The 57,143-nt window shown below is 48.6% G+C and overlaps 4 protein-coding genes and 1 long non-coding RNA gene across 6 annotated transcripts; 4 read left to right on the top strand and 1 right to left on the bottom strand.

Annotated features, from left to right (window-relative positions):
- The first annotated feature begins 8,798 nt into the window (after positions 1–8,798).
- Positions 8,799–13,173, top strand: LOC132321739 (uncharacterized). 2 transcript variants are annotated; one of them, XR_009484864.1, is made up of 4 exons: positions 8,799–8,877; positions 9,741–9,860; positions 10,240–10,328; positions 12,876–13,173. It is a non-coding gene; the product is annotated as an uncharacterized LOC132321739 (long non-coding RNA). The 2 variants fall into 2 exon arrangements; XR_009484863.1 differs by having other exon boundaries at positions 9,738–9,860.
- A 1,983-nt stretch (positions 13,174–15,156) lies between these two features.
- On the bottom strand, positions 15,157–34,878 carry LOC132321703 (transcription factor E2F3-like). The gene is made up of 8 exons (XM_059835148.1): positions 34,849–34,878; positions 34,467–34,487; positions 27,078–27,189; positions 24,580–24,781; positions 23,845–24,003; positions 19,627–19,741; positions 16,391–16,526; positions 15,157–15,671 (listed from the first exon to the last, which is right to left on the bottom strand). Exons 1-8 carry the CDS (start codon positions 34,876–34,878, stop codon positions 15,313–15,315), a joined length of 1,134 nt encoding a protein of 377 aa, XP_059691131.1. The 3' UTR covers positions 15,157–15,312.
- Positions 34,879–37,539: 2,661 nt separating this feature from the next.
- Positions 37,540–39,325, top strand: LOC132321729 (acrosin-like; the record flags this gene model as incomplete). The annotated part of the gene is made up of 4 exons (XM_059835175.1): positions 37,540–37,652; positions 37,993–38,279; positions 38,544–38,683; positions 39,170–39,325. Coding segments are annotated over 4 exons (696 nt in total), but the record flags the coding sequence as incomplete, so codon positions are not given.
- Positions 39,326–43,157: 3,832 nt separating this feature from the next.
- LOC132321702 (acrosin-like) lies at positions 43,158–46,869 on the top strand. The gene is made up of 5 exons (XM_059835147.1): positions 43,158–43,336; positions 43,677–43,963; positions 44,228–44,367; positions 44,854–45,024; positions 46,855–46,869. Exons 1-5 carry the CDS (start codon positions 43,158–43,160, stop codon positions 46,867–46,869), a joined length of 792 nt encoding a protein of 263 aa, XP_059691130.1.
- Positions 46,870–48,830: 1,961 nt separating this feature from the next.
- Positions 48,831–52,146, top strand: LOC132321753 (acrosin-like; the record flags this gene model as incomplete). The annotated part of the gene is made up of 4 exons (XM_059835191.1): positions 48,831–49,021; positions 49,362–49,642; positions 49,913–50,052; positions 50,539–52,146. Coding segments are annotated over 4 exons (960 nt in total), but the record flags the coding sequence as incomplete, so codon positions are not given.
- Between the last annotated feature and the right edge of the window lie 4,997 nt (positions 52,147–57,143).

Here is a 57,143-nt window from a genome sequence, read left to right as displayed (position 1 = left end):
AGCAGTAACTGCAAGTAAAGGTCACATTTAATTTACTAGACCCAGAACTTCATTCCAGCATCTCTTCAATAAGTGTTGTTGACTCTAAAGCTTAGGAACGTACAGGAAACAGGCTAATCAAAACACTTATTTAGGTAATAGCTGTCCAAGATGCTGTGACAACAGACAATCTTTCACCTTAGTGAATATTTCTATCTTTTCCTCAAGTTTAGAACAGTTTGACATTAAACTAACAAATTCTAGCAACAGAGAGAGGCATTGATTTAGAAAACAGCTCTTGCAAAACTTTTTTTGTTATTTTTTGCATATTACAAACAATGTTAATTTCAAGACATGTTTGAAATTTGGATTATGTAAGCAATACTTACTATTACTGAGTAACTACTTCACTGTATAGTACAAAAAAGATTAAATCCCTTCTTGACATTCTAGCTGGACTTCCCAGATGACTCACTGTAAAAAAAATAACAAGCTTTCTTAAAAAGGGACTGACGAGAGATACTCGAGAAATGTTGGAAAACTTTCTATATTGGCATCTCCTCTATAGAAAGGTGGACAGCATGAGCAATAAGTTACGCACTGGATGCTAAAAATCTTAACTGCCACTTTGTCAACAGCAAGACTCTGCTGTCTTTTGTTTCACTGCACACCTTTGACAGGCGATTGACTCCATTTTCTCTGTACCTTCCTACTGGCTATTCCTATCTGCAACTAGGATCTTCCATGAGCTTTCTCTTCCTAAGGCTGAAGAAACCCAGTCTTCCCAGTCTCTCCTCATACATCGTGTGCTCCCAAACCATCTTGGTGGCCCTCCGTTGGACTCGCTCCACTACATCAACCTCTCTCGTTTTGGGGAGCCCAAAACCGGGCGCAAGCTGGCTCACTGGACACAGCACTCCAAACGCTGTCTCACAGGTACCACTAGACCTGAAGGATCACTCTCCCAGACCTGCTGGCTACACTCTTGCTAGCACAGCCCAGGATGCAGTTTGCCTTTTTTTGCTACAAGAATACATTGCTGACTCATGTTCAATTCTTGTCCACCTGAATCCCAAAATCTTTTTCTGCAAAGCTGCTCTCTAGTCAGGCTGCCCACCCCCACCTTTACCACTAGCTGGGGTTATGCCAACCCTAGGATTTTGCATTTGCCTTTGCTAAGTATCATATGGTTTCCGCTAGCCCTTTTTCTAGTCTTTTAAGGTCCCTCTGAACCACAGCACTGGTTTCTAGACTATCAACCACTTCCCCCAGGTCGGCATAGTCCACAAACTTGCTGAAGGCTGGAAGACATCCTGTCTTCCAAGTCCATTACATAGATCAGTCCCCGTGTGAAACCCTGAGAGACATTATCAGCAATCCAAGCAGGAATAGAGCACTTTCATACGCACTTGTGGCCAGAAGCATCACTATCTTGAGCAGAAAGGCGGTTGCCCTCTTCACCACCTCCTAGTCTCACATACAGCTATCATACTTGCAATACTTGCACTCAGCTCCAGCTTCATTATCAGCCTATAAAGGAGAACATTCAAGAGATGGATTTGTAAAAAGTTACTTGAGCCAGAATTTGTAGCCAGTATTTTTGTTCTGTTGAACAAAAATGACATTTCCAGAGGTCCTTAAATGTATCAGCTTAAAAAGAAGTTACCTAATTTCACAAAAAAGAAACCACACTGGATAATTTCTGCCTACCACCCCAGCACTGGGGTTTTTTGGTTTGTTTGATTTAATATAGGCATATACACACACACAAACTAAATCAAGACATCGATTTAATAATGACCAGAAACTAGCAGGCAATTTCCTATACAGTTCCCAAAATTCCTCTGTAGGCAATTTCTGTCCCAGCTATGGCAATTTTTAGTCAGTTTTTAGTTCTCAGTTTCAGATTCTAGATGTAGACTGATTTCTAGTCTCAAGTTATGAACACTTCATTTTCCAAAAAGAGAAGGTATCAAAAATTTTAGGTAGTTCCTTCCTTCGCTGCACTCCATCTTTCCTCCATGTCTCCCAATAAAATTCCAAAAGCACACGACAGCTGTCCAAATCTTGACAAGCCCAAAGTAGCTTCTGCAACACTATGCATTAGAGAGATTAAGATAAAAAGAAGTTAAATTTAAGAAAGCCGTAACGAGGCAAAACCGAGAACTCATTTGTAGTCTTACAAAAACAGCTGCCACAAAGAAGGCTTTTTGGACCAGCACTCCACTTGTCTGTGAAAAGAGCATACCCACTCCAGAGTTGCGCTACTCCTTAAAGAATAACCTGGGTTCCCTCCAATAGTTCAGCACTTGAATAATTCAGTATCTAGTTTCTACTTAGACAAATACAGAAAGATCAACTGCGAAACAGGAAAATGAGATGTAACTGTTTCATGATATCATGAGACATTCAAGAAGAGAAACAAGCATTTTGTGAAATCAGGAAGAAAATACTTCTAGTAAAGTGTCAGGAAAGACAACTTTGCAGTCTTTCAGTACAAGCAGGATGCAAGTTTAAATGCGAGACAAACTAAAACTTGAATTAATTAATAAAATTTAAATTTTTATTTTGACTAATTGTAAGTTACACAAAAGCATTCAGTCAATAATTCTCCACTGAAACACAACATCAATCTGTGTTTTCAGCTTTCTACAAGCTTTTCTTTCAACACATTTCTCATTAAGGAGATGAAACGTGGCCAGCACAACCACAAGTTTGGGGGTTTTTTTAGGGTTGGGGAGGTGGAACAAGATGACAGGGAGTGTTTTAAAGTATTTGGAAGGAAAGGAAAAACAGCATCTTCAGCCCTTTCAAATGTACAAGATACAATCCTAGATCATCCCGCCTCCATCATACTGATCATCCCTCCCAAAACAAAGGATCATTCACATGGAGTAGTTCACCTCTGCTCCAGCAGCAAACACACTCATCACTAAGTGACAACACTTCTCCTTCCTCTCTCTCTCTCTCTCGCACTTGGGTTCCACCAGCTACAATCAGACAACCAGCTAGATTCTGCCCAAGAAGTAAGATCTTTCCCTTCCACTCCTACGAAAACTTTTCAATTCAGTTTAGCAAGCAAAATGCCCACAAAAGGCACTGCATGACATCTATCAGATGGCTGCCCTGTCAGGAAAACCTAACCATTCTGAAAGCACTCATCTTGTAATCATTCTCCTTAATGCCAGGAAAACACTTTACCTCCTCACCTTCAAATCAGAAAGAGATCAAAGGGGCATTTTAAAAAAGTGTAATTAAGACTGAAAACATTCAACAACAGCTTGACAGCTCTGAACGTTCACCCCAAAAAACTGAATTATGCGACTTGTCCCATATTGTTCCCTGTCATTTCGTATCCATATGCAGCCAGCTGTCCAGCCATATATGCACCATCTGAATTATTGTGAGAACATCCCCATGTACGAATCCAGATTTTCTGAGCACCAGGAATAACGCTGATAAGTAAAAATTAACGAAGAAGTTAAAAGAGGAACACGCTTCCCCATCAGGCCCACTGAACAGACTCAATTAATTGTAATTCTTCAACTATAAAATAAGCAACACAAACAATAACGACTCCAAAACAGGCAGGGAAAAACATTATAATTATGTGAGTTTAGTGGAGCGGGTAATAGATCTGGCTGGGATAGAGTTAACTTTCTCCACAGCTACCTGTATGATGCTGTGTTTTGTATTTATGACTAAAACAGTGTTGATAACACACCTGTGGTTTAGCTATTGTGGAACAGTGCTTGCACAGCATCACAACCTCCTGTTGCCCACCGTGCTCCACCCCGCCTCAAGCAGGCTGGAGATGGACAAGAGGCTGGGAGGGAACATGGACAGAATAGCTGACCCAAACTGACCAAAAGGATAATCCATACCAGATGACATCATGCTCAGCAATAAAAACTGGCGGTTTGGTCCTCCCAAACTAACCATTGTTCTGAGACTGATTGGGCATCAGTCTGCTTGTGGGAGGTGGTGAGCAATTGCTTTTGCATCCCTTGAAGTTTATCCTTACTCTTGCCTTCACTTAAACTGTCTTTACCCCAACCCACAAGTTTTCTCGCTTTTGCTCTTCCAGTTAGCTCCCTCAGCCTACTGAGAGGAGGGCTGAGCAAGTGGCTGGGTGGCTGCTCAGTTGTTGGCCAGGGTCAAGCCACCACAAGTGGCAAGAAAAGAGTTTTAGAATGGAGAATGTACAAGAGCTGTAGGATAAGAAGAGATTCAGTACGCGGCAGTTGTATTGAAAAAAAACAAACCAAACAACTCACTTTCTGAAAATGATCATTTAACAAGGGATCTTCAAGTGACTGCACTGAAATGAGGCCACCAGCAAACAGGTAGAGCTAAACTGCAGCCTTTTGATATTATGGCACTCATTGACCGGAGTTCCCTCCATACAAGGCACCTTTATAAATTCTTAACTTAAGCCTGCCACCAGCCACACTAACGTCTGAAAGCTCATATCCCAACCTTTCTGGGCTACAGAAGCAGCATGGCAGATGTGCACCATGGAGCTGGCACACACAATGGTTTAAGAACCAACAAAAAATTCTGCAAGAAGCTCTCACTGAAACTCCCGGGATAACTGTGCCAATGAGCTAAAGATGCCAGTACAAGAACAACAGACATCCTGCAACACCATCCTTTGCCCTGCCCACATCTTTTCTCTTTTCTCCTCCCCCACGCTTCTTTTTTTAAAGCTACTTCCCCTAGCTAGAAACAAAAAATTGTTGATGGCAGATTAATGATCATTAGACATGTGCAACACGTGTTGCACATGTACAATGTATTTAGTGTTCCTACTGTCTAAACAACGTACATTCAATGTGCATTCTTGGGTCAAAAACACTAAAATACAGCCTGTTAAATAACATACAGTGTTCTCCTGAATACTTCGGAGAACGGAGTGCTAGTGTCAAGTATCTATAGGCCACCGGTTCGGCTGTACACACACTCCTGGCAGAATGGGGCTTCACATAAAGGTGGACTGTTATGCTTATAAAAATCTCTTTTGAACACTAATGAGAAACCAAAATCAAATTTCCTGCACATTCCAGACATACTTTATTTCCACCTTTATAATGCAGGGAAATTTCATCCACCAGCTCAAAATTAAGGGCGGGGGGGAGGGGGAGCAGGGGGTGGCACCAACCAAAATCCAGATCTCTGAAATGCAGTAGAAACTAGAATCAATAACTGAGTTCATTTATACTTTCATCAATTCCACTGCAGCAGAAAGTTGATTCTGCTCTTAGGGGAATCACAAGAAGGAAAAACACAAAAGATACGTTCCATAGTTACTGCATACGATTTCCACTGAAATAAAACAGTAAGTTCAAAAGAAGTCTCACTATATCACTTGCAGGAGGATGTACAAACAACAAGTACAGCCTTTGGAAATCCCAGGTTCCAGAAGCCAGGTGGAAAGACTGAAGCAAGGAAGATGTACCCTTGGTGGAAGAGGGTCAGGTCAGGGAATACTTCAGCAAACTGGACATACCTAAGTCCCTGATGGGATGCACCCACAAGAGAGAGATGGACATACAGGAGACAGTTCAACAAAGGGCCATGAAGATGGTTAAGGGACTGGAGCATCTCTCCTAAGAGGAGAGGCTGAGAGAGCTGGCACTGTTCAGCCTGCAAGAGAAAGGCTCGGGGGAAGCTCATCAATGGATATTAAATACCTGAAGGGAGGGTCCAAAGAGGACAGACACAGGCTCTTTTCAGCGGTGCCCAGTGACAGGCCAGGAGGCAACGGGCACAAACTGAAACACAGGGTCCCTCTGAACATCACGAAACACTTTTTGACTGTGAGGGTGACTGAGCGCTGGCACAGGTTGCCCAAGGAGGTGGTGGAATCTCCCTCTTTAGAGATATTCAAAAACTAGCTAGGCACGGTCCTGGCCACCTGGCTGTAGGTGGCCCTGCTTCAGCAGGGGCTTTGCAGAAGATGACCTCCAGAGGTCCCTTCCAGCCTCAAGCCTTTCGTGAGTCTCAGGATTTTATTCTTATTTCTCATTCCAGATGGCACAAGGCTACTCCAGGACTGCATTTTGAAGAGCTCAGCTTCTATTTAGGTAATTAAGGTGAAGCAGACAATTTTTCAGGAATGTTTTACACATACAAGCTGAAGTAACAGGAACCATTTTTCCAGTCTGATTACTCCATTAATCAATATCTCCGTCATAACTGATTTCTAGAGAAAGTTTGTCTAGGACAAGAAATCTGCCCAGGATTTATTGTTCATTATCACTACATTTTATAAACACTATTTTACTCATTTTTATCTTGTATTCAAATTTTACACTATGAGACAATGAGAACTTCCACCTTATTTTTAGAAGCTGACAGTGCACACAAGATATGAGCAAAGCAACAAGATAGGGTTGATGGAAGAATTTACCTGTCACTTGGGGGATCATCGTCTGCCTGAGTATTTTTTTGTGAATTGCATTGTCGCACTTTTGGAAAAATGTTCTTTCTTACAAACTGCCGATCACGTGGCTTCAAATCTTCTGCTGACACGGTATCTTCAATATCTTCAAGCACTGGTTCACAGGCAGCAGGCATCTTCAAGAAGCATTAGAGAAGACTGATATTAGCAAGCATTTGAATACAAAGCCAAGGCTTAGTATCGACTGCATATGTTCTCATAAAGAAAAGTCAGATGTATTTCTACATATACCTGCGATAGATCATATAGATGAGGGAAGGTGAGCACATAAAAACAATCAACTATCCAGAGATATTTCCTGAGGCCCTCTTCCCCAGAGATCTCAAACACAGGCAGGGAGAAAGCCACAAACCATAGAGAGGGTTGTTTGGTTTTTTTTTTTAAATAATCTGTACCTTGCCACCTTCTAACTCAAAAACCCTGCAGCTCCTCTGACGTGACATATCCACGATACAAGTATTCTTAACCATGTCAGGCAGCACAGTGGAATAATGAGTTCATGTTATGCGATAGATACGCTTCCACTCACATCACAGAAGAATGAAAGACAGAGCATTCACACGCCTCCTTCAGAGGTTGTTCTGGCTCTTTTATTTGTGTGCTGAAAACAGGTGCACAGTATTTCAATGTCTTCACAGTCATAGAAATCATAGAAAAGAAAAGAAATCAAACTATTCCTAGAATTCCTGATCCCACAGGACTTTCATTTGAATTACTTCATTCATTAGGACAGCAAAAGAAAAATTCCTGTACCACCTCAGGTACAAGGTGTTAAACAACTACACCTAGCTAACATCAAATAGCTAATTATCCTCTGGCTCATATAATACACGAGAAAATCATTAAAATCTATTTATATTTTCCACAAGAAAGTAAATATACATGCATCTATAGCTCCCAGCAGATCTCAAGATCCAGATCAGTTTTCAGGAAAGGAAAAAAAAGTTATTTACTAAAGGAGCCTGTAAAAAAAAAAGCTATGCATTAATCACACGCCTCACACTGTGCTGTGTGTAGTTCTTCATCAGAATAATGTCTGATTTAGCATTGGACACTTGGTTTTGTACATGTCTCAACAGTTTACTAAGGAAATCACACAGGGGCATTTCACAGAGTTTACAGGGAAAACACAACACTTTCCTAACTGGCAGTGAAGAACAAAAGAAACAAGGCTTTAATTTCTTTAAAACCAGATTTCAGGAACAGAAATCTCAGGCTACTGGCAACACCTCAAAGTATTTTGTACAAACTGAATTACTCAAGGACATAAGAAGTTAAACACCTGTGCATTTTCCCCAGTGTGAGTCCTTCAGTCAATCTTGCAAAGTACACTTCAAAATAAAACTTCATATAACTTTTATAACATTTAACTTAAGAAGGAATATGATGATGTCACAAAGAGGATGCATCTGACAAAGACATAGAAGCGTTTAGCATTCTTCTAGATCAAAAATCCCAGGATCTCTAAAAAGGCCACAAAGGATGAACCAAAATAAGAAGCTGTGGAAAGTCTAGCAATAAAGAATATTGGGGGTGTGTGTGTGTGCGTGTGTGAGGCGACATCTCTTACACTACTTTATACTGTTGCAAATATTCTGATTTTTTACATCAAAATATGATTATATACTTTATACCACGAACAGTGTGTACAAACAGGTAAAGTTATCAACTCAGTACAGGGAAGGAAAAAGTTTTGATTTGTTGTTTTTCCTCTCTTCCAGAAAAATACCTGCTATAATGGAGCAGCTGCAAAACAAAGAAGCTTAGTTTATTTCCGTGGCCCCCAAAAGAACGAATACAGCCAAAAGAAAAGTCATACCTTTTGAAGCAAGGTCTAAATCCTCTTGGAGAATAATCCTGGGGAAAAAAAAGAACAAAAAGACATGGCAGGAACGAGCAGAACTGGTGGACAGAGAACCACGAGGTGGAGGGGGGAGGGGAAGGGGGAGGAAGAGGGGGGAGGGGGAGCGAGAGGGGAGAGGGGGGAGGGAGAGGGGAGAGGGGGGAGGGGAAGGGGGAGGAGAAGGGGGGAGGGGAAGGGGGAGGAGAAGGGGGGAGGAGAGGGGGGAGAGGAGGGGGAGGGAGAAGGGGGGAGAGAGAAAGGGGGAGGAAGGGGGGAGGAGGCCTCAACGGGGAGCCCCGGCTCTCACCCCGCCGGGCCCCGCACGCCCTCAGCAGGGCTCCGCCATCGCGGCCGCCGCGCCCCGCCTCAAGCCCCCGCGCGCGCGCAGCAGCGCCGCGACGGCGGTCGGCAGCGGCCAAACCGGTGCACGCGCTCTGGGACGCAGCCTCGCGAGAGAGAGCGCGGCTGCGCCGCCCGGCGGGGTGGGCAGCGGCAGCGGCGCGGCAGCGCGGGCCTGCCCGTCCCGCTGCGCGACCGCCGAGGGGTTTGTCCGCCGGGCCGGCGCTCCCGCTCCTTTCGCCGGTGGAGTGCCGTACGTGGGGGAAGAGCAGAGCTGAGGCCTGGCCGGAGCGGGGCGGGGGAGGGCGCGGCGGGCGCTAGGGCCGTAGGAGCCCTCACGGCTGCTCCCGTGGCCGCGGCGCCGGGCCGCCGTGCTGGGAGCGTCAGCTGTGGCGAGGGGGAAGGGGAAGTCGTGGAGCTGGAGAGGGGGTGTCCTCCGGCGCTGCCATGGGGTGTCCTCCGGCGCTGCGCCGTGGCTGGGTTTGCAGCGCAGATCACCGGCGCCGGGGCATCTGCCGAGCGCCAAGGCCACGCGTCCTCCGCGCTTCGTTTCTCCGCATCCTTGGAGACTCACCTCCGTTTTGAGTGAAAACTAGGTCCGGCAGTAAAAGCCAGTTAAAGCACTTGGATTCGGAAGTTTCCGCGTAATGACGAGCTATTGATGCCTGCCATGCCCACAGCCCTTTTCTTTTTAATCGCTCATTTCCTCAAAATACAATGCTGGTAGCAGCTTTTCTGTTCAGTCAGTCTGGAAGATGTTGGTCCAAGGATTTAATATTAGATGGCTAAAGTTTCTGGCATTGTTTCCCGCCAATATAGGGCTAGTAGCAACTTTTCTGATTAATGTTTTGGAAGCCATGAGTCTGGCTGTGGATGGGTAAAGCCAGGGCTCTGAGCAGAGAGATTGTTAAAGGTACTGCTTCCTTCTTGATCAGCGTGTTCTAGAGGGCAAGCATAATGCTATTGCTTTTTTTTTATATGCACAGTTAACCTAAAAAGATTATTGATACTGCCTCTTTAACATATTTATTTTATTTTGGGGTAGCCTGCTTTGGGGTGTAAAAATCACCATTTCTTGTAATTGTGTTTCAAACATGAAGTTTCTCTCTTTAGAAGGAGCCTTTGGAATCATGATTCTATTCTCCAGATAGCAGAGGATGGTCTCCCTCGAACTGGAGGAAGAGCGAATGAACGCCCTGAGCGTATTCCATGCTAGGCCTATCGGTGTGCCAGCAGGTAAAACTTGGCAACTTCTACCTGTGATATCGCTTCCCCTCCCTCTCCTTTTTCTTAAAAACTGGGTCTCACTTTATGTCACACTTCCCTGACAATGTTCACAGGCAAAAAAGGGATAACAATGAGAACAAAGTAACAGAGATTTGAAGAGGAAAAACTGGGACAGAAAGTAACAAGCACTTAATTTAAATCAATCTTTAAGAACAAATCATTCTAGGCAGGACTGAGCACTATTAATATCACCCTGGCCTCATGATAGAGTCATCCTTACAGCTTAAGATACATTTGCCTTTGTGATTGGTCTTTGTTTAAGCACACAAGTACTTTCCAGAGGTACTCTCAGTGGGACTGAGTGATGTGTAATTCATTATTTTTGCAGCATTTTTAGCCCAGAAGAAAATGGAGGAAAACATCTTAAAATCAGTAGCCGCATTGATCTGCTCTAGACAGCCTCCTTCATAGTACGGGGTAAGTAGTCCTTGGTATGTCAGTAACGACAATCAGTATTATAACTGCTTCCTGATAAGGTTAGCGAGTCCCTTCCTTCTTCTTTTCAGTTTTCTAGGTATTTCATATGCAGTCCTTGAATTCAACTTCTCTGTTCTGGGAGCACGGCACTGCACTACCCCACAGTTATCTCGACTAGCCAAGTGTTACCGCTCTGGTTAAACAAAACTGGGCTGACATCAGTGCTATTTTATGGTTGACTCAAAAAAGCAAAGCACAGATAGCCTGCTAGACGTATCCAAAAATCTCCCGATGGCCGAGACTGACAAAACACCACTCGTGAAGGGGAGGCAGTGAGCTCCAAGAGCAGCTCCCAGGCAGGAATAACCTGTGAGTCCCATACCTAGTGACATAAACAGGCCGTGCTGATCAGTTTCAGCATGATCCGGCGGAGTCCTTACTTTGTCCCGCTGCCAAGAATTCATAATATCAAGCAGCCCTTGTGCCAGCACAGTCCTATTCAGTCCTAGGATGTGGCCACAACATGGAAGACACCCTTTAAGTGCTTTTGAAGCTCACAAATCTGAATTGCTTTGTAGCATGTTCGTAATACATCAAGCTGCACACAGACTGCTGGTAGTGCAGCAGGTAGCAAGGGAAGCAGATGATTCCCTACCATCTCTCGACCGCAGGAAGAAAGCTTCTCTGTACCCACCTGGGAAAACTGCTCTTGAAGAGACAGCAGCTGGCAATACCAGTTCCAGTACTGGCCTTCTATAGACGGGCAATATACATGCTCCAGTTCCTTGAATGTCCAAAGAAGAGCTTTAGAATACATGCTTTCCAAGTTGCCGGCATACCGTACTTCCTGCTGAAGAGGGGTGGTAGGCTCGGAGACACCGTTTGAAGTCATTCCAGGTTTTTGCAGGAGTTGGAAAATACAAAAACTACTAGGAAAATAAAATGCAAACCTCAGTTTTAGCTCATGGTTAGTAGAAGAGAACATCCTTAGTTGTTTTAGAGCATCTCAACCACTGTCCTTAGGGAAGGGAAACAGCCAGGGAAGCGAGGGCCCAATTTTTCCATGACAACTTTCTTCTCAGATAACTAACATGCAGTTCTGGGTGGAAAAGTAAGTGGGAAGGCATGCAGGAAAAAAATGGGGAATCCTAAGATTCCTCTTAGGAGAGTCCTGATTCCAAGATAGAAGAAACTGGATTCCTTCTTCTATTCCTGCAATTTAGGAGAATTTGGCTGGTCGTTTGTCAGCAACATTCAGCGCCCTTCAGAATTGAGAGTAACCCGTTTTTTTCTGTTAGCTGTGCCACTTTCTCCCTGTCAAGTTTTAGAAAGAAAAAAGTGGGTAAAGAAGCTCCTGAACGTAACAAAGGCAAAGCATTCTGTTGATCTTTGCTCAGCTGTAGAGTAATATCCAGGCAGCTTTTGCCTCAGCAAGGAAAGGAAAATGGGGAGATGAACTCTATTTGTTTATGCTTTAGTTACTACCACTCCATGACTTTGCTATAGCTGCTCTTGGTTCACTTAACCTTGAGAATTGTTGGCTCCGGGAACACCAATGGCATGGTGCATTAACTGTGTTACACACAGGAAAAAATCAGCGTATACTGCTAAATTTGGTGCTTCTAAACATGTAGCAATGTCTCATGCCAGAAAAAGTACCTTACATATCTTTTGTACTTTCTTTCTACAACAAAAATGTCCATCTCTGCATCAAGACAGTGGTGTAACTGACTCTTTCAGGTATAAGTCAAAAAAGAATAGAAAGTGATGGTGTCTCATTTGTAGGTGGACAAGTTCTCACTGTAGGTTCAAGGGCAGGAACACCGCCCCCCCCCCCCTCTTTTTTTTTTTTTAAACTCCTCTCCTGTGTGTAAAGGAGCATGTAGCTGCCTATCATTCAGGCCAGTTTTGCCCGATTTCTCAGAATTCCTTTCCATCTGCTGGCAGCCAAGGAATGCAGCGCATACGGGCCCCAATAAAGCCTCCCTGAAAGTAATATTTGTACGCTGAATAATGTTGAGGTACACTGCGCTAGCTCAGGGGAGCAGAACTAAGTAGTTGAACGGGCTGGTTTTTTCCTCCTGCAACTCAGCACATCCCAAGTTTACAAAGCAGCTACAGAAAGCAGAGAGAAAACGACAGGAGAAGTGGCAATCAGTAGCAGATTCTAAGGGCGAATAAAAAAGTGCTTATGGCAGCTGTGGAACAGAGAAACTGCAAACAGGCCAGGGAGCTATGACAGCCAGGACAGAAAGAGGACATTTATTGCTGTCTCTGCTTCAAAGGGAGAGCACAGTCCTCTAGCCCTCCGTTACTCTTTATTGGAAATGTAGAAGAACAGAGGATCTTCTCTAACCTTCCTTTCGGTACTGCTGGGTGCAGAAGTCAGAGTAGGGACAAGTGCATAAAGGGATGAAGTAGTAGCCTTCTCCTTGTGTGCGTAGAAGATGCAAGACAGATACAACTTGCTCAGAAGCGTAACATTTAAGCAAACAACCATATTACTGTGATTTTATTATCCTGATAGTTTTTTTTTTCTTTTACTAGTTGATGGCCATGCATCTAGAATGGTGGCAGCACCAAGACCAGAAAGGGAGTACAAGTTTGTAAATGCATGTCTGGTGCAAGAGACTGCTGGAGATGACTCAAGTAACCAGAACTCGTTCTTTTCAAGGCTCCTATTAGGAGACTTCTGGAGAATTATCAGTAGGAAGGTTAAAGAGTTCCTCAACGATCGCTTTCATGTCATTTAATCCTAGAATAACCCAATTTCTATGAAGTTTGCAAGAAGTCTGTTCATAATTCATGTGGGGGGATAAATAAAAATAAACCCGTGTTATCCCAACCTCTGGATCTCCTACTGTGTCTCTTTACATGTGTCTTTTATTCTTGTTTCACTCTGGCTTAAAAAAAATGCTGAACTTCTTGTTAGCATAATTAAAAAAAAGGGATTGAAACATACCTGGTGTCAAAGGAGTGTGAGCACTAATAATGAAAATAGTACCAGCTGGGTTCCAAGAAGCAGCATGATAGGCACCAAGAGTAAGAATAGAGAGCTGTATACAAATCTAAACTCTTTAAAAAATCCTTTTTATTGATTCATTACCATACAAAATTTACTCAAATTACATCCATTTGAAGTGGTGAGATCACAGCTAGGGAACAGGTCATCCTTTCATAAATCGACTTACAAAACCCACCATAAAAGCTTTTTTTGGTTGGGTTTTTTTTTTACAGTATTATACAGAGGGTTTCTTTTTAAACTAGCATACAATGCAAAGCTAAATTAGATTAGTATTTTGGCCCCACACATTGGGGCAACTGTTTAATTTGTACAAAAAGAGATGGTCTGCGTTAAGTCTTTGTTTTCTCTTCCCCCGCAGAAGTGCCCCTTTGTCTCGCAAATTTTCACGCTCACACAACTTTTAACTTTCCTCTTCCACAAGACAAAAACTTTAAATACTGCAATTTTATTTACACATCCACATCTTAAAAAACTCTTAAAAAATTACAAACCAGCTAGAAAATATTCTGGCAGTGTTTACAAATTAATTCTATTGGACAAAACTGCTAGGTAACTAAAGTGTGAGTTGAGAACATACGTCAACTTAAATACCACCGCTGAATGATCTATGCCCACATTTGTACAAACAAACACACACTTAACACTGTTTTACAGTTCTTTATGTGTTGCCCTTCATACATTTGTTACATTCCAAAACTCACACAGTCATACAGTTTTCTTATTAGTACTGGGACTGCTTGCCTTTTCATGTGTGAGCTTTCATAGCAGCAACTCAATGGTACCAGAAAACCTGCATACACAATATTCTACTACAGTACAAATAGTACTAATTTTCTGAGTGTGTCAGACAAGCAGAACAGAAATGGAAACAAAAGGATTATATGGGCATCATCTAATCAACATTACATTAATTTAGCCCAGAACACGGCAACGTATTTTACACGCAAAAAAAAAAATTATTTAAGACTTCTTAGAATTCCTCTCACGTTCAAAAAATAAATATTGGTACTATACTATACTCTCAAAGATCTTCAAAAAATAAATGCAATTCAGTTGATGTGGTACTTACAGTTAGATACTTTGGAAAAAAATTAGTTCCATTTTGCTGGCAAAGAGAATTAGAAAAAGCTGTAAGCAGAGGAAGCTAACCCACCGAGATAAATATGATCTATTGAACAAACAAAGCTTGGCATACGTGTTTTCCATAGAGGGAAAAACCCACAGTGCATCTCTAGTAGGCACTTAACACAAAGCCCCACTTAGTACCACAGAAATTTATGTACCAGTTCTAATGCACACTGGGGGCAGTAAAATTGAACTGTGCATCTTCGTTCCAGTTTAAAGAAACAACCAACAAAATCTACTTTCACGCACACACACAAGCATTTTTAAAAATCTGTGATTACTACGAGCAGTGGCAGAACTTTATACTTTTCAATATCTGCAATATACACTACATTTACAGTGTATTTTTTCATTAAAAGCTTTTAAGGACATAAGTATTTGACCTCATAATGAGACATATACAGAGCTCAAAATGAGCATTATGACAGCAATTTAAACATTCCCACAAGGAGCTGAAGAATCCCATTGCACGCTTTTGCATTACTTCATCTTTACGTTCACTGCAGGTACAACCCGTGTTGTGACACTCAAAAGACATGCATTCTCTGCAGAAGGCACAACCTGAAATACTATTATAAAATTGTTATTTAGGACTAAACCAGTTCATTGAGCCCTCCTCCGTAAGCCCCCTTGTCAGGGTAAGCAGAGACTGGGGGAGTGTGAAGACAAAACATTTACGGTCGCCTGCTTGCGCTTGCTGACTCACAAGGCACTGGAGCTCAGGGGCAAGGAGAAGGCCTTGCTGTAAAAGCCTTCCCTTGTTCTTTATAGTATTTCAGGGAGTACTTAATTAAAAGATCAGCACTGTTCGAGAGCCTAGTTTATTTAATAATGCTATTTGACAGTAAGTAGGGGACAACTCGGAATGATGGCAGGTTTGTTCATTCCGTTAAAACCACGATTTAGATACGGACAGCGTTTAAGACAATCAGCTGTTAGAAATTCATCCACCAATGAAGGAAGCTTCTCTAAATCGTAAGCATCAAAGAGGTCACTGATGCCTTCTTCATCCCCAAGGCTCAGCAAATAATCTTCCTGAAGCAGAGGAGGCAGCAAATTCACAAAGGGTCCTTCAAAGTTTGGGGGAATTTGGTCCTCGGTCTGCTGGAGAAGGTTGGCTGGAGAAGCCAACGGAGAGATTGTTGCCATATTTACTGAGCAGTCACCTTGTCCTGAGTTAGCAGAAGCCGCTTCTGGAAGAGGAGGGAGAGAAAAAAATAAAGATGACCTGTTTAATCTCATTAGAAATACTAGACACTGATCAAACAAAGTAACCACTGTGTAAAGGGCCTTTCATAAAGGATCACTTCAACAAAAAATGGCCTCCATATAATTTCTAGCTTGTTTTTGACATGTTACAAAGGGCTGCTCAAAAATAGGCGTGTTGCTATCCCCTCTGACTTTTCTACTAAAAAATTATTTTACAAGGTTCAAACAACTACTGGGGGAAAAAAACCAAATCAAGCGTAGTGAGAGGAGATGTCCATTTTTCGGTACAACTCATAGTCAAAGTGAAAACTGTCTAGGCAACAGACGCCATCAGTGACACTGCGTAGCTGCATGTACCCTTACACAGAGATTTCTGCCTCTGGCGTTGAGGCGAATCGTTGCTGCTCCCGTCTTGAAAACGCAAAAGGAACAAAACTGTTTGTTTCTTCAATATTGCACAAACTTAGTTCCCATAGTTCCATCGGATATGCAAATATGAAACTTATTTTTCTTCTGCATCAGTTGTTTAAACATATTTCCCCCTCTCTCAACCAGACAGGCAGAGTGGAAAATGGATACCTTAGCTTTTCGCTTCCTAGAAAAATAAAGCCAAAAAATCAGAGCTGGATATCTGAAGTTTAAAATGAAATCTTGAATGAGAGCACGAAGGAAGGCCGTTAGTATCACAAAGAAATATTTTTACCTTTGGAAATGGTTTTGGAAATATTTCCCTTGTGGTCCTGACTATAGGCTTTCATTGGACTGAGGGCATCGTTTTCCTCTGGGCACAGGTAAACTTCAATAGGTCCTTGAGTACTAGAGAAACGTATCAATGCACGCTGCTAACAAAAGAAACCTCAGTAAGGTGTTACACCAATGAACACGACAGAACATTGATGACACCGAGTAAATTCTTGTTGGGGTGCGAGTGGTGGAATACATCGTTTACAAATCAAAAGAACCTGAAATCCCCCATGGATTTTTTTGAAGATGTGAAAGGCTTGGCTGATGTCTCTTGTAGACTGGAGAGAACATAAAAGCTTTTCCCCCTGTCTGTAGGACAGACACCGCAGAAGCCCACCGTTTTATGTGTTGTATCATAACCAGAGAGGTATGAAGGATTGAACTCCTAACATTTTCCTACAACCATAATAACCTGGAGTGCTCTGATGTCATGGGACTATGGGATGCAAGTCACAGGTTTTGTTACTATTCATAACAACATTATTGGATGTATTTGTGTAAACGTTTCTGCTTTTAAACAATGCCAAAACATCCTTCTCGCTCATCCAAAAACCTTCAGCACTAATTCCCACTGATCTCAAGTAGGTGTATGTAAGTCCCCCTGTTTATCAGGGAAGTTTTTCCAAATAACAAAAGAAGAAAAAAGATGCCATTTTCTTCACCCAAACTTGTTGATGTAAGTCTTTCTGCCCCCTCAAGGCAGCAGCTCTAATTTTGATGGTGTTTCTGAATAACAGGAACTCCTAATTAATCTCAAGAAATATTTTTTTCTTAACTTTCACACACTGATGCAGTACAAGAAGATGACATATATAGACAGAAAATCTGCAAAGTTGCTCGTGGTCTTATGAAACAAAATCATAAATGACTCCAGTTAAAAATAAACCTGCTCCAGCTGTATTACATTAATAGTTTTAAAAAGCAGGAGTACGGGCATGATATACCTCTTTGCAGACTTCTTTCAAATACATTTTATTGTGCCCTTCGACAAAAAGTTCCTCGTGTTATTTGCGTTCTGACAGTTACACAGCGTAGGAGACAGCATTTACAAATACAGAGAGCAACAACCGAACAGGGATACCCCAGGGCACAGAAAACAGTGAAGAGTACTCAGGGCAACGCTATAGATAATTAGAAAAAAGGAGATGGGAAGAGCAGGAGTTGGGGAAGGTACTGTTGAGTGACTGAGGTATGCAAAAAAAGACACTGAGATGTAACTGCAAATGAGAGAAAGAAATAGGACTTGTACTGCCTGAAGCTGAAAATTAAATGAGGAAGTTGGGTATAGGGGATAAGGGAGGTCTAGGCGCTAGTTTTAATGATTGTGTGCATCTCCCTCTACCCGCCTGTTTTCACTGAATTAAAAAATCAAAGCGTAATGCCTAGAGGAAAGAAACAGGAAAGCAAGCAACGATAACAGTATAGATTTATGGATACTGATAAAAGACATCCCTTCCTCACTGCAGCAAAATGATTTATTCTTCCGAAACCTGCACCTAGGTTCAAAGGGGAAATGAAGGACACAGGCAGGGGAAAAAAAGGATGGAAACCATAATGGGCCTAAGCAAGTAGAGAATAATCTTAGGGAAGGAAGCGACAGGGAATCCGGAGTCTGGTCCTGCCCGCCCGGCAGCAGCCGGCCCTGGGTGCGGTGGAACCAGCCCAGCGGTAGGGATGCAGGAGTAACACAGAGGTATGAAGGCAGCACGGGGCTTTCTGGGGTTTAGCCCTATGTCTCATTGCTCCCTGAGAGAAGAAATCAGGTACATTTTTGAATCTCTAAAGCAGTGGCTCGTGCAAATTATTCGCCTTTGCACAACATACTCGGCTCTGTCATAACAACCGGGAATTGTAAAGCAGCGCACTTTTGCCCCCAAGAGAGAAAATCCCAGGAGCAGCTGAACCATGTGGTTCATAAACCATGAGAGGAATGAAGAAAAGTAAAGCTACTCCCTGAGGATATCTTCAAAGAAAAGCCACCTGAAGCATTTTTTTCTGCGACTGTGACATCAGCTAAGGGAAGGGAGAAGCAGCTGAGCTACCCTAGACATCTACCTGAGGTAAGGAAAAGAAACAGAGTGAGGATGAAAGAATGAGAGCCAGACATCTCATATACAAAAGCTGGCACTCAGAGAGAGAGAGGCTGTGGCTTGAGTAGCAAGGGGCAACAGAAAAGGGACACAGATCACAGAATCACTAAGGTTGGAAAAGACCTGTAAGATCATCAAGTCCAACCATCACCCCAACACCACCATGCCCACTAAACCATGTCCCGCAATGCCACGTCCACACGTTCCTTGAACCCCTCCAGTGATGGTGACTCCACCACCTCCCTGGGCAGCCTGTTCCAGTGCTTCCCCACTCTCTCAGGAAAGAAATTTTTCCTAATATCCAATCTAAACCTCCCCTGGCACAAGTTGTGGCCATTTCCTCTTGTCCTATCGCTTGCCACTTGGGATGAACACAGACAGCTTCAGAAACAGAAGTACTTTTCATAAAATGGGAAAGGAAATCCCCATCCCCTACAGACTTCACGATAGCAAACAAAAAGTGCACTAGCAGAATGCACAATGTTTTACACAGATGTGTAAAATCAGTGTCAATGAAGCAAAGATGATGATGGAAGAAGGAAGGGCAAGAATGGATTCTAGGAGTAAAACACATTTCTACAATAACTAACACTTCAGAAAAGAAAATCCTACATGAAAACATATGTCTCAATAAATTAGGATATCAATAATATGAGTCATCAAGACGCTTAAGGCACTGAGTTGGCCATGAATTTTATAACTAAAACTACACAAAGCAAAAAAAAAAAAAGAAGAGCTGAGTCTCTTAAGAGAGAGATTTGACATGGTTGCAAACAGGAAATTTCAACTGTCAAGGAAGAGCTGCTCTTTACATAAAGTATGGCAAAAGAGAATAACCTGTAAATAGTGTGGATTCCTCTGAAGGAACGCTGGAATTGAGGGAAAAGGAATGAATAATGATCGCTTTGTATAAAACGGTTTTTAAGATTCCCCTTCCTTTAAAAAAAAAAAACCACTTCCAAAGTTCATAAGACGGATGAATATAGGACTGTATGCCAATTATAATCCAACCTGGGCATCAGTTACCACAGTAAGACTCAACACACTTGCTCCATCTATAGAAAAATGATCTATAACCTGGCAGGAAAAGCCAGGTTCTCCTTACCTCCACTGGGTCAGGCACTTCAAGTCTTGTTTCTGGAGGAGCTTTCACAACTATAACAGTTTGGTCTTTAAGGCCACTAATTTTCCGAGTATCTTGATACGTCACATAAGCTAATGTAATCACGGTTAAGGAATTTTCCAACCCAGTTGATAATATATTCAGACTATTAGAAGAGGCATAATTCTTTCAATTATTCTTCCATTTTCTCATGGCTACGTTGCTTTCAGCCCAAAGTTTTCTGTTCTCTACACTGGAATCACAATTGCAGTGAAACGGTGTGAGAATTTCCCTTTGATCTAACAGCTGTGGCCACTACTGAGTGACAAAAGGGATTCTCCATGCCGAGTCCTCTCTCTTCTCCTTTCCACGCGTAAAGCTACTTAAGCTAAAGCTCAACAACCCGCAATTACTCGCAGACTGTGCGAAGCAAAATTTTTTTACACGCTTGCTGTGAAATGGCAGAGAACTGGAAATCACAGAAAAAATGTAAAGGAATTTACAGATGCGCATACACAATATATTTTTGAAGTCATCGATAAAATGATAATGTCCATTTTCATTTGAGGCTTTTTTGGTAAACATTTATATATTCAGATATTTATTTATTCATTTGTATTATATGAAATTATTTCAAAAAACTACTTAAACAACTACTTTGAACAACTTGACAGTGCAGAAAGTTGGTTTCTGCATAAGCACGGAATGAATCTGAACATTCTGCTGTTCAACATGAATTTGTCCAAATCAACGTGAGCGTTTTGGTGGGTTTTGGCACGGTGGTGCCTCACTTACTGACCTGCGTAACCGAGGTGTCACAGAGCTTTTGGTCGCAAACTGTGAAACAGCCGCGATCACAGGCAAGCACTTCCAGGTCTTTGGTTTCGTCATCCGTGAGGTATCTAGCACAGTATTTATGCCATAGAAATAAAGAGCCTAATTTATTATTCTACCTTCGGGGGGTGTAAATGTGAACAATTTTGGTAAATGTCTGCTGTTACCATACAGTGAGACAAACTGCCCAAGCTCAAAATGCCAATACATCTCACAGAATCACAAAATCACAGAATCACTAAGGTTGGAAAAGACCTGTAAGATCATCAAGTCCAACCATCACCCCAACACCACCATGCCCACTAAACCATGTCCCGCAATGCCATGTCCACACGTTCCTTGAACCCCTCCAGTGATGGTGACTCCACCACCTCCCTGGGCAGCCTGTTCCAGTGCTTCCCCACTCTCTCAGGAAAGAAAGTTTTCCTAATATCCAATCTAAACCTCCCCTGGTGCAACTTGTGGCCATTTCCTCTTGTCCTGTCGCTAGTCACTTGGGCGAAGAGACCAACACCCACCTCACTGCAACTCCCTTTCAGGTAGTTTTTAAAGAGCGATAAGGTCTCCCCTGAGCCTCCTCTTCTCCAGGCTGAACAACCTCAACTCCCTCAGCCGCTCCTCACAAGACTTGTGCTCCAGACCCCTCACCAGCTTCGTCGCCATTCTCTGGACATGCTCCAGCACCTCAATATCCTTCTTGTAGTGAGGGGCCCAAAACTGAACACAGCATTCGAGGTGCGGCCTCACCAGCGCCGAGTCCAGGGGCACGATCACCTCCCTACTCCTGCTGGCCCCACTGTTTCTGATACAGGCCAGGATGGTGTTGGCCTTCGTGGCCATCTGGGCACACTGCTGGCTCATCTTCAGCCGGCTGTTGATCGACACCCCCAGGTCCTTTTCTGCAGGGCAGCTTTCCAGCCACTCGTCCCCAAACCTGGAGCATTGCATGGGGTTGTTGTGACCCAAGTGCAGGACCTGTCACTTGGCCTTGTTGAACCTCATACAATTGGCCTCGGCCCATCAATCCAGCCTGTCCAGATCCCTCTGCAAAGCCTTCCTACCCTCAGGCAGATCAACACTCCCGCCCAACTTGGTGTCGTCTGCAAACTTGCTGAGGGAGCACTCAATCCCCTCGTCCAGATCATCGATAAAGATATTAGACAAGACCGGTCCCAAAACTGGGCCCTGGGGCACTCCGCTTGTGACCAGCCGCCAACTGGATTTCGCTCCATTCACCACGACATTCTGGGCTTGGCCATCCAGCCAGTTTTTTACCCAGCGAAGAGTGCACCTGTCTGAGCCATGACTTGCCAGCTTCTCCAGGAGAATACTGTGGGAGACAGTGTCGAAGGCTTTACTGAAGTCCAGGTAGACAACATCGACAGCCTTTCCCTCATCCACGAGGCGGGTCACCTGGTCATAGAAGGAGATCAGGTTGGCCAAGCAGGACCTGCCTCTCATGAACCCGTGCTGGCTGGGCCTGATCCCTTGCTTGTCCTGCACGTGCCCTGTGAGCGCCCTCAGGATGAACGTCTCCATAATCTTCCCCGGCACCGAGGTCACGCTGACAGGCCTGTAGCTCCCCGGATCCTCCTTCCGGCCCTTCTTGTAGATGGGTGTCACATTGGCAAGCCTCTCACACCTGACTTGGACCAAACGCAAAGCAACAGGTCAGGGGGCTAAACAACAGGTCAGCTCTCAGGCAAGTGGCTTTTACTGAGGCTTCTACCACTCCTTTAGTAAGGTTTACTAAGGTTTGCAAAGGCAGAGTACAAATTACAGCAACAGTGGCTGCCACTGTATGAACAACGGAAAGGGTTGCATGGTTTTCAAATAGAACGACAATCTTCATTGCTGTAGCTCAAAGCTGGGCATATCCCAAAACATTCAAGGTAGCGATCAGTTACTGTCTGATTCTATTTAGAAGGAGGAGGAGGAAGCACACAGCCAGGGCAGAAACGCTGTTTTGGCACTATCTAATCACAAGGGAAAAGAAAACCATTTTCAAAAGCAGAAACTTCGCCTTCAGAGATGGAGCAAAGGAAGAGGCTTCCCAGCTCCCTGAGTCTTCAGCAGGTCACCTCACGTCAGACCTCAGTGAGGCGAGCGAACGACCATACTGGGATGCGCTCGGATTCGTCCCCAGGTGTCACACATCCACATTCCTTCCTCAATAACCACTAGTATTATCAGTAACCTTAGAGCCACAGAAGGATTTGGGGAATACGCTCTCCTACATCCAAAAGCACGAGGCCAAGACGCTGCTAATGCTGATCCCTCCTCGCCCATCCCCAAGGGAGCCATCAACTGCAGGGCAGGGATCTCTACCACCGCAAACAGCGCTAGAAAAACAGAGAAGTATAATGCTCGGTTTTGCTTTGCTCTAAATCTCTTGTGGATGAAGGCAGTGCTGACCCTACTCCCTATGCCACTCGGTGGTCTTGCTTTCATACGCATTTTGAGATGCAAGCACAACCAAAAGACAGTATTTACATCGTTCACATTACTTTTTACTGACGCTCCTGTAGTTATTTCCTATCCTTCAAAACAGAGAATAAGTCCACCTTATTAGATGCTCTTTAAAAACTACTGACCATTAAAAGTAATAAAAGTTTTCAGCATTTTCAGCATTTAATAAAATGCTCTCTTCTGTTGCCAGCAGGTGGGAAATCTAGTGAAAATGAGAACTGGTTACTTACAAGGGGTATTAGCAGCCAAAATACCAGAAACCTTATGAACCTTATGCAATTGAGCATTGCTATTCCTTTAAATAATTAAGTCTGAAAGAGACATTTTGAGAGCTCATAAAACCTTTATCTATGATATTCCACTATAGATTCTCTAACCAGAGGAATCTAAAAATTTGTTGCAAGTTTCAGACTAAACTGACTCCCAACTTTATTTTCCTCTCTGTGTCTGGAATTTATATACGCAGCAGTTTAATGTAAAAATAAAAAAAAATATTAAGTAAGGAGTACACACACACACAAGTCTTCGTTACCTTAGCAAAGACTTTGTCTGCAGGCCTTTATAATTTCTGCACACATAAAAATGGGGTTTGCTCTGGGCTCAAAAGAATCGAAAGAGCACAGGTTTTGGATGTTGTCACTCATTAATCAGCTAAATTCTTGGTTCTGCTCTATGTGACCATGGATGTTAATGGGCTCCTTCATACACCACCTTTTTCTCCATTTTTTTGTTTTTGACATTCCAGAAGCATTACAGGTGCAAGTGGCTTAAGTAACTTTTATATAGAACTACATTAAAACCCATTATCCAACTTCTGGAAATTTCTGATGTTTCATATCATATTACTTAGTGGAATTCTCTTTGTGTTACAGAGCACAGCAAGACTGACCACCGCTGAGGTTTCGAAAAAAAGGATATCTCTGATTCCCCGAGTCCTCTGTTAGCAGCTTGAGGTCCAGGGTGCAGCTTTGGATCAGCTCATCCAGTTTCTTCTCTTCCTGAGTCAGTTCGGTCACCTCCTTCGTGAGGCCTTGACACTGGGCCAGCATGCCACCATCCTCCGACAGACGGCAGCCCCTACGGATACAGAGGGGGAAGACGCCCTTTCAGCATTTGTAAAACTTGACCCTGTGCTATGGCAAAGGGAAGAGGCAGCCTTTTACAGTGCAGATCAAGTCCTCATCTCCTTCTCCCTAAACCTGCCCATAGTGAGTCAACATCAACTACGCTTCCCAGAAAAAGCATCTTTTTATCATGCCAACACATTTTGGAACTACCACCAAGAGGGAAAAGCCAAATATTTCTAAGCTCTTCCAAAATCTTGCTTCTAACTCACCTCTCCTCTAACCACACCCTGAAAAAGACTGAGGATGGCAGTAGGTAGAGATGCGTACCTAGAACTTACGCCGCTTGCAAAAGCAAATGACTTAATGCAGTATTCAGACAAAATGCTGGTTTCTAGTTTCCCTGACAAATGCTGTTTATACACTGAAAACCTGTCTAACAGAAAAAGAAAGCTTTATCCTGATAGAAGGCGTTTTGGATGATTGCTTGGGGCAAAGTGTTAGAATGGAAGGTGGGAGAAGAAAAATACTGCTGCTCTGTGACAGTGAAATCAGCCAGCAGGAAAGGAAAAGGATAATGAATACTCACATCCATTGTATGTTGGTTTTGGATTTTTTCTTAATGAGATGGATGCCTTCCAGTCCATTGGTGATATCGTAAATCCTCCTTTTTTGCACCTTGAGGACCTCTGCCGCTCTGTTCAAATCTAAGACCCCATCAGGAGATTGGCTCAGCAACTGAATGAACTTCTTTGTTAGAAGGGCAAGTGATGTATCATACCAAGTCTTTTCTGAAGGAGATTTTGGAGCTTGGCAAGAAAAGAGAAAAAAAAACAAAACAGATAAATCAGTTCTCTCATTTTGGTTCCGAAAGCAGCATCCAGAAATGAAAGGATACATATTACAGATTTTTCTTTCATTTTTACTACAGAAATCTTTCAAACCTCTGCATTAAGACACAACTTACCACTGGGTATTTATTTGCATTTCAAGCTGCACTTTTCCAAAAGTCACAGGTACATGAGCAAATACATACATTTTTTTAAATGCAAATCTTTCCATTAGTCTGATGGATACATATATGCAATATTCTACTTAGGTTTTCACTATGTGAATTCTTAAGAGTATTTTTAGTATCTATTTATTCTGGCAGCAATACCAAAAATTCCCCTATGACTCTCCTCCATCAGGCTGATAGCCAGCTTTCATCAGGGTTTGATTTTCCCCTCTTGTAAGACAAGTGTTTCACATGCAATTAAGCAGGACTTGGCTGTACTTCAGTGGGTGAACACAACGACAGATTCCATCAGCGCCAGACTCCACGGCACGGCGTACAGAAAACTCAAGTGAATTAGAGGAGATTGACGCAAGACACAATTTATAATCATCATTTCCCCATAACCAAACAATGCTCAAACTGGGCAAGGGTATCCACTTCTTTTAAATTAGAAGTCAGCAAACGGCTTGGATCTTACTAGACAACGCGCTCTTTTCACGCACAAATGTAGCAACAGATGAGCTGTTAAGAGTTTAAATATGGAGATGAGAATAATTTCTAATTCTAAATGTTTGAGGACTTTGTGTCAAGGGAAATGAGCCAGCCATTATTAGAAGTCTGCTGGGCTGGTACATCTCAAACCTTTCATTTGCTTCAAGTATTACGCAGGATGGATCTTAGGCTGATCTGGTGGTCATTTTCATGTTTTCAAGGTTCAGGTCCCCCACTTGATTGCAGAAGTCAGTCAAAACTGAAATCCTACCCGAAAGTGAACCTTTAGGCTACCCTGAAACATTTTGAAGGATATGATGGCTTTTCAGTGAAAACCAATTCATTGCCTCTTTGCAAAGAGAACCTGCTGTATCTCATTCTTTGGTAGCTTCAGGGCTTGTCTGCATGGGGAACTGGAGGAAAATTCGTATCAGTTAGGCGACATTCTGGATTTAGACCAGCATGATTTTTGTTTGTTTGTTTTAATTTGGGGTTTGGAAAAGAATGAGAGGGTCAGAGTGAGAAGGGCAAGAGGCTACTTGACCCCCAGCTAAACGGGGATGTGCTCCTGGTCATGCAGCAAGGGGGTTCTCTCTACGGCCTTAGCAACACTGCAGCAGCATCCTATGCACCGAATGGTACTGAACTTCTGCGAGAACGCACTTCGATTTAAAACGGACTTCATTTAGCTTAACGAAGTTTAGTTTAATGAAGACAACTGTGCTTGTTTAACTTGTCCGCATTAAGTTCGTCTCTTCAGCTAATTTCACTTTTCCCATCTGCCTCAGCAGAAACAAGACTTAGACTGGTGAGGAGGGACAAGTACCCCTCCACACCTCTTGCTCTCCCATCACTACCACTGCTGCCCCAGTCCTCCTCTTTCCCCATTCCCCTCCCTCTGCAAGCCTAACTCTCCTGCTGAAATCCCCCAAACAAGATGGCAAGGCTACACCCCCAGCGCCTGTTGCAAGAAACCTACTGCCCGAGGCAACGCAGGCGTGCAAAAATGAAGACTTGCAGCAACTAAGCAGCGGCAGTAATAATCTAGTCGTACCGCAGGGAGAGAAGGCAGCTCACAAAAAGCAGGCAGCGTGCAATGCTGCTGGGGCACAGCTACCGCTCTTTGCAAATCCCTGCCGGGGGGAATAAGCCCTGCCCATCAGCTGCTGTAACTCCAGCGACGAAGGAGGCGGCTGGCCCGATTAGCCCTGCCTAATAACTGTGCGTTTGAGCCCGTCGCAGTATCTTGATTCCTCAGCATCTACCTCTCCTAAGCATCCCCCGCTTCGTGTCCTTGGGTGAAGAGGAGGCCCTGGATGGCGAGGCTGCAGGCTGCCCGGCGGGCGGAGGGACAGACCTGGCAGCCAGGAGCCTCTGCGGCCTCTCAGCGGCTCTGCACCAACCGATCGACGCACGCCGCAAACCCGTTGCGTGCTGCTGGCTGCGGGGGCGAGGATGTTGCACACACATCCGGGCGAGGACAGTAATAAACACGCGTCTTTAGCTAGGTAACGCAGCCTGTCGTGCTGGTTCACACTGATCTCAAGCTAGTAAAATCAAAAACTCTGTGCCATACAGCGTGTTACCAGTTCCCTTACTTGTTGGACTACCTGGACTTCTTGTCGCAGCTCTTCCTTTCCCCTTTGGAGTCTTTAGTCCTTCAGCCAGATACTGGTGGCCACTTTCTCCTAGCTCCAGCCTTCGTTTCGCCTGTTAAAAAAAAACCCAAACAAATAGTAATTTTTTTTTAATTGATGGGTTGTTAAGAAGTGTATTTCGCTTCACCAAACACAATATTGGGGTTACAGGAAAGGCGGACAGCAGTGAACTTTTCGCAGCAAAGTTCTGTATCAGTACAGGTTCATACCCCATATTCATCACAAGGCAATCTGAATATTTATGGGAACCCAAAGGCAGGCTTCAATGTTTCACTCTCAGAGGCTAGGTTGATGGTTTTGTTTGGAAAATTTAGCAATTTTTTTTAATTTGAAAAGCTGAGTGACAGTTGTATGACCCGCTTCAGTCCAGTCTGGACCTTTTCAAATACATATGAAAAATGTCTACCTCCACTTGAGTTGAGAACGTTTCGGTTAAGAAAACCAAAGACAAACGCTCAAGCACACAGGTATGCACCCGGAAACCTACATTTCTTCTGAAAAACTCCTTACGTCCATTGAAGTTTGGGCACAGGTAGTATAAGTGCAAGGGGAAGGAAAAATGTAACTTGAAAGGATGGCTTTGAGAGGACGAGTAACTTCCATTACTGTAAGCTTTCCATCAACGACATACGAGACGTTACATCAAGAGCAGCATTGGACAACTGTTCTCCTCTGCTCGTCAAGAATTCTTGTCCTCATTGAAAGCACAACCACTCCATTTATTTCATATTAACTAGCACGTTTGCATTAAAGCTGCCTACATAAAAGCAAGGCGGAGCAAAAGTAGTATCAGAAAGATGATGCCTGAAAATCAGCTAAATGTTGCATTCAGCTCAGTGGAAAGCTGTGTACACCTTGAATAATAAAAATCATGGATGACACTGTTAAACTGTGCAACACACAAACTGCAACCAAAACCACCACCAATATGAATTTTGTTCCTAGACAGAAACACAATCTACTATCTTTGGAAACAATTCTATACCCTGCCGTGCTACTCGGGTTACTGAAACTAAACCTATCCTAACAATAGGAAGGACATTACCTGGGAAGACACAGGAAAAAGAAGAAAAAGAAGTTTTATGTCTAATGAAGTTTAGCCAAATAACTGTTTCCCAAGAATGTTGTTTATTCAATTAGGTAGAATAATTCAGAGTATTTTATTTGCTTGCTCTTTAGACTTGCCCCAAAGGGTTGGATCATATTCAGCTCCTCAGTGAGCCAAGATAAAATAATACATTCCGCCATGGAGTTGTAGACAGATATTTCCATATTGTGGATTTAGCTTGTGTGTTTTACTTAGGGTCTGTGACCAAGAGAAGGCTCTAAATAAATTAATTTATATGCGTTATTTATGGATAGCTCGCTAACATCTTTGTACTGGACTCCGTTTGCAAACCTCAAACTTATTAAAAGGCAAGTTAAAGCACATGAAACGTGTACAAGCCCTCGGTGTAATAGCATGTACAGAGTGCTCAAGCCACTCTTCTCTATATTTTGTGCGAAGGGGCAAGGCACTAATTCCTCGGTGACAGAGCAAAACTGAACTAACTGCATCCTTCTAACCAGCGCAGGCACTGGGCTCCGGGCAGCCCATGGGTGGCAGCTTCTCACGGCGCACAACACCTCTGCTCCGCTCCCCACGGCATCGGCTCCGCCATCCAAGGACACAGATTTTAAAAAGGTCGGCTGTTAACAAAAACGTCCAGCTAATATGTTTAGCCAACGTAATTGGATTAAATTACGATTACAGCTATTCCAGACGGAGAAATACATTTCACACTTTTTTTAAAGTAAGTGTTTTTCCACCCTGAACACTGTAAGAGCAAAGGCAGGAGGGGTGAAAAGGGAACAATCCAGGGCATGGGAAGACTAGGCCAAAGGGATACAATTAAAGATAAAAGAGAATCTCAAAACCAGGTGTGAGAAGGAGGGGAAATGCTAAAGACTTAAAATCCAGAGATTTGCAGCGGCTCTCTCCATCAGAAGAGAAACTCCGGTTTGGACTACACATCAACACTTGTTGTCTCAACTTGTTTGCAAGACACAACCCAACGGTATTTCACCCCTGCTTTTGTCGTTAAACACTTACAACTTTCTCCCGTGAACTTCAAATAATCAGGTTTGGTAGTGAGAGAAGACAAGCAGCGCCCTTCAGCTGCGCGCAGCTGCCCAAGCCTGTCCGAGTGTGTCGGGCTGTTACAAACAACCCGCTCTCGCCGGTCTCACCGGCACGCCGTAGCTACGGGCAGCGCCCGACTAGCGAGCGCCTTCTGCAAAAATACCGAACGGCAGAGACAGCACTACAGGATAGTTATTTTGTAGGGCACAAAGCATATGGAAAACCTGAGAGAGAGATACAGGGCAAAATATTTTAGAAGAGTTTAAAAGAGCTTGGTGAAGTTACCGAGAGGCGATTTTAGCAAACCCCCGGGGATGTTTAATTTCTGGCCAGATGCTACAGGTCACTCAGCAAGTGCCTTCTTCCCCTTCCTGTTTTACAAACTTCATAACAAGATGCAGGATTGAAGTGGCATATTCTCTCAATTTCTTCTTCCCCGACTTACAGACCAAAGATTTTCTAGTGCCTTTTTCTTTGCACTGGAGATCCTGGCTGACTCACAGTTTCTCCCTCCCAACTCCAACATTGTTCATAGTGCTTTCTGATATCAGGCTTCCATTGAGAAGTCTCAAGATCTGCGTTCAGCAATCAGCAGAATCGGTAACCCTTTTAAAAAAAAAAAATCTTGATTAGCCTAACTTATTTCTGCTGCAGGACTATATTAATTATTTGCAGTATATGTACAAATTTTGTATTGTCTTGACTTACATTGTTTGATCAAGCATAGCATGCAGAATCTCTGACACGGTACGTGGGACCTGCTAAGAACTAGCAAGCCAAAGGACACCAGCACTAAGCGTCCCAACGATAGGGAAAGATAGAAAGCGTAGGGACTAAGAACTCAGCAACATGAAACTTGAGTGCAATAACTGGAAGTCAGGTTCCTCAGGGGGATTGTGAAAGGATCATAAAGCACATGGGGCACTGAGACAGTGAAGCCACAAATCCCTACCTCCAGCAAGAGCCGTAAAAGTAACAGGAAAGCATCCTATTGATCCGGACCAGACACCTTACTAACCCCTTGGCTGAGACCTAAAATGTTTGGCATCAACTGTTTTGAGTTCATTTTCTCTTTCAATACTACAAACAACTGCTGGTCTAAATACAACTATGGATCCACTGTGCAGTGCAGACCACTAAAACCAGGGGGCCCCTCGACTCCTATGTAGTTATGCTCTTTTAGGTTCAAGCCCCTTCTAAAAAAAAAAACAAAAAAAAAACCCGAAACCCAGGTAGCTACCACAATTAACATCAGAGGCAAATCCACAAGAATGTCTTCATAAGAACACTTGTGTCTATAGGAAAATAGAACCTACTAGGATAAGGATAATATGTCTAAATACCAGGTGTATTCGTTAGGAAGTATCTTCTTTCCATTCTTTCCATTCACTTGTTTTTGACCTTGTGTTTCAAGATGTTCTCTAACATTTCCCCCCTTTGAGACTTCTGGATATACTTTATAATTCCCATAAGCCTCAATCTCCCTTTACTTAGGTTCCACCACTTAGACAGAAGGTGGTGGCATTTGTCACTTTTCTAACTGGGCCTTGTCACACATTCTCCAATTTATCCCATCTTCTTACAACCTGGTGTCGCATTAAAGGGCAAGGCGATTTGGAAGAAAATAAACCCCCGTGCGTTCCAGCTTGTCCTCAGGTATCAGAGGGGCTGGGGGCAGCTAGGCTTAGATTCCGAGTGATGCCCTACTCTCTGTGTTACAAGTCCGGTCGTGTTCAATGTGTTGAACAGACTACTGGCAAATAGACTTTTCCGAACTACCGCAGCAAAATGGATACCGGTATCTTTTAGTAATGTTAGAAACTTTTTCAGACCTCAGTCAAGTGGGAAAGTAGAAGGAATGAATCAAAGCCTAAAAAGACAGATAAGTAAAATTTGCCAAGTGGACAGATTCTTTACCCTTAGCTTTGCTACGGATGTTACAAATCTGTAATATAAAAACTCATCTACACAGTGTATGTAGGTGAGCAGGCACTTCTTTATTGCAGCACTGGACGCCCAGGGGATCGCTCCACCTAGTGTGCGTGCTTAGTTTCTCTGCTACAAAAGTTATATACAATCAAAGTATACATATTCATCATATTTCCAAGAAACAATTAACATATTCATACAATTTCCGAGAACTCATTAGTATGTGTAAATGCTCGTGACGCATGCGCCTTCAGGTACACAGGTGGTCGTCTAAGGTCCTCTGGTGGTCGTCCATAGCCTTCCTCATGGTGTCCTCTAGTTGAACCCAATCTTTGTGCATGCTTAGCTTGGTTGCAAAATTCTATTCTTGGAATCTTCTTAAGTTTTCCTCGGTTTACTGACCAGGCCTACAATTTATCATTCTCTTGACAAGCAAATTCTACCTATTCACAATGCTACATTGTTCAACAGTTAGTTTCTGATTGAATCACAGATAAATCATACCTGGTTACCTTCATACAGAATATATAATGTAATTTTTAGTAATCGGTCTCTGGATTATACTATTCTATCAATATCCATACTTAAATTAATCAATGGTTATTTCTATTAATAGCTATTGATTGGCATTCTTGATATTTGAATCAAGATGGGAAAGCTAAGGAATTTTCCAAGCAGCATCACTGGTGCATATCAGGTCACATTGTCACGGGACTCAAACAAGACTTTTCTATTCGATTCTTCATCGTTCCATCTCATTACTGTTAGTTCCTTAGTATGGAACAGCGACTCCCTGGTGAGGTTCCTATGGTTATTGTTTCTAACTTAAGAATCCTAACTTATGCATTTGTATTTTATTATTTTATTTATTAATCAAATTTAAACTTTCTATATGATCATATTTTGATTACTTTAAAAAAATCAGAGTATTTACAACACGTATGCATATCCAGCTTAGAACTAAAGCAAAGGTTAGTCCTTTTGAGATCATATACAGTAAACCTCGTCAGGGGACAGAAACAGGAGTTAATCCTGAAATCGTAGGGAAACATTACCTGAAAGAATATGTTATCTCTCTGGGAAAGTTTCTGTTCTCTCTCCACAGGTGTGTCACTGTGAGCGCACCACTGCCTCTGGATGTGCCTGTGTGTCAATACCAACCTGGAGCCTGGGTGTATCTGAGGACATGATCAGACGAGAAAAGAGAAGAGCCGTTGAAAGAGAAGTGGAAAGGACCTCTCCAGATTTTACTCACCACCTATACTGCTGTCAAGCTTGAAGGACTTACTCCGTTGATACATTACAGCAGGATCAAGCCAGCCACATCACCAAAATGGACTGTCAAACAAGAGGGACCTTAACGTTTAAAATTAACTCGGGAATCATGAAGTTGTGGGTTATATCTCTTGCAGCGATGTCAGGAAGCGCAGAGGTCTATAAAGACGAAGAGGTCCCAATTCTAACTTTGATACAAGGGTTTGGCAGAATGCCTAATCTTACCAGTGTCACAGCATGTATCTCAGTCTCTCATTCACCTAGTCATCCCATCCCATGGGGTATTATACCAATAAACTCATCTTTACTAGAGGAATATGATAACATCACAGGAGCCTTTAAAGGGCCTAATGTTTCCTACTATTTGGACAAAGACAACAAGCGTAGACAAAGAGGCGTTGCATTAAAGGGCAAGGCGATTTGGCAGAAAATAACCCCCCGTGCGTTCCAGCTTGTCCTCAGGTATCAGAGGGGCTGGGGGCAGCTAGGCTTAGATTCTGAGTGATGCCCTACTCTTTGTGTTACAAGTCCGGTCGCGTTCAATGTGTTGAACTCTCACGATTACGCATACACTCGTAACACCATACACTTTCAGTCTAGTCGCGTTCCATGAACTAGCACGGCCACACTTAAGGGATTTGGTGGCATTCAGTGAGAACTGTCACGGCTAGATTAACGAATAGTGCAGTTTATTGAAGCAACAGATACACAAGTTCTTTTGGGCTGCCGGTGATAAAATTACTGCCTGCAAAGCATGTGCAAATACCAAGAATATGAGCACTATAGCCTGGCGACAAACGCGTTAAGTTATAAAGCAACTCTATAGAGACTTCTAAGTTGCCCGGGGAAGCACTCGGTGTAACCAAGTGTTCGAACCTTACCCAAAGGCGTCCCTGTGGGGGGGAAGAGAGGCTCTGATCCCAGGTGTCAGGGGCGGTCTGCCTGGTATCTTCCCTGGCATCCCTCCTCTCTTAAGCCATTTTTATTTTATCTGTCCTTACAGGTGGAGCTTGAGTGACTCTAGTCATACATACCTCTCTTGCAATTGGTGTAAAAGTTTCTCGTTCTGCTTTTAAAGGTATAGACTGAGAAAAATCCAGAGCGCAAGCTCAGCGAGGGGTGGTCGCACCTTGGAGGTGGGTAGCTTTGGGATGGAGGTGTGGTGTTTTGGTATTATAATGAGATTATAATGAGCAAAGTTCACCCAAAGATAGTATTTTGACAAAAAATGACAGACTGTTGGCTCGGGGTGGTAAATATGCAGCTCAGGGTAGGAAATATGCGGCTTGTCAGTTTCATAGTACCTTCCAGTTCCCGTCTTATCCCAGAGCCTGGCGGCGGTGTCTCCACTCCACTCCACCCTCCGTGCAGTTTCTCTTAGAGTCAGCACACCAAACTCCCCTGGTGTTGCCAACATCTAAGGTTGCCTAGGGAGCTTCTGTGGGATGGATTCCTTGCACATTCGCCACACTCACCCTGAAGATTTCTTCAGTGCTGTACCTTCAATATAAATTTAATTTCTAAGTTACTTCAAGAGGTAGTGATGTTTTACAGGAATAATATATGGAAGTGGTAAGAAAATCTAACGACTTCAAAAGAGGGGATTGATACCAAAGATTTAAACAATTTAGCTGTAAGACAAACCCTTTTGGATAAACCTTATCAGAAAGGGAAGTTACCAAACCTTAAACTGTGATCATCTATGCCCTAACTACATTGCTGAATTGATATAATGATAACACCAGAACACAGACTGAACTCATGTCTCAACTACTGTAAAGGTCCTGGATCTACTATGCCTGAGTTAACCAACTCCTCTGTCGGAGTTTGACAACAAGAAGAAGAGAACCATTTCAACAGGACTCTTAAAGGCTGTATTATTGCATAATCAAGTTCAAATTGAAATATTATCTATTTCTGTTTCTTTTCCAGGTTGTAAGAAGATGGGATAGATTTGAGAATGTGTGAAAAGGCCTAATTAGAAAAGTGACAAATGCCACCACCTGCTGTCTAAGTGGTGGAACCTAAGTAAAGGGAGATTGAGACTTATGGTGTCGCGTTAAAGGAATGCAGTTTCGAAATTTGTCTGTCAGAGTCCCAGGACTTTCACTGACCCATTTATCAGAGCCCCAGCAAGAGGACTTGCACTGAGCAGATGCACAAAAATTGAAATTAGTTATTTTATTGAAAGCGACAGAAACAGATTCGAGATTGCCGTTGATAAATTCACTAACTACAACAGTGCTACTAATTAAGGGTAATATTGCTAGCAGACTTGATAGTAATACAAGAACCCGGGGATAACTGTCACCCAGAGGGTGAGAGGCGCAGCGCTTATGTTGAAACAAGGTTTAAAAGTAAGAAAGAAAAATGTAGAGAAGACACTTTGTAACAACTGCACCAGTACGTAGACATATTAGAGATAAAGACTGTCTCCACTGACTCTCTGCTGATAAAGATTGTCTTCACTGACTCTCTGCTAACAAGCAATAATGATTAGCGCAAGGACGAATCGTAGAAAAATAGAATGGACTGCCAAAATAGTGCCCTAGAGTTAACTTGTCTCATTATAATCTCATTTTAATACTAAAAAACACACCTCCTAGCTAGAGAAGCCCCGACCCAATTTATCCCCCTACTCTCTGAGCATGCGTGGTGAATTAAAAGAGAACTGTAACTTTAAGATGAAGTAAGAAAAGTATTAACCAATAGTTAATTACGGGTAGCACCAGTAGGCGTAACTAACTTTGCTAACTGTTTCAAATACCTGTCATGATTTTAACCCTGTGTGCAAGCTTTGTGGAGAAATCCCCTTGCACCCGGCGCCGCAATAAACATGCCTGCTTTATAACTCTGTGTGAGTTGTGAAGTTTGTTTCCGCATGTCACACCCGGTTGCCTCAGCTGGGCCCTGAGGCCCAAGTGTGCAATATCAAGCAGCTACTGGTTCACGAGCACTACAGTAACATCACGCAGAGGAACGACATCGCCCTGCTGGAACCGGACCGGCCAATGCCCTCTAGCCTCCAGGGACCTAGCCCCGCGCAGCAAACGCAACGCACGGGGCTGGCTCCTGCTTTCCTCCCGTGACTGCCCTGCACTCCAGCATGGGAGCAAGGCTCCACCATACAGCTCTAGAAGGTAGACTGAGGAGATGAGGCTGATACAGGATTTACCAAAGCCATGGATGTCGTGGTTTAACCCCAGTTGGCAACTAAGCACCACCCAGCCACTCGCTCACTCCCCCCGGGTGGGATGGGGGAGAGAATTGGAAGGGTAAAAGTGAGAAAACTCGCGGCTTGAGATAAAGACAGTTCAATAGGTGAAGCAAAAGCTGCGCAGGCAAGCAAAGCAAAACAAGGAATGCGTTCACTACTTCCCACCGGCAGGCAGGTGTTCAGCCATCTCCAGGAAAGCAGGGCTCCATCACGCGTAACGGCTACTTGGGAAGACAAATGCCATCACCCCGCACGTCCCCCCCTTCCTTCTTCTTCCCCCAGCTTTATATGCTGAGCATGACGTCCTATGGTATGGAATATCCCTTTGGTCAGTTGGGGTCAGCTGTCCCAGCTGTGTCGCCTCCCAACTTTTTGTGCACCCCCAGCCTACTCGCTGGTGGGGCGGTGTGAGAAGCAGAAAAGCCCTTGACTCTGTGTAAGCACTGCTTAGCAGTAACTAAAACATCCCTGCTTTATCAACACTGTTTCCAGCACAAATCCAAAACACAGCCCCATACTAGCTACTAAGAAGAAAACTAACGCTACCCCAGCCAAAACCAGCACAATGGAGAATGGCGTGTGGTGCTGAGAGCGGGAGCATCCTTCTCTGGCTAGAGCCTAAAATTGCGTGTCCTTGGCCACGCGTACCAGGGGCCACAACTGCCCTTGTCGGTGTTGGCCCAGAACAGCAACGTAACTCATAGACAGCAAGGACAGGAAGCCTGCCAGAGGCTGTTGCTGTGGCTGACGTAGCCACGATGGCCTGTGCTGCGTCTGCGTTTCACGGGGCTTTGTGCCGGAAGGCTGACACTGCTTGGGTACGCCTGCCTTAGTTGGCTTGCACATCACTGCTTGCCTGCCGCGGCTATAACCAGATTGGCTCTTCAATGCCCAGACGTGTGCCTAGTGCCTGGAGCAGTTCTGTTCTCTGGCGTATGCTTTTTGGGAAGGAGCTGCTGGCAAACGGCTGCAGGGAGCAGGGTGGCAGTGAACTTCCCAAAGAGGCTATGATGCCCCACTTGGTTTTTTCCTGCCAGCTGTTAGCAGGCAGTGCTCGGAGGCAGGTGCTGCTGCCTGCCACGGGGCCTGCACGCCTTCATCCCACAAGCACAGCATTCAGTGCTGGGTGGGGGGGGAGCGACTGTCGGGGGCGTCCGATGCCAGCTTCTGCCTCCCCTCCTGCTTGGAACCCCCCCATGTTGCCCCCCCTGCCCCGAGAGGCCACCACGCCCAGCACCCGGAACCAGCGACTCTGTGACATCAGCCCCGGGACCAAGGGCACCGCGGGCAACGCGAGTACTGCGGGCACTACGTCGTTTGCCGCGCTGGTGGCGACGAGCTCTCCGTGCTTGCAGCTGCCACGTGTTGCTGGCAGCGATGAATTTGCTCCGCCTCCTCGTCTTGCTGGCCCTGTGCGGGCCTGCGCACGGCACGTGGGACACCTGTGGGTAAGTAAGTGGCCCAAGGCTCCAGCAGGGAGCTTCGGCAACCCTTATGGGCTTCACTGGAGGGTGCCCGCTTGTCCCCCGTGGCCACGCCACAGCTTCCTGAACCCCACCTGGGAACTTCAGTTCCTTGCCAGCACCCACGCTGCTGGCACAACTGGCCTGCGGGGATAAAACAGAAACGGGGGTGGATGCACGCACGCCCCACGGGCTTCCCTGGCCTTGCTGTCCACGCAACGCCTTGTGGAGAGGGAAGACAGCTGACTCGTAGCCTGAAGAGCAGCAAGCCCTCGAGCAGGACAGTAATGAGGAGTTTCTGTTTCCAGAGGGACCTGCGGACTCCGGCCCATGGCTTCTCAGCACGGCGTGTCGCGCGTCGTGGGTGGCACAGATGCCCAGCCAGGGGCCTGGCCCTGGATCGTCAGCATCCAGGATCCCTGGAAAACAGGCACGGGGCATACATGCGGAGGGTCCCTCATCAGCCCACAGTGGGTCCTCACAGCAGCCCACTGCTTCATTGAGGCCAGGTAAGGGGAGGACCAGGTAACGCGGATATCCCCACAACACTAGCAGGTGCCCTGTCCGCAGCACCGCGTGCTACTGCCATCCCGTCTCCTTGCAGTCCGCCCAGTGCCTGGGTACTGCAGAGCCCAGCTGAGAGACTGCTCAGGAGAAGGCTGGGCTTGTGCCACTGCTTCCTAGCAGCCTCCAGCTCAACATTCCTTGTGCCTAAGGCGTGCCAGGGCACTCGCCCCCTCCCTAGCGCTGCGTGCCTCTCTCCCTTGCGGAGCAGAAGGCAGGGAACTGCAGGGCTGCTGCAGCACATGGCTCCGCTCCCTCTGACCCCTCTCTCCCTCTGCCTTCCAGGCACATCACCATGTGGCGCGTGGTGGTCGGGGCCACCCGGTTGACTCAGCTGGGCCCTGAGGCCCAAGTGCGCACTATCAAGCGGCTACTGGTTCACGAGCACTACAGTAACATCACGCAGAGGAACGACATCGCCCTGCTGGAACTGGACCAGCCTGTGCAGTGCAGCTACTCCATCCAGCTTGCCTGTGTGCCCGACGCCTCGCTGAGAGTGTCAGAGCTGACAACCTGCTACGCCAGCGGCTGGGGTTCCACGACTGCAAGATGTGAGTTCCCAAAAAGTACTCGTGTCCTGAGCGCAAGCTTGGCACGCAGGGGAGACGGGTTGGGCTTCCTGAGAGCAGAGGCGAAAGCCAGAGTCAGGCTGCGGGGACGCATGCCTCTAGAGAGATGGGCCTGAGCCATTCCCCAAAGGGAGGCACAAGGGGACCACCGGTACAGTGCCTTCAAGGTGCAAAGCCAAGCCCTAGGGAAGGGCTTCACCCACACAGGGGAGGAGAAATGGCAACGAGCTGCCTGGTGTTAATTCCTCTCTGTGCTCGCAGCTGGAGGATCAACTGATGTCCTGCAGGAGGCCAAGGTCCGCCTCATTGATGTCAACCTCTGTAACAGCAGCGGGTGGTACAGAGGGGCCATCCACACCCACAACCTGTGTGCTGGCTACGCGCAGGGTGGCATCGACACCTGCCAGGTAGGAGCGTGCTACGAGTCAAGCCCCAGCAGCACAGGCACCCCTCTCACAACCGTCCCACACAGACCCCAGCGCGTGCTTTGCCTGGCAAATCACCCTCCCACCGCTGGGTCCCCACCGCTGCTGGGGCTCACCTCCCCTTCCCCACCTGCAGCTCCTTGCCCAGTGCCCCCCTTGCCCCAGAGGCCTGCGACTCTGCCCACAAAGCCCATCCAGTGCTCTTGGCAGCACGCAGCTCCACATCCCAAGCCTGGAGCATGTGCGTTCCACACGTGAAGAAGGATCGCTGTGCAGAGAGGAGAGCGAGCCCTACCTTACAGGCCCACCACCCCCTCCCACACAAGCTCCTGTAGGCCCCGGCACCTGAGCGGGGCCTTTCTGTGCCGCAGAGCACAGCTCTGGCAGGTGCTGTGAGAGAGAAGGAGCCAGCCGTAGTGCTGACGGAGGCCACCCAACAACACCTTTGTCCTCTCTCCTCCACTGCAGGGCGACAGCGGTGGTCCTCTCGTCTGCAAAGATAACAATGCAGACTACTTCTGGCTCGTTGGAGTCACCAGCTGGGGGAAAGGCTGCGCGAGAGCAAGACGGCCCGGAGTCTACACCTCCACGCAGCACTTTTACGACTGGATCCTGGCACAGATGGGACTGCGCCCAGCAGTATCGGCTACTCCAACGCCACAGCCAGGCTTCACCTCAAGCCCCTTTCAGAGGCCGAGACCGATACCAACTCAATTGGGCACGTTTACACCCTGCCCATTTCCACTCCAGAGGCTGGTGCAATTCTTTACTCGGGTGCAGGAGCTCCTGCACTTCCTAAGGGGGACAAAGGCCTGAGCAGCAGGATGGACAGGATCCAGTGCAGCCGGCAGCGTACCACCGCCATTTCCTTGGCAGTGCTGAAGGGCTGAAGCTGACTCAGTTCTTCCAATAAAATTGCCAATTTTCACAGCTAACCGTGCTTCAGTCCGATTCAGTCTCCCGGGCAAGGCAAGGACTTCCACGCCCGGCGCCTGCAAAACGAGGCCGCAGGCAGTCAAGTAGGGCACAAAGGGAAAGAGCCACTCAAAAGGGCTGAAACCGTGCCTGGTCAGAGAGGAGGGTGCTCAGAGCCAGCGTGAGATGGAGAAGACTGGCACACTGTGGCTAGAACGAGGATAGGGAAAAAATGATGGGACATGCAGACGACTTTGGGGGTGTGCATTAAGGCACACAAGCTGCCGACTAGGGCCTGGCGTAAGCCTTAGCTCACTGAACGGCCTGTGCGAAACTCCTGAGCGTGACAAGAGAAATTGCTGACCGTAGCGAACAGACTGAGCAGCTGACAGGAGTTACAGTGCCATGAGGAAGAGCCAGATTTCACGGGTAGTTGAGGGGGATTGATGGGAGAGGTGGCCCCACTTCACAGATAACTGAAGGGAGAGTTGGGCTCATTTTGGGGAGAGGAATCTGGCAGGGCCAGCAGTACCCAGGAAACCCCATCAGTAATGCCGTGGAAGTCCAAGGTGACCTAGCTAAGAGCACCTGCAACACCAAATCCGTTCACAGATGTAGCAAACCTGGGAGCAAGGGGGGAAAAAGAAGCAAGGGGCTAGGTCCCTTGTTTGGGAGGAGACAAGGGCAGAGAAAGAGGCGTTGAGGAAGATGAGGGGGATGTATAAGCACGGAAAATGGAGGGAAGGGGGTGGGGGTGGGGAATCAAGGAGCTAGGTGCACATAAGCCAACTTGTTTGCTTCTTTGACTCAGCCCAGCGCCTAATCCCCACAGTCCGTCCCACCTTCTTTCTGAGAGCGCTCCCAAATCCTTTTCTGTGTGGCCTCACTCTGTACCCAGTGGGGGGGTGGGGGGTGGGTCCAGGGGCCTGGCTGCTAGCAATGGCAGAAGGGAACTCTGGTCACAGGGACCCAGCGGTTGGAGACACCAAGTGTCTAGGGCCAGCTACTGGTGGGAGCACTGGCTGCGCGGGCAAGTTGCTCTTGAGCTTGAAGCTGGACTAGTTCATGAGCAAGAGGAGATACAGAGCTGGAAAGACCCAAGGTCTGTGCCAACCACTGGGTAAGTAGTTTGACATCCAGCCACGGATTTTAGTTGAACTTACTTCCCTTGCTAATATTTAAGGCACTGGGAGAAGGCTGGGATGTGCCACTGCTTTCTAGCAGCCTCCAGCTCGACATTCCTTGTGCCTAAGGCGTGCCAGGGCACTCGCACCCTCCCTAGGGCTGCTTTCCCCTTTCCATTATGAAGCAGGAGGCAGGGAACTGCTGGGCTGCTGCAGCACATGGCTCCGCTCCCTCTGACCCCTCTCTCCCTCTGCCTTCCCGGCACATCACCATGTGGCACGTGGTGATCGGGGCCACCCGGTTGCCTCAGCTGGGCCCTGAGGCCCAAGTGTGCAATATCAAGCAGCTACTGGTTCACGAGCACTACAGTAACATCACGCAGAGGAACGACATCGCCCTGCTGGAACCGGACCGGGCAATGCCCTCTAGCCTCCAGGGACCTAGCCCCGCGCAGCAAACGCAACGCACGGGACTGGCTCCTGCTTTCCTCCCGTGACTGCCCTGCACTCCAGCATGGGACCAAGGCTCCACCATACAGCTCTAGAAGGTAGACTGAGGAGATGAGGCTGATACAGGATTTACCAAAGCCATGGATGTCGTGGTTTAACCCCAGTTGGCAACTAAGCACCACCCAGCCACTCGCTCACTCCCCCCGGGTGGGATGGGGGAGAGAATTGGAAGGGTAAAAGTGAGAAAACTCGCGGCTTGAGATAAAGACAGTTCAATAGGTGAAGCAAAAGCTGCGCAGGCAAGCAAAGCAAAACAAGGAATTCGTTCACTACTTCCCACCGGCAGGCAGGTGTTCAGCCATCTCCAGGAAAGCAGGGCTCCATCACGCGTAACGGCTACTTGGGAAGACAAATGCCATCACCCCGCACGTCCCCCCCTTCCTTCTTCTTCCCCCAGCTTTATATGCTGAGCATGACGTCCTATGGTATGGAATATCCCTTTGGTCAGTGGGGGTCAGCTGTCCCAGCTGTGTCGCCTCCCAACTTTTTGTGCACCCCCAGCCTACTCGCTGGTGGGGCGGTGTGAGAAGCAGAAAAGCCCTTGACTCTGTGTAAGCACTGCTTAGCAGTAACTAAAACATCCCTGCTTTATCAACACTGTTTCCAGCACAAATCCAAAACACAGCCCCATACTAGCTACTAAGAAGAAAACTAACGCTACCCCAGCCAAAACCAGCACAATGGAGAATGGCGTGTGGTGCTGAGAGCGGGAGCATCCTTCTCTGGCTAGAGCCTAAAATTGCGTGTCCTTGGCCACGCGTACCAGGGGCCACAACTGCCCTTGTCGGTGTTGGCCCAGAACAGCAACGTAACTCATAGACAGCAAGGACAGGAAGCCTGCCAGAGGCTGTTGCTGTGGCTGACGTAGCCACGATGGCCTGTGCTGCGTCTGCGTTTCACGGGGCTTTGTGCCGGAAGGCTGACACTGCTTGGGACGCCTGCCTTAGTTGGCTTGCACATCACTGCTTGCCTGCCGCGGCTATAACCAGATTGGCTCTTCAATGCCCAGACGTGTGCCTAGTGCCTGGAGCAGTTCTGTTCTCTGGCGTATGCTTTTTGGGAAGGAGCTGCTGGCAAACGGCTGCAGGGAGCAGGGTGGCAGTGAACTTCCCAAAGAGGCTATGATGCCCCACTTGGTTTTTTCCTGCCAGCTGTTAGCAGGCAGTGCTCGGAGGCAGGTGCTGCTGCCTGCCACGGGGCCTGCACGCCTTCATCCCACAAGCACAGCATTCAGTGCTGGGTGGGGGGGGAGCGACTGTCGGGGGCGTCCGATGCCAGCTTCTGCCTCCCCTCCTGCTTGGAACCCCCCCATGTTGCCCCCCCTGCCCCGAGAGGCCACCACGCCCAGCACCCGGAACCAGCGACTCTGTGACATCAGCCCCGGGACCAAGGGCACCGCGGGCAACGCGAGTACTGCGGGCACTACGTCGTTTGCCGCGCTGGTGGCGACGAGCTCTCCGTGCTTGCAGCTGCCACGTGTTGCTGGCAGCAATGAATTTGCTCCGCCTCCTCGTCCTGCTGGCCCTGTGCGGGCCTGCGCACGGCACGTGGGACACCTGTGGGTAAGTAAGTGGCCCAAGGCTCCGGCAGGGAGCTTCGGCAACCCTTATGGGCTTCACTGGAGGGTGCCCGCTTGTCCCCCGTGGCCACGCCACAGCTTCCTGAACCCCACCTGGGAACTTCAGTTCCTTGCCAGCACCCACGCTGCTGGCACAACTGGCCTGCGGGGATAAAACAGAAACGGGGGCGGATGCACGCACGCCCCACGGGCTTCCCTGGCCTTGCTGTCCACGCAACACCTTGTGGAGAGGGAAGACAGCTGACTCGTAGCCTGAAGAGCAGCAAGCCCTCGAGCAGGACAGTAATGAGGAGTTTCTGTTTCCAGAGGGACCTGCGGACTCCGGCCCATGGCTTCTCAGCACGGCGTGTCGCGCGTCGTGGGTGGCACAGATGCCCAGCCAGGGGCCTGGCCCTGGATCGTCAGCATCCAGGATCCCTGGAAAACAGGCACGGGGCATACATGCGGAGGGTCCCTCATCAGCCCACAGTGGGTCCTCACAGCAGCCCACTGCTTCATTGAGGCCAGGTAAGGGGAGGACCAGGGAACGCGGATATCCCCACAACACTAGCAGGTGCCCTGTCCGCAGCACCGCGTGCTACTGCCATCCCGTCTCCTTGCAGTCCGCCCAGTGCCTGGGTACTGCAGAGCCCAGCTGAGAGACTGCTCAGGAGAAGGCTGGGCTTGTGCCACTGCTTCCTAGCAGCCTCCAGCTCAACATTCCTTGTGCCTAAGGCGTGCCAGCGCACTCGCCCCCTCCCTAGCGCTGCGTGCCTCTCTCCCTTGCGGCGCAGAAGGCAGGGAACTGCAGGGCTGCTGCAGCACATGGCTCCGCTCCCTCTGACCCCTCTCTCCCTCTGCCTTCCAGGCACATCACCATGTGGCGCGTGGTGGTCGGGGCCACCCGGTTGACTCAGCTGGGCCCTGAGGCCCAAGTGCGCACTATCAAGCGGCTACTGGTTCACGAGCACTACAGTAACATCACGCAGAGGAACGACATCGCCCTGCTGGAACTGGACCAGCCTGTGCAGTGCAGCTACTCCATCCAGCTTGCCTGTGTGCCTGACGCCTCGCTGAGAGTGTCAGAGCTGACAACCTGCTACGCCAGCGGCTGGGGTTCCACGACTGCAAGATGTGAGTTCCCAAAAAGTACTCGTGTCCTGAGCGCAAGCTTGGCACGCAGGGGAGACGGGTTGGGCTTCCTGAGAGCAGAGGCGAAAGCCAGAGTCAGGCTGCGGGGACGCATGCCTCTAGAGAGATGGGCCTGAGCCATTCCCCAAAGGGAGGCACAAGGGGACCACCGGTACAGTGCCTTCTAGGTGCAAAGCCAAGCCCTAGGGAAGGGCTTCACCCACACAGGGGAGGAGAAATGGCAACGAGCTGCCTGGTGTTAATTCCTCTCTGTGCTCGCAGCTGGAGGATCAACTGATGTCCTGCAGGAGGCCAAGGTCCGCCTCATTGATGTCAACCTCTGTAACAGCAGCGGGTGGTACAGAGGGGCCATCCACACCCACAACCTGTGTGCTGGCTACGCGCAGGGTGGCATCGACACCTGCCAGGTAGGAGCGTGCTACGAGTCAAGCCCCAGCAGCACAGGCAGCCCTCTCACAACCGTCCCACACAGACCCCAGCGCGTGCTTTGCCTGGCAAGTCACCCTCCCACCGCTGGGTCCCCACCGCTGCTGGGGCTCACCTCCCCTTCCCCACCTGCAGCTCCTTGCCCAGTGCCCCCCTTGCCCCAGAGGCCTGCGACTCTGCCCACAAAGCCCATCCAGTGCTCTTGGCAGCACGCAGCTCCACATCCCAAGCCTGGAGCATGTGCGTTCCACACGTGAAGAAGGATCGCTGTGCAGAGAGGAGAGAGAGCCCTACCTTACAGGCCCACCACCCCCTCCCACACAAGCTCCTGTAGGCCCCGGCACCTGAGCGGGGCCTTTCTGTGCCGCAGAGCACAGCTCTGGCAGGTGCTGTGAGAGAGAAGGAGCCAGCCGTAGTGCTGACGGAGGCCACCCAACAACACCTTTGTCCTCTCTCCTCCGCTGCAGGGCGACAGCGGTGGTCCTCTCGTCTGCAAAGATAACAATGCAGACTACTTCTGGCTCGTTGGAGTCACCAGCTGGGGGAAAGGCTGCGCGAGAGCAAGACGGCCCGGAGTCTACACCTCCACGCAGCACTTTTACGACTGGATCCTGGCACAGATGGGACTGCGCCCAGCAGTATCGGCTACTCCAGCGCCACAGCCAGGCTTCACCTCAAGCCCCTTTCAGAGGCCGAGACCGATACCAACTCAATTGGGCACGTTTACACCCTGCCCATTTCCACTCCAGAGGCTGGTGCAATTCTTTACTCGGGTGCAGGAGCTCCTGCAGTTCCTAAGGGGGACAAAGGCCTGAGCAGCAGGATGGACAGGATCCAGTGCAGCCGGCAACGTACCACCGCCATTTCCTTGGCAGTGCTGAAGGGCTGAAGCTGACTCAGTTCTTCCAATAAAATTGCCAATTTTCACAGCTAACCGTGCTTCAGTCCGATTCAGTCTCCCGGGCAAGGCAAGGACTTCCACGCCCGGCGCCTGCAAAACGAGGCCGCAGGCAGTCAAGTAGGGCACAAAGGGAAAGAGCCACTCAAAAGGGCTGAAACCGGGCCTGGTCAGAGAGGAGGGTGCTCAGAGCCAGCGTGAGATGGAGAAGACTGGCACACTGTGGCTAGAACGAGGATAGGGAAAAAATGATGGGACATGCAGACGACTTTGGGGGTGTGCATTAAGGCACACAAGCTGCCGACTAGGGCCTGGCGTAAGCCTTAGCTCACTGAACGGCCTGTGCGAAACTCCTGAGCGTGACAAGAGAAATTGCTGACCGTAGCGAACAGACTGAGCAGCTGACAGGAGTTACAGTGCCATGAGGAAGAGCCAGATTTCACGGGTAGTTGAGGGGGATTGATGGGAGAGGTGGCCCCACTTCACAGATAACTGAAGGGAGAGTTGGGCTCATTTTGGGGAGAGGAATCTGGCAGGGCCAGCAGTACCCAGGAAACCCCATCAGTAATGCCGTGGAAGTCCAAGGTGACCTAGCTAAGAGCACCTGCAACACGAAATCCGTTCACAGATGTAGCAAACCTGGGAGCAAGGGGGGAAAAAGAAGCAAGGGGCTAGGTCCCTTGTTTGGGAGGAGACAAGGGCAGAGAAAGAGGCGTTGAGGAAGATGAGGGGGATGTATAAGCACGGAAAATGGAGGGAAGGGGGTGGGGGTGGGGAATCAAGGAGCTAGGTGCACATAAGCCAACTTGTTTGCTTCTTTGACTCAGCCCAGCGCCTAATCCCCACAGTCCGTCCCACCTTCTTTCTGAGAGCGCTCCCAAATCCTTTTCTGTGTGGCCTCACTCTGTACCCAGTGGGGGGGTGGGGGGTGGGTCCAGGGGCCTGGCTGCTAGCAATGGCAGAAGGGAACTCTGGTCACAGGGACCCAGCGGTTGGAGACACCAAGTGTCTAGGGCCAGCTACTGGTGGGAGCACTGGCTGCGCGGGCAAGTTGCTCTTGAGCTTGAAGCTGGGCTAGTTCATGAGCAAGAGGAGATACAGAGCTGGAAAGACCCAAGGTCTGTGCCAACCACTGGGTAAGTAGTTTGACATCCAGCCACGGATTTTAGTTGAACTTACTTCCCTTGCTAATATTTAAGGCACTGGGAGAAGGCTGGGATGTGCCACTGCTTTCTAGCAGCCTCCAGCTCGACATTCCTTGTGCCTAAGGCGTGCCAGGGCACTCGCACCCTCCCTAGCGCTGCTTTCCCCTTTCCATTATGAAGCAGGAGGCAGGGAACTGCTGGGCTGCTGCAGCACATGGCTCCGCTCCCTCTGACCCCTCTCTCCCTCTGCCTTCCCGGCACATCACCATGTGGCACGTGGTGATCGGGGCCACCCGGTTGACTCAGCTGGGCCCTGAGGCCCAAGTGCGCAATATCAAGCGGCTACTGGTTCACGAGCACTACAGTAACATCACGCAGAGGAACGACATCGCCCTGCTGGAACCGGACCGGGCAATGCCCTCTAGCCTCCAGGGACCTAGCCCCGCGCAGCAAACGCAACGCACGGGACTGGCTCCTGCTTTCCTCCCGTGACTGCCCTGCACTCCAGCATGGGAGCAAGGCTCCACCATACAGCTCTAGAAGGTAGACTGAGGAGATGAGGCTGATACAGGATTTACCAAAGCCATGGATGTCGTGGTTTAACCCCAGTTGGCAACTAAGCACCACCCAGCCACTCGCTCACTCCCCCCGGGTGGGATGGGGGAGAGAATTGGAAGGGTAAAAGTGAGAAAACTCGCGGCTTGAGATAAAGACAGTTCAATAGGTGAAGCAAAAGCTGCGCAGGCAAGCAAAGCAAAACAAGGAATTCGTTCACTACTTCCCACCGGCAGGCAGGTGTTCAGCCATCTCCAGGAAAGCAGGGCTCCATCACGCGTAACGGCTACTTGGGAAGACAAATGCCATCACCCCGCACGTCCCCCCCTTCCTTCTTCTTCCCCCAGCTTTATATGCTGAGCATGACGTCCTATGGTATGGAATATCCCTTTGGTCAGTTGGGGTCAGCTGTCCCAGCTGTGTCGCCTCCCAACTTTTTGTGCACCCCCAGCCTACTCGCTGGTGGGGCGGTGTGAGAAGCAGAAAAGCCCTTGACTCTGTGTAAGCACTGCTTAGCAGTAACTAAAACATCCCTGCTTTATCAACACTGTTTCCAGCACAAATCCAAAACACAGCCCCATACTAGCTACTAAGAAGAAAACTAACGCTACCCCAGCCAAAACCAGCACAATGGAGAATGGCGTGTGGTGCTGAGAGCGGGAGCATCCTTCTCTGGCTAGAGCCTAAAATTGCGTGTCCTTGGCCACGCGTACCAGGGGCCACAACTGCCCTTGTCGGTGTTGGCCCAGAACAGCAACGTAACTCATAGACAGCAAGGACAGGAAGCCTGCCAGAGGCTGTTGCTGTGGCTGACGTAGCCACGATGGCCTGTGCTGCGTCTGCGTTTCACGGGGCTTTGTGCCGGAAGGCTGACACTGCTTGGGTACGCCTGCCTTAGTTGGCTTGCACATCACTGCTTGCCTGCCGCGGCTATAACCAGATTGGCTCTTCAATGCCCAGACATGTGCCTACTGCCTGGAGCAGTTCTGTTCTCTGGCGTATGCTTTTTGGGAAGGAGCTGCTGGCAAACGGCTGCAGGGAGCAGGGTGGCAGTGAACTTCCCAAAGAGGCTATGATGCCCCACTTGGTTTTTTCCTGCCAGCTGTTAGCAGGCAGTGCTCGGAGGCAGGTGCTGCTGCCTGCCACGGGGCCTGCACGCCTTCATCCCACAAGCACAGCATTCAGTGCTGGGTGGGGGGGGAGCGACTGTCGGGGGCGTCCGATGCCAGCTTCTGCCTCCCCTCCTGCTTGGAACCCCCCCATGTTGCCCCCCCTGCCCCGAGAGGCCACCACGCCCAGCACCCGGAACCAGCGACTCTGTGACATCAGCCCCGGGACCAAGGGCACCGCGGGCAACGCGAGTACTGCGGGCACTACGTCGTTTGCCGCGCTGGTGGCGACGAGCTCTCCGTGCTTGCAGCTGCCACGTGTTGCTGGCAGCGATGAATTTGCTCCGCCTCCTCGTCCTGCTGGCCCTGTGCGGGCCTGCGCACGGCACGTGGGACACCTGTGGGTAAGTAAGTGGCCCAAGGCTCCGGCAGGGAGCTTCGGCAACCCTTATGGGCTTCACTGGAGGGTGCCCGCTTGTCCCCCGTGGCCACGCCACAGCTTCCTGAACCCCACCTGGGAACTTCAGTTCCTTGCCAGCACCCACGCTGCTGGCACAACTGGCCTGCGGGGATAAAACAGAAACGGGGGTGGATGCACGCACGCCCCACGGGCTTCCCTGGCCTTGCTGTCCACGCAACGCCTTGTGGAGAGGGAAGACAGCTGACTCGTAGCCTGAAGAGCAGCAAGCCCTCGAGCAGGACAGTAATGAGGAGTTTCTGTTTCCAGAGGGACCTGCGGACTCCGGCCCATGGCTTCTCAGCACGGCGTGTCGCGCGTCGTGGGTGGCACAGATGCCCAGCCAGGGGCCTGGCCCTGGATCGTCAGCATCCAGGATCCCTGGAAAACAGGCACGGGGCATACATGCGGAGGGTCCCTCATCAGCCCACAGTGGGTCCTCACAGCAGCCCACTGCTTCATTGAGGCCAGGTAAGGGGAGGACCAGGGAACGCGGATATCCCCACAACACTAGCAGGTGCCCTGTCCGCAGCACCGCGTGCTACTGCCATCCCGTCTCCTTGCAGTCCGCCCAGTGCCTGGGTACTGCAGAGCCCAGCTGAGAGACTGCTCAGGAGAAGGCTGGGCTTGTGCCACTGCTTCCTAGCAGCCTCCAGCTCAACATTCCTTGTGCCTAAGGCGTGCCAGCGCACTCGCCCCCTCCCTAGCGCTGCGTGCCTCTCTCCCTTGCGGAGCAGAAGGCAGGGAACTGCAGGGCTGCTGCAGCACATGGCTCCGCTCCCTCTGACCCCTCTCTCCCTCTGCCTTCCAGGCACATCACCATGTGGCGCGTGGTGGTCGGGGCCACCCGGTTGACTCAGCTGGGCCCTGAGGCCCAAGTGCGCCATATCAAGCGGCTACTGGTTCACGAGCACTACAGTAACATCACGCAGAGGAACGACATCGCCCTGCTGGAACTGGACCAGCCTGTGCAGTGCAGCTACTCCATCCAGCTTGCCTGTGTGCCTGACGCCTCGCTGAGAGTGTCAGAGCTGACAACCTGCTACGCCAGCGGCTGGGGTTCCACGACTGCAAGATGTGAGTTCCCAAAAAGTACTCGTGTCCTGAGCGCAAGCTTGGCACGCAGGGGAGACGGGTTGGGCTTCCTGAGAGCAGAGGCGAAAGCCAGAGTCAGGCTGCGGGGACGCATGCCTCTAGAGAGATGGGCCTGAGCCATTCCCCAAAGGGAGGCACAAGGGGACCACCGGTACAGTGCCTTCAAGGTGCAAAGCCAAGCCCTAGGGAAGGGCTTCACCCACACAGGGGAGGAGAAATGGCAACGAGCTGCCTGGTGTTAATTCCTCTCTGTGCTCACAGCTGGAGGATCAACTGATGTCCTGCAGGAGGCCAAGGTCCGCCTCATTGATGTCAACCTCTGTAACAGCAGCGGGTGGTACAGAGGGGCCATCCACACCCACAACCTGTGTGCTGGCTACGCGCAGGGTGGCATCGACACCTGCCAGGTAGGAGCGTGCTACGAGTCAAGCCCCAGCAGCACAGGCAGCCCTCTCACAACCGTCCCACGCAGACCCCAGCGCGTGCTTTGCCTGGCAAGTCACCCTCCCACCGCTGGGTCCCCACCGCTGCTGGGGCTCACCTCCCCTTCCCCACCTGCAGCTCCTTGCCCAGTGCCCCCCTTGCCCCAGAGGCCTGCGACTCTGCCCACAAAGCCCATCCAGTGCTCTTGGCAGCACGCAGCTCCACATCCCAAGCCTGGAGCATGTGCGTTCCACACGTGAAGAAGGATCGCTGTGCAGAGAGGAGAGAGAGCCCTACCTTACAGGCCCACCACCCCCTCCCACACAAGCTCCTGTAGGCCCCGGCACCTGAGCGGGGCCTTTCTGTGCCGCAGAGCACAGCTCTGGCAGGTGCTGTGAGAGAGAAGGAGCCAGCCGTAGTGCTGACGGAGGCCACCCAACAACACCTTTGTCCTCTCTCCTCCGCTGCAGGGCGACAGCGGTGGTCCTCTCGTCTGCAAAGATAACAATGCAGACTACTTCTGGCTCGTTGGAGTCACCAGCTGGGGGAAAGGCTGCGCGAGAGCAAGACGGCCCGGAGTCTACACCTCCACGCAGCACTTTTACGACTGGATCCTGGCACAGATGGGACTGCGCCCAGCAGTATCGGCTACTCCAACGCCACAGCCAGGCTTCACCTCAAGCCCCTTTCAGAGGCCGAGACCGATACCAACTCAATTGGGCACGTTTACACCCTGCCCATTTCCACTCCAGAGGCTGGTGCAATTCTTTACTCGGGTGCAGGAGCTCCTGCAGTTCCTAAGGGGGACAAAGGCCTGAGCAGCAGGATGGACAGGATCCAGTGCAGCCGGCAGCGTACCACTGGTAACCTTGCAACAACAGTTACGGTATATTGGCTGTAATTGCAGTAGTACCTCTTTCCATGCATGTACATCCCTGGAAATGTGTTCAGTTCACCACAAAGCTGAAAAAGAGCTCAAATACAGCTGATGACTGTATTTTTGCACACGTGTAACAAACAGACTGTGGGAAAAACCTGTAACTGTGGCTCTGTGGTTTCTAAAGACTTTGTTGGAAGATCTTGGCTTCAGCGTGTTCACCACTTTCCTGAGCTTTCTAGAAGGAAATCTGGCCTGTGTTGAGTTAGAACGTTTTAGTATAAGATGGGCAGATGACTGGAGCCATGTGAATTTGGCACTTCTTTGGGCAGTCAAGCTTTTCAGTTGGGTGCCAAATGTTCTCCGCTTCAAATAAAGCGGACATTGCTGCAAGCTGGCATTGGGCTGCTTTTGGCTGCAGGATAATCTTTTGCCAATTGTGTGTCAGAAGTTTCTCTCAAAAATTGTACATATTGAAAATCGAAACCTTCACGATGGGCAGCTGTTCTGCATTCAGAGAGTATCAGCTTCTGCTGGCCGGTGGCTTACTGTTTGCCAAAGCTGTTTCATACAGAAAGAATCCAGTTGGTGTTTTTTACAGGGTCTGATGATTTCTGTGACCGTAACCTTCCCCAAGCACAAACACTCGGTATGCTGTGGGGGTATCCTGTGAATGGCTCTTGAAGCAGGTCTCAGGAGCTACTAGCCTTTTCTTTGAAGCCCTTACACAGCTCTCTTCTGCCTTCTCTTCCTGACCTTAAACAACAAGTCCATTCACCCTGTGATTAATCCTTCTTCAGAGACCATGTTTTCCAAAAGCCTCATCCTTCTTAGTCGTATTCTCCAGGTGCCTCTGATAGGCATGTATCTCTTTGGAACGGTGATCCTCAGAAACGGACACTGTGTCAGCAGAGACCCCAGCCCAGGCATGACTCTGGGAGCAGTATTCCATCAGCCCTCAGTGATTTGATGGAGACTAACCTCCGTTAGCCTGCTTATGGGAACACCAGGTGCGAGGGTGTGGAGGCTTTCTGGAGTCCACATCCAGGTACCTGCCCTTGACAAGCTGTTCCGCTGTCAGAGAAGGAAACTGATTTGTTGCTCTTTTTGCACAGCCCCCTCTTTGTTGTCATTTTTTGTTGTGGTTGCCTGAATACACCCAAACTATTGGATCATTTCTTTTTTCAAGTATTTTTTTGGGTGGGAATGGAAATTTCACTCACGAGTTGAAATAACATGATTTCATTTTCCAATGAAATTAATGACTTTTCAATTTGTTTTCATTTTTCTTTGCTCCTCCTCCCGCTTCTTATCAATTCTTCACCATCCTGCCGTGACAAACCGTGTTGCTCTGGGGACACGGTTGAACCCTGCGGGGCCAGTGGTTGGGTGCACATTCTTGGACCACAGACGCACTTTCCTTTTCAGAAACCGGACGGAGTGCGTTCAGCACGAGCGTTTGTTTTCGTGATTCCTGTAGCTTTTATTGTGCCTGTTCTCGTCTGTGTGTAGTGAGGGCCAGTTATCAAAGTGGGGTCCCTCTCCCTTTGTGGTAGTCAGGCAAGAAACAAATGCCTGACGTCAGAGACAGTCAGTCATACGTCAGATGAGCTCAGAGTTGAGTGCCCAGCCTCCCTGCTGTCTTCATAAGGCACCTCCAGCAGTCAGGAGGAGGGGAGAGAGGCGGGTGGTGCAGTTCGTGTCTTCCTGCTGCGATGCTGATGCCCTAAACCCCTCCGCCATGGAGCCAGACGTGCGTCTCTCTCTCTCAGGAGGCTGCAAGTTTGAACCAGCCCCACCCAGCTCTTCCAGGTCCAATAGGTTCCATTTTAGCAAGATGCAGCCCAAGTTATGGTTGCGCCCTCAAAAGAAGAGAATACCCATGATTTCCACTTTGTTGTTCAGGCTTTCCCAGTTTGGCAGAAGCCTTTCTGGTCACCCTTCCCTGCCAACCCGTGCCTGGAGTAACTACTGGACAAACTGCCATGAAGTCACCCTGTTAAATTGGGCCCTGAGGAAAGGCCCTGCTCTTTGCGGCAACCCCTCGGACAGCCGGGGTTTGCTCCCGGGTTTTCCTCAGGGCTCTTCTATGCTCGGCACTGCCAAAGGGCACGTCTGCACTGGGAAAGATCAAAACCTGGGAAATACCAGAATGTGAGAGCTTTCCAGAGCTGTTTCTGGAAGAACTGAATTATGCACGTTATGCACGAAGCTGAAGCAAACCCATCAGTGGGAATTTCGAGGAGTATTTTCCCTGTGTCAGTGCTCAAGGACTCAGAGTAGTTGCTGAAACAGTGAAATGCTGAACTTTGCTGTTGTGCTTGTAATGGGCGGACCTCAAAGTGCTCGACAAAGACCATCATTTATATCCGTGGGGTGTTTTAGAGATGAGCAGATGGCTTCTGGAGATGTAGTGTTTCCTCTCACACTGTAACTGGTTAGTAATATGTCTCTTAAAGAAGGCCTCCATGAGACAGTGTCGTTGTGGATGCCGCGACACGTATTCTGCCTGTGCTGAACCAAAGCTGTGTCTGGACAAGAAGGGAAGAAGAGCTTTCCGCACACTCAACTACGGAGTTTTACCAAGTGTATTCCCAGTTTATTCCTTGATGTTTTGTTCCAAGATGCAGGTTGTTGATACTGAGGTGGAAGAGCGTTAGGGGGCTTGGCGAAATCCCCGGTCAGCGGCGAGGAGGACTTTGTGGCTGTGGTGCCCTCTGCAAGGCCCAGGCCCTGTGCTTTGACTGGCTGTGTGCCCGTCTTGTTGTTGGGAAGAGGCTCCTGTCTGGGGGGGAAAGCTGAGGGGGAACCAAAGGCAGTGTCGGCTGGGCCTTGCCACTCCTGCACCGAGCTGCGCGCAGCCTCAGCCCTCCCTGTGGCCCTGAGCCCCCTGAGCCCTCTGGCTACCCCCGCGTCGGGGCTGTGTCAGGGTGGGCAGCACTGGGTGGCTCGGCCTGGCCTGGCCGGGCCTGGCCCAGGGCTGCCGAAGGGCCAGGCCGGGCAGGGACTGGCAGGAGGCCCCGGGCCCAGCTGGGGCTGCCGGCCCTGTTGCCTAGCAACGGGGGCCAGGGTGGGTGCCATTGGCCACGCCCAGAGGTGTTGAGGCTGCTGGCCAATGGGGTGGCGCTGTGCTGTAGGAGAGAGAGGCTGGGTGGCCAGTAGGGGTGCAGCCTCTGCCTGCCCCGCCTGAGGGTGGAGGCCAGGGCCTTCCTGCGGGCAGCTGCTTGTGTTGCTGTCGCTGAGCGCCCTCGGCAGGAGCTGCCCTTGCAGCAGCGAGGCAGGGCCCGGCCCGGCCCGGCCCGGCGCAGGGGAGCAGCCTGGCGGCTGTGCGCAGGGCCTGGCTGGAGCCGGGCTGCTTTAGGGCGGAGGTGCCTCAGCGAGCTCTCCGCAGGAGGGGCCGGAGCAGGTCTGTAGCACGGGGCTGGGGCTTGCCCCAGGCTTGGCTTCACGTGGGGTTTGGCCAGGGCCGGGGCTGGGGCTGGGGCTGAGGCGAGGGGCCGTTAGGGCTGGGCAGGGCTTGCCTGCCCTACCCTGAGCTACAGCTGGGGGGCTGGGGGGGGGGGGCAGAAACCAGCCAAGGGCATTGTGCTCAGGGAGCTCCCATCATCCTGTGCTGGACATGGGGAGGAGGGGTCTGGCTTGAGAAATACCCATGGCCATGTACATCACCGCCAAGCCAAGCAGGAGCTGCCGGAGCAGGCTTAATTCTAGCAGTGCCCAGCTTTGTGAAGCTTGACTGAAAAGGTGGTGTGGAGTCATCTCTTCAGAGCAGTGTCATGAGCGTGTCTTTGCTGGTGGTGTGGGTGCCAGTTGCCCTTCCATCCCTGCTGCTCACAACAGGGGGAGGAGGGGACTCGCTTTCAGAGAGGCCCCGCTGCCCTCACGCTTGAGAAAGTCTTGTAGGGTCTAGTTTCAAGTGCGCTGGCTTGCACATTGTTTTCCCTGCTAAGTGCAGAATTTGCTGCGTTCTGGTGTTTGGCAACCCAGAAGTGAGTCGCTCTGTGTTATTGTTCTTCTGTATCACAGTGTAGTAATGCCGCTCGTCTCTTGCAGGATCTTCTGACAAGCTTGAAACTAATGTGAGGCGACTAGAGCAGACTGGTCACCAAGTCGGCTTCTCTGCGATACAGGGCAGGGATCCGCTCGTAGATGTCTTTGAAGCTTGAAGGTAAGAAACACAAGTTGCAAAGAAAGAGTATTCTGGAGGTGAGAAGTTGAATGGAAGCAAAACCTGGTAGAAAGGAATGCCTTGTTTAGCTGACACCTAGTCCAGATTTCACAAGCTAGTATAGCGGTAGCTCGTGTTCCCACTCGTGCTTAGTGATGGTGCGGGATGCTTTGACCCGACTGAAAGCCACATGTAGCCTGTTCTGCCTTCTCCTAGCTTTTCCTGTATGCGTATCCTCCAAGTACCGGTACCTGACAGCTCCTCTCGGTCTGTCTGACAGGTCCGCTTGCACCCAGCCACATGAGATGGGGACGTTTAGCAGCAGCACCTCAGATTATTCTAGAATAGCCTTTGCTTTGAAATGCATTACTTCTTGCTAGAAAGTGGGAAAAGGCCAAGGCCAAACCACCTTCCACTTGACATATTTCATAAAAATTCATCTCTGTTCTTAGATCAGCCTGTTCTGTCCAAGGCTTATTGCATTCCTGAAGGGCAATCTCCTTGGTTCCTTCCTCTCTGCCTTCCCAAGGGGAATTCACTTAGTAGGGTGGAGGGATTCCCCTTTCTGCTTGGTAGAGACGGTGTCATAGCTGGCACTTGTGGTAGCATCTTGCATTTGGGAAAAGCAAGCGAGGAACACTTGTTCCCTGTGGGGAGGCCAGTAGCAAGGTTTCTAGTTGTTGTGGACCCTTGCAGAGTAATATCGCTCCTGAGCCATCCTGAGATAGCTGTCGTGGGTCAATATGCTTTCCCTTTGCTCTATGTGGTTCTCTGTGCTTGAAGCGTAGTCCTGCCTGCAGTTATATTTAAATGGGGATGTTTTTATGGATGCTATTTCTGTAAAAGTACTGATAGTTTATAAGTCTGTAAATACTGATACCTGTATGTAGATTTCTATTGTCTAGCTATAAAGACTTTTCTATTGAGCCCGAAGGGGGATGTCTCTGTATCAGATACCGCCCAAGAGTCTGACCAGTTCATTGAGTTACTGGGTGCCCTCCCCAACAGGGTGAAAGCAAGTTTAGCTGAATGTGGTTTCTTCTTCCTCCCCAGGGAGAGAAAGGTGGGGGGAGGAACTTGAGCTGAACATGGCCAGCTTTCCCCAGGAGGAACTCTGCTGTGTCTTCTCATGTGCCTGCCAGCCCTGTGCTTTCTAGAACTGTTTTACTTGCCCCCGTGTGGCCTCAGATGGCTTCAGATGGGAAGACCTAGCCTTTAAACTCTGCCTTCGTTTCTGTTGCCTGGCTGCAATGGCTTTAGTGTGCCCTAGGCTTGCTGTGCTTTGGTTCTCTAGAAGCGATGGAAGGCAAGGGTTGCTGTCTTCAGCAAGTCCCCGGGTGTTCTAGGAGCAAGTATAGTGCTCTGCAAACGCTTTTGTAGAGCTCTTAACATGAGCAGTTGCTGGTGATGAATTTGGGGAATACTGGAGTGACATGAGAGATGGCTGGGGATTCGTAGACTGGGGTAGGTCGGGGGGGTCCTCCCGCTGCCATGTGGTCTGATTTCCTGCTCAGAGCAGGTCCAGTCGGATCATGTTGCTCCGTGCTGCGTGCAGTCCTGTTTGGGGTATCTCCAAGGAGGGAGATTGAGCATCGTCTCTGGCAACTTGTTCCAGTGCTTGGGCACCCTCGTGGTGAGCACCTTTCCTTGTCTTGAGTCAGAATCCCACCCAGAAACACCCCCACACCCCCCCTGCCCACACATCCCTGCCCCGGGTAGCATCTTTTCTAGCTTTTCCCCTGTCCTTTGCCAGTTAAGTTGCCTTCCTGTTGAGCAGTGGCTTGTGTTTCCCTTAGGCTTCCTTCTGCTTCCAGAAGCCCTTCCTGTTGTCCTTCCTCTCTTCCTAGTTTGTCTCCAGCTAAGCTGTGGCTTTCCACAGTCCATCCCTGCATGCTTGCGCAGTGTCTCTGTTCGTCCTGGGTATCCCATCTCTGCCTGCGCCTTGGGTGTTCTTCCTTTTTGGTGTTTGAGCTGGGTCAGGAGTTTCCTGTCTGTCAGTGCTGGCCTTCTGCTACTTGTGACCAACTCTG

Source organism: Gavia stellata, unplaced genomic scaffold (genome assembly GCF_030936135.1).
Source record: "Gavia stellata isolate bGavSte3 unplaced genomic scaffold, bGavSte3.hap2 HAP2_SCAFFOLD_44, whole genome shotgun sequence".
NCBI lineage: Eukaryota > Metazoa > Chordata > Aves > Gaviiformes > Gaviidae > Gavia > Gavia stellata.
Note: the sequence above shows the minus strand (reverse complement) of the source record. Positions and strands in the feature narration are given on the sequence as shown.

Coding starts and splice junctions, on each gene's coding strand:
- LOC132321703 (XM_059835148.1), bottom strand. CDS start 34,878: ATGTCTACGTACTGGTGCAGTTGTTACAAA. Junction 24,782..27,077: donor AAGTCCAGGTAGTCCAACAA/GTAAGGGAACTG, acceptor AATCTCCTTCAG/AAAAGACTTGGTATGATACA. Junction 19,742..23,844: donor GAGGACTCGGGGAATCAGAG/ATATCCTTTTTT, acceptor AACCGTGATTAC/ATTAGCTTATGTGACGTATC.
- LOC132321702 (XM_059835147.1), top strand. CDS start 43,158: ATGGCTTCTCAGCACGGCGTGTCGCGCGTCGTGGGTGGCACAGATGCC. Junction 43,964..44,227: donor TGAGTTCCCAAAAAGTACTC/GTGTCCTGAGCG, acceptor TCGCAGCTGGAG/GATCAACTGATGTCCTGCAG. Junction 44,368..44,853: donor GTGGCATCGACACCTGCCAG/GTAGGAGCGTGC, acceptor CCTCCGCTGCAG/GGCGACAGCGGTGGTCCTCT.